We start from the raw sequence: 72,089 nt of genomic DNA on the forward strand, positions 1-72,089 counted from the left end.
AGGTGTATTATTTGAATTATATATGAATTATGTTATTTTACAATTTTTGCTTTAGGGACAACAAAAAATGCGATGGATGTCTACTTTTAGCACATGGGGAAGTCTAGAACCTTTTTCTTAGTGGGATGTATGTTGGAGAAAATAGAATAACGAGTTTAAGCGGGGTTATGGTTTTTGACCATTTTACCCCTAAGCTTAAGTTAGCTTTTGTTTAAGCTTTAAGGGTATTTCAGTCATTCTTAAGAGGGGATTAGGTGGCTTTTGTGTATGTTGACAGCTGCCCTTTTTTATGAATAATGAATACATTATGTTGGGAAATTAAGAAAAATCAAAAATCAAAGAAAAAAACAAAAATAGAGAACTCTCTCTTTCTCTCTTTCGGCTGAAGGAAAACAAAAAGGAATCATCTTCAAAACCTTGGATTTTTCTGGAATTCTGCTAAGGATTCATGTGTTCTTGAAGCTAAGGTAACCCTAGAACAATAGTTTTGTATTTTTGAAGCTTTTAAGTTTGGTTGATTATGTGATTTTGAGATATAGGGGCTATTAGGGTTTGAATTGTGTTTGGTTTCGAATTTTGAGCTTTATTGGAGTTGATTTTGAGTTCTGGATGCTAGTTTTGATGTGTTGTGATGGAATTGAACAAGTTTGAGTTTTGAAACTCAAACTTAGGTCTTCAATGACACATTTTGATTCAATGTGTTTTTTTGGTTTTTGTTGGTTGGAAAATATTGTGTAAGCTTGCTTTAGGTACTCTGGAAGGTTTGGTAGCATTTGGATGTGTTTTGAGCAAGAAGGAACTCGAGGTTTTTAGCTCGTCTACCTGACCTTGTGCAAGCCAGCTTTGACTATCTTGGATTTTGAGATCTTTAATCCATCTGCCTCCAATTCTATCTTTATGAGCGAACATTGCATTGAAATCTCCTAGAATGATCCAAGGAGCATTCAAATGCCCAAAATAGGCAAGTTTATTCCAGAGATCCCTTCTTTCAATCAAAGAATTACTTCCATAAACCGCTGTAAGATATAACTCCTCTTTGTAACCCACCATTTTGAGCTTATAATGAATTAGTTGCCTCTCTTCCAACAAAATATCCACCTTGACAAGATTATCAATCTAAACAAGCAGCATTCTGTAGGAAGTAACCTGGCTGGAGTGAAACTTCCAGTTCGGATTATTGGTAACAAGATCACTAACTCTATCGTGGTGAATCTTAGTCTCAAAAAGAGCCCTAAAACCCACTTTATTTATCTTACAAAGTTCAAACACCTCATGCTGTTTCTTTACATTATTCAGCCCCCTTACATTCCAACCAAGAATATTGAGACTATCCATTAGATTGGATTAAAAGATCAGTGACCAATCCTCCCTCAACATCCACCAAAGCATCATATCCATTGCTACATACTACTCTCGGTTTTACCATTCAATCTCATCCAAACAGGGACTGATTTTACCATACGAGCAGTGTCCATGTTTCCGACCAAGGCCTAAGAATAACTGGTTTCTTGTCAAATTGAATTACCTCAGTTTCTATCATGACATTCCTAGTGACTTCATTCTTAAAACTAATAAGGGTAAACCCAGAATGCATCCTCACAATCCTGTCTACTCCCAAGTTTCCCCAAATCCTTTTAATAAAGCCCTCAGAAACCTTGAATGGAGGGTTAGCCCCCAACACAATACACACAATCGAAGACCTCCAAAACGAAGCTTCAATTTCAGCTTCTTCGATATCGATTTTTGCCACCACCTGATCCCCAATCTTTAGTGGTTCAGTAAACAAAAGTTGAGAAGAAGGAGTTCTCGCCTGATTCACATTAAATTTGCTCCACGCAATATTGGCTGACTCCTGGAAGTCCATCACCTCCGATTCATCTGGCCAGTTCATCGATTTGGGGGTCGACGTCGAAGGACCTGCAATCAGCTCCTTTTCTTGTTCCAGTTCTTCACACGGGTCCAAGAAAATTTCAGGTTGAGCTTCATCTTCTTGGATTGATGGCAACTCTTGACTCTCTTTCAGCCCCTTCACACCAGCCGCAGCAGGCTTCGCAGCACCTTTTCTCCTCTTCGCCATGGGAGGAGGAACGGAGCTTCACACGCTTATTAATTAGAATATGAAGCAAATAGTCTCTTTTACAACTACTGATCCTAAAGGAAATATTAAAATTTTATATATATAAATATTTTGATTCATATATTATCTCAAAACAATTCCCAGCCAATAAAGAAAAAAAAAACCATTGTGAGATTGTTATTCCCAGTGTCACACGTTGTTACATTGAATAATTTCCTCTACTTTTGCCTGACTTATATTCGCCCACCTAATCCTTTTCAATTTTTTTCCTATATTCACAGTAATTTTGTAAATAATGAATTTTAAAAATAGTGTTTTTTTTGTTAATATGAAGTAGTGTAAATGTTTATTTTAAATAGTTGTAGCCTAAAATAAGAAAACATCCTAATGATAATTAAATAAATTAAAATAAAGCCTTACATTTCTACTAACCCCTATAATAAAATTAAGGCGTCATTACTTTATTGAAAATATAAAATAATCATGATGATAATGCAAGGATAATAAATATCAAATTTAATAATCAAATAATAATTATGTATTTTATTTAATACAAATGAGTATGTTAACTAAAATTTAATAATAAAATATTTAAAAATAACATCATGATATATATTAAAATATAATATTTATTGTGATGCAAATTTTACATTATGTTATATTATGATTCAATTTAGATTACTTTTTATTATGTGACAAATTTACAATACAATTTAGTACAATATTAGTTGAAGTGGATTTTTTACAAAGTGAGTTATATTTAACATTTGTATGCATTATATTTTGTTCTAAAATAGCTAATGTAACAGGTGCATATAACGTATTCATTTTGCTGATATCTAAACCTTTATAAATTTAATTTGCATATAAATATGGAACTTTTCTTTCACATTCATTTTTCTAAGGATAAATGGCAGCAAAACCCCCAAAACTTTTATTTTGGTTTAACTTTAACCCCCAAAACTCAAATTTGGCCAGTAAAACCCCCAATACTCGTATTCTGTTAGCAATTTACCCTTTCCGTCCATTTTAGGTATTAAGTGTCATGTTGTACTGGACACAGTATATACGTGGCACAATTTTATTAGTCCACGTAAAAAATTATTTAAAAAAATTAAAAAAATAAAATAAAATTAATTTAAAATTAAAAATATATATAAATAAAAAAATAATTTTTCTTTTTTTTTTCTTTCTTTTTCTTTCTTTATTTTTTCTTTTTTCTTTTCTTTCTTTTTCTGTCTAGCTCTCTGTAACTCCTTTATCTCTCTCTCTCTCTCTCTCTCTCTCTCTCTCTCTCTCTCTCTCTCTCTCTCTCTCTCTCTCTCTCTCTAAGTATCGTTCTTCATTTACAGACTTAACCACCACCATCACTCCTCTTCAAAAATATCATCACCGCCACCACCATCATCCACCACAAATACCCACCACGGCACGACCAGCATCCACCACCACCTTATCTAGTTATTTATATCCAAACAACCAAACCTACCACCAACTCCACCCCAACTCAAACACAACTCCACAACTCATATCCAAACAATCAAACAAACCTAAACCTGCCAAGATCTCTGATTCAAATCCCACCAACAAAAAACCTAAATTAGATCCACACAAAAAATTCTCAATTCAAACAATTAAATCTGTCAAAAATTAAGCGAAAGAGAGAGAGAGAAAGGTGAGACAATGAAGAAGCTCAATAATCGAAGGGGCAAGAAGCGAGATCCCAGATCTCGTTCTGGTGTGAACCAATCCGTCGCCTTTCTTCTGAAACTTATCTCGGTCGATCTCCTCTCTCTGTCTCTCTCTCGATCTCCTCTCTCTGCTCTATCTATTTGAACAAAACAAAAAGCCCTAGCCTCCTCATCTTCCAACCTTCTCTTCTATTCTCTTCTCCTTTGGACGACGCTGGTGAACGACATGCGGCTGGGCGTCAACGAATTACGGTGTTTTCTTCTTTTTTTTTTCGGGAAGACGCTGATGTCGGAGCTGGGGGTTTGGTAGGAGGCGAAGGTGGGTATTTCTCAAATTTGGGAGTTTCGCTGAGCTGGCGGAGGAGAGTTTGACCCAGAAGAGACCAAGGCCATGCATTCATTGGTTGTCAGGTTTTGAAAACGCACCCTAGATCGGGACTGAGAGAGATAGAGAGAGGGGATCGAGAGAGAGAGAGAGAGAGAGAGAGAGAGAGAGAGAGAGAGAGAGAGAGAGAGAGAGAGAGAGAGAGAGAGAGAGAGAGAGAGAGAGAAGTTTCAGAAGGAAAAGAAAAAGAAAGAAAAGAAAAAAAAGAAAGAAAAATAAAAAGAAAGAAAGGAAAAAAAGAAAGAAAAAAAAAGAATACGAGTATATATATTTTTTTAATTTTAAATTAATTTTATTTTATTTTTTTAATTTTTTTAAATAATTTTTTACGTGGACCAATAAAATTTTGCCACATGTACACTGTGTCGAGGGCAACATGACACTTAACACCTAAAATTGACGAAAAGGGTAAATTGCTAACAGAATATGAGTATTGGGGGTTTTACCGTCCAAATTTGGATTTTGGAGTTAAGTGAAACCAAAAATGAAAATTTTAAGAGTTTTGCTGCCATTTACCCTTTTTCTAAAGTATCCAAATTGAGCATTTGACATGCATGAATAAAACACACGACTACGTGACTTGTAACTACAACATTAGAATCTAAAGACAGTTTTTGATAAATAGTGACTTGCTGGAAACCATATTTAGAGACATAATCACTCACTTACCATAAATTTTTGAGTAACATGCTAATTAAGCTAAAGCCGTCGTAGGACAAATCTCCTTTGGCAAGTACAGGATAATTACAAGCTTGTACATACATGTACATGCATTGCTATTGCTAGATCAATCATATATCCTAAAATACGTACGTGCCAAAAGAGATAAGCCCTATAACTGGTTTGCTTAAAGATTACACCACCACTTGTCTTCATCTCCAACTATGATATATCTCAGTGTGTGTTTAGTGCAACACATTATGAATCCTTATATAGAATAAAATTCAAGCCTCAGTTGATAGATATATAATGGAATAAACCTTGGAAGCAATGGTATATGCTTATATTAGGAATTATATCTATGGAAAGACTTCTCTCTTTAGTGCGGGGGTTGGGTCCGAATGCTTTTGGACCTTTACTCATTTTCAAGAATATGGAGATTTTGTTCATATATTTCCAGCTGAGAAGGGGATAATAAAAGCAGTTTTACAAGAATGAGAAAGATATCCTTGTAGCTTATGTTATTGACAATAAAGGGCCTTAATTACCAGTGGCATATCCATTCATAGAGTGAAATATTCTTGTCTGTGTTTTATAAGCCTTTAAATATTTCATGTTTATTTCATTGTAACGAAACAATATTTTGGCACAAGGAGTCAAAAAAATTAACACATTTTTTGTCATATTTGTATTAAATTTTTTTTTTTTTGTCTGAGTACAATATTAAAAAATTCTCACTTACAGATATAATAACTATTCAATTATTATATTTTTTTTATGTAATAATGATAATTACAATTTTCACTTATAGCAACAAGTTTTTTTTAAGACGTGTAATAACAAGTTTTAATTCATAGGTATATCACTACAAAAAAATCTTACTTTTAGTCACAACAAAACTTGTGACTAATTATAAATTATTATTCTTATGTTGTGACTTATAAATTGTCCGTGGCAAAAACTATAGTCACAAAAATTACAATTTGTTGTGACTAAATGTACTTTTAGTCACAATACTTGTACGTTATGAGTAAAATCAAATTAGTGACAACTTGTATCTAAAGACTATGTTTTAGTCGTAAGTTATAACATTTTGTTGTGGCTAAAATTCATATTTATTCACAAAAACATTATGTTATAACTAAAAAGTTCTTACTAAAGGTAGCAGTTTTTTGTAGTAGCACACTAGTACCAAAAGGGATATTCGTGACGGTTCTAAAAATATTTTTTTTGGACAATAGTCGCAAAAAAAAAAAAATTAAACGAGTGTTTAAAACCGTCATGACAAATAAGTTATTCTCAAAAATTTTAAACTGTTGAGAACTGTCGAGAGGTATAGACAACGATTTTTAAACGTACCCTTAACCCTCCTCAAACCCACACCTGAAACCCTCAAACCCACCCTGTAAAGCCCGCTTAGTTAATTTGGAAATTAGCAGTTAATTATGTTAATTATGAAGTTATTTATAGCTATTTAAATAATTTATTATGCTGTTATTTATGGAATTCAGAAATGCATGTTTATGTTATTCAGTAGTTTTCATATTTTGCTTTTCCGGTGCCCGGTAATTTGGAACTCGGCGTTTGGCTCAGTAGAAATCACAACTTAGTATGTTAGTAGTTTGGGACGGTTTATTAGACATTGGGAATGTCGGGAATGGCCGGGAATTTAGAAATTCCCAAAATACCCCCTTTAGTGATTTTTATGTGATTTTGGTGTGGAGGGGCAAAATGGTCTTTTTGCCCCATTGACTTTTGTCTTTTAGTGACTTAATTAAATTGAAAAATAAATGTTATTATTTTATTATTTGGCTGAAATAGAATTATTTAAAGCCTTCATTTCCTTTATTTTCATTTCACTCAAAATTTCAAAGTTAGAAAATAGAAATATTGCAAAACACTCTCTCTTTCTTTCCTCTCACTTTCGGCCAAGCTTTGGAGCAGCAAGGAGCTGATTTTTCTCCATTGAAGTTGCTTGTTGATTCATCTCATTTTAAGGTTCACTTCAAGCTAGGTTAGTTCTTGTCATTTCTCTCTTTGTTTTGTTGAAAAAGATGATGAAATTGGTATGTTGCATGCATGTTTTGTGGCTGTTTCATGGCTGTGTTTAGTGGTGTTTTTCTGAGGTTCAAAGCATGATTAATTGTTGTTATTTGAGTTGTTTGAAGCATGATTAGCTAGGTTGTTCAAAGCTTTTAGTTTTTATGTGAAAAGTATGAATTTTTGAAAGAAATAGTTCATTCTGTTCTGTGATGTTGCTGTTGTTTCTAAATGTTTTCTGAGGTAATATTATGCTAGTTTAAGGTGAATTAAGCTAGTGGATTGCTTGTTTAGTTGGATTTGCTCAAGCTTGAGTTTGGAACTCAAAGCTTGAGCTCCAATGGTGATTTTTGTGTATGTGGTTTCTGGGTAGGTTTGATGCTTGGAAAATGTTTATTAGGGTCTAATTAGCAGTGTCCTGGAAAGTTTGGTTGAGTTTGGAATCGTTTTGGTTGGTGAAATGATTTTTGTAGGTTTTCTGGTAAAACCGGGTAACCGGTTTTACACTGCATGTAAAACCGGTCACCCGGATTTTGCAGTAGGGGAAGAACCCGGTTTTTCTCAACTTTCCGTTTTGTGCTAGTTTCGGGTTTTCAGACAGGTTGTTCTCTGTTAGTTTGGGGGTATTTTAGTATTAAGTTGCAGTGAGTTAGGTTTGGTTTTATAACCTTTGTCCCCGTTGTGATTTAGCGTATCACTTATCGGTGTTGTGATTTTTACGGTTTAGGAGCCTGTAATCCGCCGCTCAGCTAAGTTCCAGTCAGGTTGACCGGCACACCTGAATTCGGAATCCGTAAGATTAGTATAACAAGATGCATATGTAGAGTACATGTTTAGCGTGCATGTAGGAAGCCTGCTAGATTACATTAGATATGTATTTAGGCTTCGAACCATCCAACCCCGTCACGTCTGCAGGCCGGAGTATGACCAAGCAATGAGTATGACCGGCTCGACCGATCAGCCGACACTTGGTTGGTGGTTCGGTGCTATTGACCTATCCCGTCGCATGTACAGCCGGAGTATGACCAAGAATGAGTATGACCGGCTCGACCGATCGTGAGGATACTTGTCAATAGTACCGTCCCCCGAACGTTCAAAACCCGCACCATGTTGGACATGGCAAGAGTGCTCGGCACCATGTTGGACATGGCGATAGCGGGACTCGCATCGTGTTGGACACGGCAGCCGCCTTTATGTATGATATTATTATGCTTTTCTTACCGAGTCCGTCGACTCGCGCTTATGTTCATGTGTAGGTAAAGGCAAGGCAAACTTTGCCGATGGACCGTGAGCGAGCTTATGAGATTGTACATGTCGGGGCGGTTAGGCCTGGAGCGTACGATCCTCGGGACAAAGACGGCTGAGATTTTTGTAACTGTCGTTAGACGACTTTCATTTTGATGTAAAAGTTAAACAGTTAAAACGTTTGTAAATGATTTTATAAATCGGGATCCCGAGACTTTTATAATATGGTTTATAAGTTTATTCAAAAGCAAAATTTTAATTAATCACGTTTTTCCATAAACCTCGTTGATTAGCAACGAGCTGCACAGTACGTTTAAAAATCACGTAATACGCCTAAGATAGTTAGGGTGTTACAACTTGGTATCGTAGCCGCTGTGTTGTCTTCCGAAGATCGTCACGACATGTACAATCATCATCGCCAGCTAGCTCGGTTCACGGTTCGGCAAGCCTTTATTGCTTTAGTAGTTTATTTTATTCAGTTATGAAAAAGAAAAGCCTGTTAGGAAGCATGTTAGTAGCCTGATAGTAGAATAGGCGCATGTTTCATTTCTAATTTCCAAATTAAGCGGCATTAGTAAGCTCGCCTTGAATACGACCTGATATGCCAACTCTTGGTTTCGCAGCGGTTCTAATCGATGGACGCCGGGCGGACTACCAGAGTCGTGGCAACTCCGTAGGGTCGAACCAAGGACAGGAGCTCGGTTTCCCCACCGCTAGGGGCCGAGGTAGAGGTCCCCGAGGCAGGCTCGTGGCCGGGTGATGAGAACCCGCCACAAGCCGCCCTGTGCTCCCCCAAACTCGATCGTGGAGCCCCGACTGGGAGTTACGGTTTGCGGAGATGCAAGCCCGGATCGAAGAGCAAGACCTCGAGATTCGTAGGTTGAGACAGCAGGTGCTCCCGCAGCTCCCGTGCCCGTAGTTCCGCGGGCACCCGCCCTCGCCGCCTGTGCCGAGATAGTGGTGGCGGCCCATAGATTGGAACCATTGTATGAGCGGTTCGAAGCAAGCACCTCCGTATTCCCGGGAGGTCCGTATGTATCGAAAGCCGAGCAGCTGGCCGACGGTGATTACCCGAATCCCGAATTTCATGGGTGTCACCAGAATGACAGCAGTGGTGTGCGCCACGTTTCGGGCCTGGGAGGATGCCCCGGTATGGTGGGACATGGTGTCTCGCATTCACGATGTCACCACCATGACTCGGGAAAGGTTTCGTGAACTCTTCAACGCGAAATACTATAATGAGGCGGTCAGAAGCGCCAAGAGGAAAGAGTTCGTTCACCTGACCCAGCGGGAGAACATGAGTGTCACTGAGTATACTACTCAGTTTGACCGGTTGGCGAGGTTAGCCTCGGGAATTGTGCCGACCGACTTCAGAAGAAAGGAGAAGTATCTGGACGGGTTGAATCCCAAGATCGTGCATGACCCGATGATCACCACAGACGACGCACCACCTATGCTCGATGGTGGAGAAGGCACCGCGAGCCGAGGGCGCAAAGTGGGGTGCATGTCGGGACCGCCGCATCCGGTTAGTGGCGGAGCTCCTACCCCTCCCGCATCGGCTTTAGCAGGGGGAGTAGTGGTTCGGCAATTGATCGAGGAAGAGGGCACCCACCGGCTTCGGCGGCTCGAGTCGAACAAGAGGTTCCGGGGAACCGTAACCGAGGGAGTCGTCCTGGTGGTAATGAGACCCGATTCTCCTATCCCGAGTGCCCTATCTGCAAGAGGCACCATCGGGGCGAATGCAAAGGTCAGGGATGCTTTCATTGTGGCATGCCCGGACACTTCAAGAGGGAATGTCCCCAGCTCCGACCAGAGGCACCGCGAGCTCCAGCGATACCCACTCCAGCCAGGGTGTTCGCTATCACGCAGCCGATGCGGATGCCACCCCATCGCAGTCACAGTCGGCCTTTTCATTAACAACTCGCTTTATTCAGTCGTTTGATTCCGGGGGCTACACATTCTTATGTGGCGGCCGAGTCTTTAGTAAGTTGGGTAGACCCTTTGATAGATATGAATCGGTGGTTTGGAACCCCGTTACCCGCGGAGAATTGGTTATCTCCAATAGGTGGATTAGGTCTATGCCGATCAGGATAGATGGTAGAGAGTTAAGCGCTGATCTGATAGAGATGAGCTTAGTCGAATTCGATATTATTTTAGGAATGGATTTCCTATCTAAATATTCGGCGAGCATTGATAGTAAGAGGAAGATGGTGGTCTTCCAACCGGAAAGTGAAGAACCGTTCGTGTTTGTGGGTTCGGTTCGTGATCTCGGATCCCGTGATCTCGGCTATGTCGGCCGAGAGAATTATTGCACGGTGGGTGCTTAGTGGTTTCGGCCGTGGTGGTGGACACCACTCGGCCGTACACCATTCGGCCGCAGGACATCGAGTGGTTCGGGAATTTTTGGACGTTTTTCCCGAAGAATTTCCGTGGTTACCACCTCACGGAGATTGACTTCGTGATTGACTTGGCACTGTGGGTGGATCCGGTTTCCAAAGCCCCGTATAGGATGGCTCCAGCTGAACTTAAGGAACTGAAGATTCAGCTCCAAGGGTTGCTTGACATAGGGTTCATTCGGCCCAGTTTGTCACCTTGGGGAGCCCCGGTTTTGTTCGTGAAGAAGAAGGATGGATCTATGAGGATGTGCATCGACTACAGAGAGTTGAACAAGCTGACGGTGAAGAATAAATATCCATTACCTAGGATCGATGACTTGTTCGATCGGCTTCGGGGAAGACGGTCTTTTCTAAGATTGATCTCCGTTCGGTTATCATCGCCTGAGAATCCGAGAGGAGGACATTCCAAAGACGGCTTTCCGCACTAGGTATGGACACTACGAGTTTCGGTTATGTCATTCGGACTAACCAATGCTCCCGCAACATTCATGGACCCGATGAATAGAGTATTCAAGGATTTCCTCGATATCTGTGTGATTGTGTTTATCGACGACATCCTCGTGTACTCTCAATCAGAAGAGGAGCATGAGTTACATCTTCAGATGGTACTGCAACGACTTCGAGAACATAAGCTCTACGCCAAGTTCAAGAAATGTGAGTTCTGGTTGTCTCAGGTGTCCTTCCTAGGGCACATTGTGAGTAAAGATGGGATCAAGGTGGATCCCGGGAAGATCGAATCCGTCGTGATTGGCCGAGACCGAAGACAAGGATGACGGAGATCGAAGCTTCTTGGGATTAGCTGGGTACTACCGTAGGTTCGTGGAGGGGTTCTCCAAAATTTCAATGCCCCTAACCGAGCTTACAAAGAAGAATCAGCGATTTATCTGGTCAGATAAATGCGAAGCTAGTTTTCGTGAGCCGGCGAGATTGATTACCGCTCCGTACTAGCTTTGCCTTCGGACAAGGAGAAGTTCGTAGTTCATCGTGACGCATCCAAACAGGGTTTGGGGTGCGTATTGATGCAAGCCGACCGAGTTATCGCTTATGCCTCCCGTCAGTTAAAGGATTATGAACAGCGATACCCGACTCATGACTTAGAATTGGCCGCAGTGGTTTTTGCACTGAAGATTTGGCGGCATTACCTTTACGGGGAGAAGTGCGAGATCTATACCGACCATAAGAGTCTCAAGTATTTCTTTACTCAGAAAGATTTGAACATGAGACAAAGGCGTTGGTTAGAATTAGTGAAGGACTACGATTGCGAGATCCTCTATCATCCCGAAAAGCCAATGTAGTGGCCGATGCCCCGAGCGTAAAGGGTCCCGGCAAGTAGCTAGCATGGTTCAGATCTCACCTCGCCTAGCAGAGGATATGGTTAGATCCAAGATTGAGTTTGTGGTAGGTCGGCTTCACAACTTAACGCCGCAATCCGACCCGTTAGAAAGAATTAAGGTTGCTCGTACGACGATCCGGAGTTAGTGAAGATCCGAGATGAGGTATTGGCTGGTCAAGCCAAAGACTTTTCGGTCGTATAGTGGGATGCTTTTGTATAAAGCCAGGGTTTGTGTCCCGAGCAGTGTGGACTTGAGAAACGAGATCTTTGAGGAGGCTCATTCTACTCCGTATTCTCTGCATCCCGGCACCACTAAGATGTACCAAGATTTGAAACCATACTTCTGGTGGAGCGGTATGAAGAAGAATTTGGTAGAATTCGTATCGAGATGCCTCACTTGTCAGCAGATCAAGGCTGAACATCAGAGACCAGCAGGGTTGTTGCAGCCTCTAACCCTACCGTAATGGAAATGGGAAGATATTACGATGGATTTTGTGGTCGGGTTACCTAGGACCACGGTTTGTATGATTCCATCCGGGTAGTGGTGGACCGATTTACGAAATCTGCTCATTTTCTCACGGCCGTAACAACATTTTCAGTGGATCAGTTGGCAGAACTGTACGTCAGGGAAATAGTGAGACTTCACGGGTACCGAAGTCTATAGTTTCGGACAGGATCCGAAATTCACCTCCAAATTTTGGCAAAGTTTGCAACGGCAATGGGTACGAAGCCGAAATTCAAGAGATTCCATCCTCAGACAGATGGTCAGTCCGAAAGGACAATTCAGATATTGGAGGATATGTTGAGAGCCTGTGTTATGGACTTCGAAGGCTCATGGAGTAAATATCTACCGTTGATAGAATTTTCTTACAACAACAGTTATCAAAGTACGATAGGGATGGCTCCCTATGAACTGTTGTACGGTAGGAAATGCAGATCCCCTATCCACTGGGATGAGACAGGGGAGAGGAAATACCTAGGTCCAGAGTCAGTGCAGCGGACCAATGAGGCAATAGAAAAGATAAAAGCTAGAATGCTTGCCTCACAGAGCAGACAGAAGAGTTACGCAGATCCGAAACGTAGAGATGTTGAGTTCCGAGTAGGGGACCATGTGTTTTTGCGAGTATCTCCGATGAAGGGGATTAAACGTTTCGGGAAAAGAGGCAAGTTATGCCCTAGGTTTACAGGACCTTTCGAGATTCTCGAGAAGATAGGTCAAGTGGCATATCGGTTAGCATTGCCTCCAGCCTTATCAGCAGTGCACAACGTATTCCATGTCTCAATGTTGAGAAAATACGTTTCAGACCCCTCTCATATACTCGCCATGAGAGTCTTCACTTCGGCCGTACATGACTTATGAGGAACAGCCAGTGCAGATCGTGGATAGAAAGGATAAAGTCCTTCGGAATAAGACCATAGCTTTGGTCAAGGTTCTCTGGAGAAACAGTAAGGTGGAAGAAGCCACCTGGGAGCTAGAGTCAGATATGAGAGCTCAATATCCAGAGTTATTCAGGTTAGATTTCGGGGACGAAATCCTTTTAAGGGGGGAATAGTTGTAAAGCCCGCTTAGTTAATTTGGAAATTAGCAGTTAATTATGTTAATTATGAAGTTATTTATAGCTATTTAAATAATTTATTATGCTGTTATTTATGGAATTCAGAAATGCATGTTTATGTTATTCAGTAGTTTTCATATTTTGCTTTTCCGGTGCCCGGTAATTTGGAACTCGGCGTTTGGCTCAGTAGAAATCACAACTTAGTATGTTAGTAGTTTGGGACGGTTTATTAGACATTGGGAATGTCGGGAATGGCCGGGAATTTAGAAATTCCCAAAATACCCCCTTTAGTGATTTTTATGTGATTTTGGTGTGGAGGGGCAAAATGGTCTTTTTGCCCCATTGACTTTTGTCTTTTAGTGACTTAATTAAATTGAAAAATAAATGTTATTATTTTATTATTTGGCTGAAATAGAATTAGTTAAAGCCTTCATTTCCTTTATTTTCATTTCACTCAAAATTTCAAAGTTAGAAAATAGAAATATTGCAAAACACTCTCTCTTTCTTTCCTCTCACTTTCGGCCAAGCTTTGGAGCAGCAAGGAGCTGATTTTTCTCCATTGAAGTTGCTTGTTGATTCATCTCATTTTAAGGTTCACTTCAAGCTAGGTTAGTTCTTGTCATTTCTCTCTTTGTTTTGTTGAAAAAGATGATGAAATTGGTATGTTGCATGCATGTTTTGTGGCTGTTTCATGGCTGTGTTTAGTGGTGTTTTTCTGAGGTTCAAAGCATGATTAATTGTTGTTATTTGAGTTGTTTGAAGCATGATTAGCTAGGTTGTTCAAAGCTTTTAGTTTTTATGTGAAAAGTATGAATTTTTGAAAGAAATAGTTCATTCTGTTCTGTGATGTTGCTGTTGTTTCTAAATGTTTTCTGAGGTAATATTATGCTAGTTTAAGGTGAATTAAGCTAGTGGATTGCTTGTTTAGTTGGATTTGCTCAAGCTTGAGTTTGGAACTCAAAGCTTGAGCTCCAATGGTGATTTTTGTGTATGTGGTTTCTGGGTAGGTTTGATGCTTGGAAAATGTTTATTAGGGTCTAATTAGCAGGTCTGGAAAGTTTGGTTGAGTTTGGAATCGTTTTGGTTGGTGAAATGATTTTTGTAGGTTTTCTGGGTAAAACCGGGTAACCGGTTTTACACTGCATGTAAAACCGGTCACCCGGATTTTGCAGTAGGGGAAGAACCCGGTTTTTCTCAACTTTCCGTTTTGTGCTAGTTTCGGGTTTTCAGACAGGTTGTTCTCTGTTAGTTTGGGGGTATTTTAGTATTAAGTTGCAGTGAGTTAGGTTTGGTTTTATAACCTTTGTCCCCGTTGTGATTTAGCGTATCACTTATCGGTGTTGTGATTTTTACGGTTTAGGAGCCTGTAATCCGCCGCTCAGCTAAGTTCCAGTCAGGTTGACCGGCACACCTGAATTCGGAATCCAGGTAAGATTAGTATAACAGTATGCATATGTAGATTACATGTTTAGCGTGCATGTAGGAAGCCTGCTAGATTACATTAGATATGTATTTAGGCTTCGAACCATCCAACCCTGTCACGTCGGTACGAGCCGGAGTATGACCAAGCCGGAGTATGACCGGTTCGACCGATCAGCCGACACTTGGTTGGTGGTTCGGTGCTATTGACCTATCCCGTCTGTACAGCCGGAGTATGACCAGCAGCCGGAGTATGACCGGTTCGACCGATCAGGAGGATACTTGTCAATAGTACCGTCCCCTGAACGTTCAAAACTCAGTACCATGTTGGACATGGCAGTAGTGCTCAGTACCATGTTGGACATGGCAGTAGCGGGACTCAGTATCGTGTTGGACACGGCAGTCAGTTTTATGTATGATATTATTATGCTTTTCTTACTGAGTCTGTCGACTCACAGTTTATGTTCATGTGTAGGTAAAGGCAAGGCAGTTGCTGATGGACCGTGAGCGAGCTTATGAGATTGTACATGTCGGGGCGGTTAGGCCTGGAGCGTACGATCCTCGGGACAGCACGGCTGAGATTTTTGTAACTGTCGTTAGACGACTTTCATTTTGATGTAAAAGTTAAACAGTTAAAACGTTTGTAAATGATTTTATAAATCGGGATCCCGAGACTTTTATAATATGGTTTATAAGTTTATTCAAAAGCAAAATTTTAATTAATCACGTTTTTCCATAAACCTCGTTGATTAGCAACGAGCTGCACAGTACGTTTAAAAATCACGTAATACGCCTAAGATAGTTAGGGTGTTACACACCCAGCACTCTTCGATCGGTTACAGCTCTCGACGAGGACGACGACGACGGAGACAAGGAGGAAAGACAACGACGACAAGGACGCCTCTTCCTCCTCCTCAAATCTTTCTATTAGAGGTAAGCTTTAAGCTTTCATTGTCGATTTCTCATTTTGAAGCAACGAATTCTGACTGGTGTTAAGGTTAAGAGTAAAAAGAGAAAATAGTAGAAAGAAAAAGAGGACTGGCTGGCTGGCTCTCTCAATTCATAAATTAACAATATTTTTCATTGATGATTAGAAATAATCTTGGGTGAAGCTCCTGATTATAAATATATGTGTGTGTATGTTGTGTATGCATGATTCTACAGCATGATTCTTGCTCTGAGTACCAACGCATATTGTTTTGTTTTTCGATGGAATGTGTAATTGTGAATGTGTGTATATTGTGAATTAATAAAATTTAGAGAGACCAACGCATGTGATGAGTGGGTCTTTGGTAGAGCAAGTTCTGTGGAGTTAGTACCCACACGACAAGACTCTTAACATTGTCATATATATCTACGCTGCTTATATTAGCTAGGAAGCTATATATATATATACTACTCTTAACATTGTTATTATTGATTTAAAAAAAAAAACATTGTTATTTGTCCCAACTATTACCATACTACAATTGGCTTTAGTGAAGTGAGTAGTAATAGTGCCTATATAGATATATCCCACCTTGCCCAAATTTATTTTTGTGGATAGAGCCTAGAGTGTCCAAGGTGGATGAAAGAACAAATCTGTATACACACACACGTGTAAACAGGATAAAATAATTGGTTACAAATAATTGGCAATGGAAGCCAAAAAAAAAAAAAATGGAATGATGATCTCTGTTTTGTTCTGTTTTAGGTTTAGAAGACTCTCTCCAGAAGTTATGGCTTGTATAACTAATAACTGTATTTTTCTTATTAAAAAAAAGCTATTAGAATTGGATGAAATATAGCAGCTTTTGTCGTTATCCCCACATGGCAAGCATACACGTTTAGACACCTTAAAATAATAAAGAATAAAAAAACTAGTCTTTTTGTTGTGTTCTTTAAGTGTTGTGGTCGGCCACTTACTTGCAATATGGATATAATAATAAACTCATTGATATTCATATGTGTCCTTCAGTACTCATTGAATTATACGAACCCAATCCAATAAATATCTTATGGTCAATGGTCCCCTCTTTACCTTTATCAAATTGTTATGGTCACATGGCCAATCATCAATAGAAAGTACTATATTTCTTTAGCTATATATTGTATTTGATTCATTAATTATATATTTAATTTGTTATTGATTGAGATTATAGACAACATAATCATGACAGAGAAATAGTTATATGGTTTTTTGAGCTAGCCTTAATATATATGAGTGGTCTTATGGTGCAGACTGTTTTTCTTTCTTGTTTTCTTCATAAATTTGACCTTTAATTGATAAGAAAAGATGAGTATAGTAAAGTGAAATGACCTTAATTTTTGAGTTTATGATTAGTTGTGTATGCCAACTAAAAAGGGTAGTGACTGGAATTGGCTCTAGTTTTCATGGAAGTTAATTGCCTTGTAGTTAAAATACAATCATGTTATCTATTCATGGCCAATGTTATTATTAACATTCTTTTTAATTGTATTTATTTGTAGGTTTTGTGGTTAAGCATCAAGAATCTAAATTGGAAGGAGAACACCATTTTTTCCAAGTATTGAGCTAGAGGTATATATAATTTTTCTAACTTTTAATTAATTATTAATAAACATGTTAGATGAGTTTGGATATCTTAAATATTCATCCGTAGTGAAGTAGGTTCTGCGAATACATGTACTGCGGTTGGATGGGTGGAATTTTTTTTTTGTTGTTGTGGATTGTTATATGTTTTGATTTTGTGGTTAATTTTTTTCGGGAACGTCCGATTAATAGTTGTTATGCTGCCGAAATTTCGGTATAATTTAGTAGGTAATTATTTCTTAATATTTTATGTGATTGAAATATGTAACTACCATTGTATGTTGAATTGTTTCTTAATATTTTATGTGATTTATTTACATATGTAACTACCATTGTATGTGCAATTGTATCTTAATATTTAGTAAATATGTTTATTATGCAGATATGGCAGATGATGTGCCGACACATGATTGCTCAGGAGATGAGAACTCAGGAGATGAGAACTTAGGTTATTGTTTGCAACCTCCTAACCATCGAGGTCCTACACGGATGAAGCGGATATGCCAAAGAATGGATAAAGGTGAAAAAATAGACCTTGAAGTTAATGACAAAGGGGAATACTTTGGAGATATGTATGGAGAGATGATATCGTGGCTTGGAGTTAGATGTCGACAAACAATCGGTATCAATTATAAAGACTGGAGATATGTGGATCAATCGTTGAAGGACAAAATTTGGAAAGACGTGCAAGTAAGTTAATTATACAAAATATACTTATTATGGTCTTTTCTAAACTATTTACTAACTGTTTGCTTTCTACATATAGCGTGGTTTCAACGTTCGTGCAGATTGGAAAAAAGATTGTCTTAAAATTGCAGGACGAATTATGAAGGATTTTAAGACAAAAATGACATGCGATGTCATAATGCCTTTGGCCAAAGAGAATAAGGTGAAGGAGCTCGCAATTCCCCCAAAAAACCATCCTGAAATTGATCAAGAAGATTGGGTAAAATTTGTTGCGAGTCGTCTAACACCTGAACATATGGTACATATATGTATATTCACAACATTTATATAAGGGAAATTTGATTTTCTATACTTAGAAAATCAAAAAATTTGATTTCTAAACCAATAATTTAAACCCTAAAAAAACTATACTTTTTTTTTCAAAACCCCAAAAATACCCCCAAACTAAAACTATCTCTCTTTCTCTCTCTATCTAGCCGGTCCCAAGAATCCCACACCCCAGGTCCGATGGTCGGACCATGGGGTCCGATGGGGTCCGACCAATCGGACCCATCGGACCCCAAGGTCCGACCATCGGACCTCTCTCTTCCCCTCTCTCTCAAATCGCAGGAAAAAAAATAAAAAATTAAGCCGGTCGGACCTTCCGGTCCGATGGGTCCGACCATCCGACCCATCGGACCCGAAGGTTCGACCATCGGACCCTTTCTTCATCTCTCTCCAAAATCGCAGAAAAAAAAAAAAAAAAAAAAAAATTTCAAAGGTCCGATGGTCGGACCTTGGGGGTCCGATGGGTCCGACCATCGAACCCCCAAGGTCCGACCATCGGACCTTTGTCTTCTTCCCTCTCTCAAATCGCAGGAAAAAAAAAAGTTTCAGATAGAGGGAGAGATCGGCGTTGGGGTTGCTCTTTCGGGTTGGGGTTGGGGTCGGAGGGGTTGGGGTCGTGGTCGACGGGGGTGAGGGTGGTGATCGGCGTTGGGGTTGACGTGGGTGGGTGAGGGTGGTTCGGGTGAGGGTGGGCGGTTGGGGTGAGATAGAGGGAGAGAGAGATGATGCAGAGAGAGTGAATATTGTGAGGGGGGTATTTTTGGGGTTTTGAAAAGAAAGGAATAGTTTTTTTAGGTTTTAAATTTTTGGTTTAGGGAAAATTTTTTTTGATTTTCTAAGTATAGAAAATCAAATTTCCCTTATATAATTAGCTTTGATATATGAGCCTTACTAGTATGCAACTTACACATTTTTATTGTAGGCTTTGAGAAAGGCACAATCTGACCGAGCTTGCCAAAATACATCAAGGCACCACTCAGCTCGTAGAGGCATGGTGACTCTCCGAGAGGATGTGGTAATGAATTACATGTTTTTAGATATTCTAATACGCTTCACTATTTTGCTAACTAAACTTTACAATCAACAGGTAAAACCTGAACTTAAATGTCCATTTGTTTACATAAGCTGTAACTTGTGATTGTGGCGCCTCCAAATTTAACTTGTAATTAGTTGATAACATTTTGTTTTGTTAAATAGAGCTTTGACTTTTCCATGATAGCATGCTTAGGTTACATGAATTTATAATAATATGAATTTACTATACTATGGGAAAAGTTTGTGTCATTTTCAATCAATTTATTATTTTTTAACAATTATATTTCCTTATTAATTACATGTTTGTTGCAGAAAAAAGAAATCAAAATTCAAGATCCAGCCCGCCATCATGTTTGGTTAAAATCCCGCAAGAAAAATAATGTCCTAGTTACGGACTTGGATAGGGAGATTGCCGCAAGAATAGTAAGTGATATCTAACACAATTCAATAACATGAATATATGACTTGTTATTATAAAGTATTAACTATTATCAATCATAATGCATAGGCTGAACTCGAGGAAAAAGTAAACTCAGGTGAAGTTTTGGCCAGTGGTCGGAATGACATATTGACTCAAGCATTAGGGACACCTGAGCACCCTGGCCGTGTCAGAGCTGCTGGGTATGCCACTTTCTTGATTTAATGTTAGATTATTTTTTATTTATTTTACTTAATTTTTTATTAAATGAGTGTTCCAACTGTTATTTGTAGGTTCACTGCAAAGGCCAGTAAGATATCTGGTCGAAAGAAAAGGGCTAAATGTAGTGAATCATCCTCCCAAAAACAAGAAATTCTTCAACTCAAAAAAGAAATTGAAGAATTGAAGAAAAAATTGTATGTTGCACAAGAACAAGATGATGGTAATGACAACTCCTCAGAAGAAAATGATGATCACTTAGATGATCATCAGGAGTTTGGAGGGTACGAAGATGATAATCAGACACCTCCTGTCATGTACAACTTCTCATCCACTAATAACAACGAAGTACTTTTGTGTTCAGACAACATCCATAATATAGTGGCCAAAGGTGTGCTTCTGGAATCTGTTAGTCCAGTAACAATTCATACCGTGCAGTATAAAGAAGGGATTGCACGAGTTTTAATTACCGAACAACTTCAAGAGGAGGCTGAAATTGCTCATCCTATCGAAAATATCCGATATGTCTATGAGACAAAGGACACATTTTTTCCTTGGCCAAAACATTTAATTTTAAATTTGGATAAGGTAAAAATTATTTATTTATTGTCATATATGATAAATGCATAATTATTGTATATTGATGCTATAGTTCATATTTTACAGGTTCCCATATTCCCGGATGTCGCATCCACCCATAAATCATCGTCAAAGGGGAAGCAGATAGCAACCCCTCACAGATCACCGAATAAAGGGAAACAGATATCAACTCTTCCTGCTATGTCTTCGGCTGGATCACAATCAAATGTCAGGATAGAGCAAATGGACAAGAATGCAACATTCAAGCCGGAGGTCTGGGCTCAAATACCTGTATGTCTCCACTTTTTAGTTGAAGAATTTATAAGGAGGAAAGGGAAGTGGAGCGTTGTTGAAGTTCCAACTGATCCAGACTTCATGCCACCTCGCACACATATTATCTTGTCATCAGAGGATGTAGAGCAGGTTGGAACCTTAAATTTTATTGGATGTCAAGGCATGATCTTTGGAATTAGGTATGTTTTACGTAATTATTTTTGGAATTAAGTATGTTTTACATAATATTTTTCCCATTTATTAAAATGTAACACTTAACCATGATAAAATTATGTAGATGCATTTGGGAGGATTTAACGAATATGCGGGAGTATTTCAAGTTCTTTGACCCAGAGCTACTCAATGCCACGGACAAAGATGGAATTGTCCACCAAGAAGTTGTTATCAAATTGGCTGAATGGTTGAATACAATGAATAACAAATCTCAGATGTTCTTCATACCGTGGAACTACGAGTATGTACAAGTACTATTTAAGGACTAGTTAAGTATAATTTAATTCTTCTTTTTAAATTAACACTTAATATTTTCTTATTAATTTCTTATTAGACGTCATTGGATGCTTGAGATCGTTTGTGCTGGGAAGATCATTCACTTGGACCCTTGGCTTAGACATAAACGCCCTAAGATGACTATTGACCTCACACTCCAAAGGTACTTTTCAATTTTTATTTTAAAATTATAATTTTAATTTTCTATAACTTTATACCAACTATTGCTAATTAAATCAATATAAATCATTGAATTTAATTAGGGCATATGAACTACTCGGAGGTTCCAACGAGTTACTTGGAATATTTCCAGGAGTAACCGTTGCAGCGTGTCCAAAACAAACATTAGGAATTGAATGTGGTTTTTATGTACTTAGGTACATTAATGACATTGTGAAAGCTCTAAATTCATTCGTTATTATAAGAGAAAAGGTAATTAAGCTATAATTAGTTCATTTATGTATACCCGTAAATACGATACTATGCTTATAAATAAGTGATACATATAACTAATTTACACTTTAATTTTACAGTTTGGAAAGATGGACACATACGATGTGGAGACGATGCTGCTACCACTGCAACATCAATGGTTATCGAAATTGACACGATACTTGTACTAGTTAACTTTAGACTTTTTATTTTAGGCAATACTTAATTTGTGTATTTTTTTTATTAGTAAGGACTTAACATATTTTGTAATGTATACTTTAACTTTGTTATAATATAATTACAATGTCTTTTGTACTTAATTTTGTTATATAATTGAAATAATATTTATTTTTATAATTAATTTATAATTATTTTAAAAAAAATTAATATATAATTAATTATTTAATAAAAATTCATATATATTTAAAATATTTAAATAATAACCGAAAATATATTTACCAATAACCGAAGATATAGGTCTATTTTCTCTTCTGATATTCGAAACATATGTCTTCGATTATTATATAAAAATTGAAGAACCTATGTCTTCGGTTATTATATAAAAACCGAAGACATAGATTACCTTTCTCTTCGGTTTTTATATAATAACCGAAGACGAAGGTACTTTTATCTTCGGTTTTTATATAATAACCGAAGACGTAGCCTCACCTTCGACTTCGGTATTTTAAAACATATGTCATCGCCTCAAACGACTTCGGTTGCGATTTTTAATAAAATCCGAAGATAAACTGGCCTAAAAACCGAAGATAAAGGCCCTTTCTCTAGTAGTGCGTGCCTAAAAAATCGCATGTATTTTTTAATGAGAATCGACGATGGTAATTACATGTGTTTGTTTAACCATACTATGCATGATTTATGATTTCAATAAAAATTTAAAAAGTGAGTATTTAAAATGCTCTAATTAAATAAACATAGGTTTTGACGTATTTGTGTGGCTTGTATAGCTTTTGAATTATTGTTTAATGCTAATTATGTGTGTTATGTCTTAGAAATATAAGCTAGTACCTTATAATTTAAAATCTATATGTTCTCATTAGAGTATAGATTATTTATAATCTGCTATGATACAAAATAGAAGAAGAATATCAGTTTTCATTATTGAAATAGGAAGTCGAAATAATCGAAATTAGTTTTCCTATATTTCATTTCTTGATTTAATGTATTGTTTATTGTGTTGTTATTTAATTCTTTCTTAGATTACTTACTTTGAGAATCTAATTTTTAATTGCCAAATGGAACCAAGAGTTAAATTAATTAGTACTTAGCTACAATCCTATTGGGAACTATCTCACTTACCTCTTGTAAAAATTATATGTATACTTGTGTGTTAGATTTATGGCAACATATGACCCACTCAACAAAGAGGCCTCAAGAACCACTTTTGCCATGTCCCCAAGAGCATCTCTGCCAAGAGGCTCACACCCACGCCTCTTATGAGGTCCATCACACAATAATTAATAGGAGCATTTGAAATTACACTTATGAACTCGGGGAAAAGTGTTGATCCTCAAATTCTCTAAGTTGACTGGCACACCTGGATTTGAACCTAAAATTTGAAATTGAAGTAAGATTAGTATAATAATTGTATATATGAATACATGGTTATCTTGCATGACAGTTTCCATTAGAATAACATATCGTGGCATTTCCAGTAAGTTGTACATAGAGTTGCACCAAGTTACCAAGAATATATTTTAGGCATATTTAATTTGTAGATATATGTGTTAGGTTTTATGCCCTAAATAAAACTCCATTTCAATGTAATCTATTTTATTCAACATCAATAAAGAAACAGAAGTATTTTTCATTCATTTGTGTATGTTTTGGCTCACTTTATCAATTGCTTGTCTAATTGATTTATAAATTCATCTTAAACCCTTTTCACATACTTGATCATGTTTATATTGCTGTCATCACATTGGAAAGTAAACATGACTATGTGAATAAAGTTTTCTAGATTTATCAGACACAGGGTTTTACTGATATGATAATCTACAACAAGAGTTTACTTGTATTTGGAGAAATACTATGTTCTTTCCAGAACATTGGTTAAAGTAAAGCTCAGGTTGGATGCATGGAGTATGCATCGGAAGGGACCGATATTGAACTGTGATTTAGATTTAATTAAACTTACCGTAAAATATATTCAAGTCAATATCGCCAAGTTGATCCTAGATCAAATGATCTTAATCCTGTTATGATTAGGCTCAATCTTGAAAGGCTATTCGCGTTCTTTAATTTGTTAGTTAAGCCTACTTTTAGGTTAGGGTGATACGTACATTTTGGGAACACGGTAGTGCAATTGAGTGGGAGCGCTAGCATAAACATGGAATCTATAGCTTCTACCTGGCGAATAGTAAGCAAAGGATGATCTCCTTCGAGCTTGACCAAACGAAAATAAATGGTGGAGATCTCATTTCACATAAGCTGAAATATCATTTATACGGGGTCAAGTATTTTAAGGATAAAATACATAGTAGGGTGTTACGGTAATTTAATCCCTTTACTGTGTAGATCATTCATATAGAGGATCATTAATCACATTAGGATTATAACAATGGATAACTAATGATGTGTCTATATGGTGGAACATATAGAGCATTCTATATACTGAGAGTGCAATTCTAAGTTCTATGCGTGGATTCAACAAAGAATTAATAAGTTAGTGAATTTTAGTGCTAAATTCTTGATCTACTTATTGGAAGCTCGGTTATATAGACCCATGGTCCCCCCACTAGTTGAGATAATATTGTTTGTAAGACTCATGTAATTGGTTTTGATTAATAAATTATAATTCACGAATTAGACTATGTCTATTTGTGAAATTTTCACTAAGTAAGGGCGAAATTGTAAAGAAAGAGTTAATAGGGGCATATTTGTTAATTATGATACTTTGTATGGTTCAATTAATAAATATGATAAATGACAATATTATTTAGTAATTATTTATAGTTATTAAATAGTTAGAATTGACATTTAAATGATTGAATTAGGAAATTGGCATTTTTGAGAAAATCAGATACAAAAGGTGTTAAATTGCAAAATTGCAAAAATCAGGCTCAGTCCACCTAGCCATGGCCGGCCACCTTTATAGGTATTTTAAGTTGATTTTTTCATTATTTTAATGCCATATAATTCAAATCTAACCCTAGTGGAATGCTATAAATTGATAGTGAAGGCTTCAGGAAAATTACACTTTCTGAATCAGAAAAACCTGAGCCTCCACTTTCTCTTCTCTAGCCGCCACTCTCTCTCTTCCTTCTTCCTTTGAATTTCGAAATTACTTTAGTGATTAGAGTAGTGCCCACACACATCAAGCAATACCTCAATCATAGTGAGGAAGATTGTGAAGAAAGATCATCAGCAAAGGAGATTTAGCATCAAGGATTCAGAGAAAGAGATCCAGGTTCAGATCTTGATAATACTCTGCTACAGAAAGGTTCAAGGGTTAGAGATCTGAACGGAAGGAGTCATTTAATTCCGCTGCACCCAATGTAAGGTTTCTTAAACTTTATATATGTTTAATTTATCGTTTTAGAAAGTTCTTATTTAGGATGTTAATAAACATACTTGTGAGTAGATCTAAGATCCTGGTAAAATAATATCCAACAACTGGCCTCAGAGCCATGGTAATTGATTTACTTGCAAGAAATTTGGACTTTAAAACAATTGTTTGTATGTTCTTTGGATGGTATCATGTTGTATTGAGTGTTATTTGATGATTGATTGATGTTTGTGAAATTTTCGTGAAACATAATTGCGATTTTATCTCTGGAATTATTTTTATTGGATAGTATGGAAAAAATTAAGCAAGTTAGCCTTTTACAGAACTTAATTTGGATTTTATTTGAATTAGTTATGATTTTTTGAAGATTTGAAAAAAACGGGGCTGTGCTGATATTTTCCTACGATCGCAAATCTGTCCGTACAGTTTCGAATTTTTTTGTTTTTCTTCGATTTTTCATGCTTTTTCATGGAATTAACTTCCGATTTTTGGTATAGTTTTGTATTTATACTATCACTATTCCTAATTCAATTCTAATTATCATTTTGAATTAATTTAATATTTTTTAAATTTAATTCAAGATATTAGTGTAATTTGAATTTGAATAGAATTAGTATCTATCTTCTTGCTTAAAATGTCTATCTTATTTTAAAATTTGATTATATCTTATCTTATTTTAAATTTAAAAATAAGATATTTATAATCATGTAATTTTTAAATGATATAAGATATTTTGCTAATTTTTTAAAATTTTGTTATTTTATTTATTTAAATTACATTTAAAATTTGAAAAAGATATTTATTTATCTTTTCTAATTTTTTTATTTAATTTTTATTTATAAAATAACATTTAAAATTTAGAAGTATTAGCAAATTTTTGAAATGATATTTAGGTAGGTTGAAACCTAATTTTTCAAAAATTGTAGGTTTATTTTTTAAATTTTTTTTTATTTAAAAATTTCGAATTTTTTTTTAATTTTTTTTTTAAATTTTTCGAAATATTTTTTATTTATTTAATTAATTATTTTCGAAATTAAATAAATCCTACATCCAACTATCCAACTAACCTTGTTGCAGGAGTATGTGTTTTAACTTGTGTGTAAGTTTTCAAAACCTATTATTACTTGATTGCAAATAGCCATGGTTACCTTATGCCAGATCTAATGATCTGATGGCTCCCTTGGTCAAGATAATAATTTGTAACAGGTATAATTTACAATCTTCTTTCATCTGTGTATGACCTAGCAACATGATAGGACCCATCCAAAGTGTGCCTGTGTGAGCCTATGTGTTTAATTTTATTATAGATGCATATAGGTTGTTGTTGCTAAAATAAATTATCATAGTTCTTGATAGAATTTATTTAGGCCCATTTAGTTTTTGGGCCTATTCAATTAATAACAGTTGTTCTTATTAAGGTTAAATTCCTCTCTGCCAAGAGGCTCACACCCACGCCTCTTATGAGGTCCATCACACAATAATTAATAGGAGCATTTGAAATTACACTTATGAACTCGGGGAAAAGTGTTGATCCTCAAATTCTCTAAGTTGACTGGCACACCTGGATTTGAACCTAAAATTTGAAATTGAAGTAAGATTAGTATAATAATTGTATATATGAATACATGTTTATCTTGCGTGACAGTTGCCATTAGAATAACATATCAGGGTATCGGTAAGTTGTACATAGAGTTGCACCAAGTTACCAGCAAATATATTTTAGGCATATTTAATTTGTAGATATATGTGTTAGGTTTTATGCCCTAAATAAAACTCCATTTCAATGTAATCTATTTTATTCAACATCAATAAAGAAACAGAAGTATTTTTCATTCATTTGTGTATGTTTTGGCTCACTTTATCAATTGCTTGTCTAATTGATTTATAAATTCATCTTAAACCCTTTTCACATACTTGATCATGTTTATATTGCTGTCATCACATTGGAAAGTAAACATGACTATGTGAATAAAGTTTCCTAGATTTATCAGACACAGGGTTTTACTGATATGATAATCTACAACAAGAGTTTACTTGTATTTGGAGAAATACTATGTTCTTTCCAGAACATTGGTTAAGGTAAAGCTCAGGTTGGATGCATGGAGTATGCATCGGAAGGGACCGATATTGAACTGTGATTTAGATTTAATTAAACTTACCGTAAAATATATTCAAGTCAATATCGCCAAGTTGATCCTAGATCAAATGATCTTAATCCTGTTATGATTAGGCTCAATCTTGAAAGGCTATTCGCGTTCTTTAATTTGTTAGTTAAGCCTACTTTAGGTTAGGGTGATACGTACATTTTGGGAACACGGTAGTGCAATTGAGTGGGAGCGCTAGCATAAACATGGAATCTATAGCTTCTACCTGGCGAATAGTAAGCAAAGGATGATCTCCTTCGAGCTTGACCAAACGAAAATAAATGGTGGAGATCTCATTTCACATAAGCTGAAATATCATTTATACGGGGTCAAGTATTTTAAGGATAAAATACATAGTAGGGTGTTACGGTAATTTAATCCCTTTACTGTGTAGATCATTCATATAGAGGATCATTAATCACATTAGGATTATAACAATGGATAACTAATGATGTGTCTATATGGTGGAACATATAGAGCATTCTATATACTGAGAGTGCAATTCTAAGTTCTATGCGTGGATTCAACAAAGAATTAATAAGTTAGTGAATTTTAGTGCTAAATTCTTGATCTACTTATTGGAAGCTCGGTTATATAGACCCATGGTCCCCCCACTAGTTGAGATAATATTGTTTGTAAGACTCATGTAATTGGTTTTGATTAATAAATTATAATTCACGAATTAGACTATGTCTATTTGTGAAATTTTCACTAAGTAAGGGCGAAATTGTAAAGAAAGAGTTAATAGGGGCATATTTGTTAATTATGATACTTTGTATGGTTCAATTAATAAATATGATAAATGACAATATTATTTAGTAATTATTTATAGTTATTAAATAGTTAGAATTGGCATTTAAATGATTGAATTAGAAAATTGGCATTTTTCAGAAAATCAGATACAAAAGGTGTTAAATTGCAAAATTGCAAAAATCAGGCCCAGTCCATCTAGACATGGCCGGCCACCTTTATAGGTATTTTAAGTTGATTTTTTCATTATTTTAATGCCATATAATTCAAATCTAACCCTAGTGGAATGCTATAAATAGATAGTGAAGGCTTCAGGAAAATTACACTTTCTGAATCAGAAAAACCTGAGCCTCCACTTTCTCTTCTCTAGCCGCCACTCTCTCTCTTCCTTCTTCCTTTGAATTTCGAAATTACTTTAGTGATTAGAGTAGTGCCCACACACATCAAGCAATACCTCAATCATAGTGAGGAAGATCGTGAAGAAAGATCATCAGCAAAGGAGATTTAGCATCAAGGATTCAGAGAAAGAGATCCAGGTTCAGATCTTGATAATACTCTGCTACAGAAAGGTTCAAGGGTTAGAGATCTGAACGGAGGGAGTCATTTAATTCCGCTGCACCCAATGTAAGGTTTCTTAAACTTTATATGTGTTTAATTTATCGTTTTAGAAAGTTCTTATTTAGGATGTTAATAAACATACTTGTGAGTAGATCTAAGATCCTGGTAAAATAATATCCAACAACTGGCCTCAGAGCCATGGTAATTGATTTACTTGCAAGAAATTTGGACTTTAAAACGATTGTTTGTATGTTCTTTGGATGGTATCATGTTGTATTGAGTGTTATTTGATGATTGATTGATGTTTGTGAAATTTTCGTGAAACATAATTGCGATTTTATCTCTGGAATTATTTTTATTGGATAGTATGGAAAAAATTAAGCAAGTTAGCCTTTTACAGAACTTAATTTGGATTTTATTTGAATTAGTTATGATTTTTTGAAGATTTGAAAAAAACGGGGCTGTGCTGATATTTTCCTACGATCGCAAATCTGTCCGTACAGTTTCGAATTTTTTTGTTTTTCTTCGATTTTTCATGCTTTTTCATGGAATTAACTTCCGATTTTTGGTATAGTTTTGTATTTATACTATCACTATTCCTAATTCAATTCTAATTATCATTTTGAATTAATTTAATATTTTTTAAATTTAATTCAAGATATTAGTGTAATTTGAATTTGAATAGAATTAGTATCTATCTTCTTGCTTAAAATGTCTATCTTATTTTAAAATTTGATTATATCTTATCTTATTTTAAATTTAAAAATAAGATATTTATAATCATGTAATTTTTAAATGATATAAGATATTTTGCTAATTTTTTAAAATTTTGTTATTTTATTTATTTAAATTACATTTAAAATTTGAAAAAGATATTTATTTATCTTTTCTAATTTTTTTATTTAATTTTTATTTATAAAATAACATTTAAAATTTAAAAGTATTAGCAAATTTTTGAAATGATATTTAGGTTGGTTGAAACCTAATTTTTCAAAAATTGTAGGTTTATTTTTTAAATTTTTTTTTATTTAAAAATTTCGAATTTTTTTTTTAAATTTTTTTTTTAATTTTTCGAAATATTTTTTATTTATTTAATTAATTATTTTCGAAATTAAATAAATCCTACATCCAACTATCCAACTAACCTTGTTGCAGGAGTATGTGTTTTAACTTGTGTGTAAGTTTTCAAAACATATTATTACTTGATTGCAAATAGCCATGGTTACCTTATGCCAGATCTAATGATCTGATGGCTCCCTTGGTCAAGATAATAATTTGTAACAGGTATAATTTACAATCTTCTTTCATCTGTGTATGACCTAGCAACATGATAGGACCCATTCAAAGTGTGCCTGTGTGAGCCTATGTGTTTAATTTTATTATAGATGCATATAGGTTGTTGTTGCTAAAATAAATTATCATAGTTCTTGATAGAATTTATTTAGGCCCATTTAGTTTTTGGGCCTATTCAATTAATAACAGTTGTTCTTATTAAGGTTAAATTCCTCTCTTTTGGGCCTTGTGTGAGAGTTGGGAGCCATAGAAGTGGGTACGACATACTGAACTCCAAGACCCCCTCACACAAACCACCCCAATTGTGAAGGCCCATTTGCCTGATTTGAATGACTGTACTAGGTTAATTACACTAGTTTAACCTAATTAAAATTGATTAGCAACATAATTAATTTCATTTATTTTGAAATTAATTTAGAAAATCATAGTTTAAAGAATTTTATATTCTAAGCTAAACTATATGTATTTTCTTGTATTTAATTAAATATAGAATAATAACCATCTAGATTCTTTCTGGAACTTAATTTAAATTTTTCATTAAATATTCCTATTTAAGTTGATATTTAGTTATCCACAACTAACCAACTTAAATCTGAATATCTTTTGAATTCAAAATTTTAAAATTAAGTTGAGGAATTTTAGGCATTGGTTATTAAGATTCTTTAGATATTTTTTAAGTTAATATCTTTGCGAATATTAACTTAAAATGGAATATTTTAGATATTTTTAGGTTAATATCTTTTTGAATATTGACTTAAAATATCTTCAAAATTAAGTGGTTACAACTTTATTTTAAATTTAATTAAATCTGATTTGAAAGATATTTAAGTTGATTTTTTAGATTCTTCTAAAACAACTTAAACATGATATTTTCAAATTTGTTCCATTATTATTCAAATTTATTTTTTGAATTTAATAAATAATTGAAAATTAATTAAAGTTGATTTTTTTATTTAAATCAATTTTGATTTGTAATTTTTCATTATTATATTATGGAACTTGTTCGATATTTATTTGAATTTATTTTTCAATTTAAATAATAATTGAAAATTAATTAAAGTTGATTTTTTTTATTTAAACGAACTTTAGTTTGTAATTTTTCATTATTATAATATCGAATTTAAATGATTATACAAAATACATATATTATTTTTAAATAATGAGCTTTTAATCAAGAGACATTCGATCTCCATTGTGGGTTTTACACCGCGTTTGTTTTAGTGAGTAATCCTCCATAATGGAGGAACGTTCATTAGCAATTTCTCACCGTTTAACCTCGCATGATAAGTAATTTGTAAGTGTTTTGCATGGTATAGATCACCCTAATGGTGGCGACCATACTTGACTTGCAAGTTATGAAACAATGGTGGAAGCTCATAAGATAGAATTGCCTTGACTATCGCCTAAACGGGACAACGCTGAATTCCAATCTTGATCGAATAAAAGGTTGCTAGAATGGTTATCATTTTAGATGAGCTGACAACTCTATTCAATGGATGATGCTTTGACTCTCGCCTAAACGGGACACCGTATCAGTTTGTTGAAATACCTTGGAAAATAAACTATGTTAGATTTAGTATTTCTATAACATATGTCATTACTTGTTATTTTCTAAATTGTTTATGAATTTATGAGCCAAAACCTTACTTCTGTTTTATTGATGTGTTGTAGTGTCATTATGAATAACCCACACCCCGATCCTTTCTTAGTTACTATCTTAGCAAAAGAACTCTATAGTGTGAAAATGCATCCTGGTAGTTGCATTAACTCGCACCTGTTGATGATGAATCTGAAGTTCCAAAAGGCAAATCTACTAGGAATTGATTTATCAAGAGAACAATGGGTCCAACTTATCCTTAATAGTCTTCCTCCGGAGTATAATGAATTTGTTATCTCTTACATGATCAACAATTCTAACTCCTCCGACATGGACAAGCTCGAAACAGAATTACGAGCCCATGAACGAAACTTGATTGCAATGGGTCCCCTTGGGTTTGCAATCAATAATCGTAGGAAAAGGACTAGGTATGAAGGATCTAGCAAAACTGCTTCTTCAAGTACAATTATCAGACATAATCTTCTATGTTCGAATTGTAATGGAAAGGGTCATCATGAAGAACGATGTCCCAGGCTTCTAAACAATTCAAACGAAGGTAATGCTTTTGTCTTTGAATCATGTGTTTTAGAGAACGACAAATCCATCTGGATTGTTGATTCTGGGTCTACTAACCATGTATGTTCTTCACTGCAGTTGCTTGAAACTTGGGAAAATCTGCTTCCAGGAGAGTTACAGCTTAAAGTTGGCAATGGCGAATTAGTATCGGTCAAAGCTAGAGGAAAAGCCCGCATCAAGTTTCAACAAAGATTTTTAATTTTAGAAAATGTTTTATTTATTCCAAACTTTAGTAGAAACTTGATTAGTGTCTCATGTTTGCAAACACAATCTTATATATTGAATTTTTCGAGTACAAATTGTTCAATTTCTCGTAATGGATTTCAAATATGTGTTGCTATAATGGAACAAGGGCTTTATGTTTTAAGACCGAGTACTCAAATCTCACTAAATAGTGAACTTTTCAGTGTAGCTAGACCTAGAAACCTAAAAAGAAAAGAGATTGATAATGATGATCAAACTTATCTATGGCATTTACGTTTAGGTCATATAGGCTTTGATAGACTCAATAGGCTCACCAAAGACGGTCCATTGAAAAATGTCGTCTTAGGTGAACCGCGCATGCGAGTCCTGCCTAGAAGGAAAAATGACTAAACGTTCTTTCTCTGCAAAGGGAGAGCGTGCCAAAATCCCTCTAGGGTTAGTGCATTCCGATGACTGCGGACCTTTGAATGTCAAAGCCCGAGGTGGTTATGAGTATTTTGTCACTTTCATTGACGATTTCTCTAGATATAGTTTTCTTTACCTAATGCAAAAGAAATCTGAAACGTTTGAAAAGTTTCAGGAGTTTCATGCTTTGGCCCAAAACCAATTAGGTAAATCATTAAAGATCTTGCGAACCTGATAGGTGGAGAATATATGGATATGCAGTTCAAAGATCATTTAATTGAACTTGGAATTGAATCCCAATACACTGCCCCAGCCACTCCACAACAAAATGGAGTTGCAGAAAGAAGAAATCGCACTCTTTTGGAAATGGTTAGGTCTATGCTGAGTTATTCAACTCTGTCTACGTCCTTCTGGGGATATGCTATACAGATGGCAAATGACATTCTAAATGTTGTTCCATCTAAAGCAGTCCCTAAGACACCCGTCGAACTTTGAAATGGTCGAACACCTAGTTTACGCCATTACAGAATTTGGGGGTGCCCTGCTCATGTCTTAAGAAAGAAAGAAGGCAAACTTTAATCACGTACCGAAGTATGCATGTTAGTCGGAAATTCTAAAGAGACTAGGGGTGGACTATTTTATAGTCACAAGGATAACAAAGTGTTTGTTTCTACAAATGCTACTTTCCTTGAAGAGAACTATATTAAAGACTACAAACCGAAAAGTAAAGTTGTTCTAGAGGAATTGCTATCAGATATAAGTCCTTCCAATGTTCCGTCCTCTTCCACTCGTGAAGAAGACGATCCCACTACCTCAGTTGAACAAACTTAGAAATCTACTACTAAAGTTTCTGTTCAGAAGACAATCGTACCTCGTCGTAGTGGGAGGGTTTCAACAAAACCTGCTCGTTATGGCTTGGATGGTGAAATCAATATGGTCGTAGGTGACGGTATTGATGACGATCCATTAACCTATAAACATGCAATGGCTAGTCCGCAACGGAAACGATGGTCAGCCGGCATGGATTCAGAAATGGATTTCATGAAAAAGAACAAAGTCTGGGAATATGTAGACGCACCTGACGACTATCATTCGATAGGATGCAAGTGGGTTTTCAAGAAGAAAAGAGGAGCTGGAGGCGAAGTCGAAACTTTTAAAGCTAGACTTGTAGCCAAGGGTTATACCCAAAGAGAAGGCGTGTACTATGAGGAAACTTTTAGTCCTATTGCCATGCTCAAATCCATCCGAATTCTTCTCTCCATAGCTGCTGCTTTCGATTATGAAATCTGGCAAATGGATGTCAAGACTGCCTTCCTTAATGGGGTACTTGAAGAAACCATCTATATGGAGCAACCAGAAGGTTATGTTCTTCCTGGGCAGGAAAAGAAAGTTTGCAAGTTAAACAGGTCTATCTATGGACTTAAGCAAGCGTCTCGCTCATGGAACAAGAGGTTTGATGAAATCATCAAGACCTACGGCTTTCTTCAGAATGAAGATGAACCTTGTGTTTACCAACTCAAGGAAGACCAAATAGTAGTATTCCTGGTCCTTTATGTTGATGACATTTTGATCATTGGAAACAATGTCAAGAAAATGACTCACATTAAGGAATGGCTCAACACTCAATTCGATATGAAAGATTTGGGTGAAGCAGCCTGTGTTCTTGGTATTCAGATTATCAGAAACCGGAAGAACAGATCTCTTGCTCTCTCTCAAACAACCTACATAGACAAAGTCTTAGAGAGATTCTCCATGAGCAACACCAATGGGGCAAACATGCCTTCTAGATATGGTATTCGTCTATCTAAGGAACAGTCTCCGACTGATCCTCAAGAGATAAAGGACATGGCGAATATTCCCTATGCCTCTGCAGTTGGAAGTCTAATGTATGCAATGTTGTGCACTAGACCTGACATCTGTTATGCTGTTGGAATTGTGAGCACGTATCAGTCTAATCCAGGACAAGAACATTGGAATGCAGTTAAGTATATTCTGAAATACTTAAAGAGTACAAGGAATCTTGTGTTAGTCTACAAGGGTGGTGCTTTAAATCCCATAGGCTACACTGATTCAGATTTCCAGGCAAGTCTTGAAGACAGGAAATCTACATCTGGGATGGTGTTTACTATTGGGGGTGGAGCAGTGGTTTGGAGAAGTGCTAAACAAACCGCGATATCGGACTCAACTATGGAAGCTGATTACATAGCAGCAGCTGAAGCTCCTAAAGAACTTGTCTGGCTAAGAAAGTTCTTCACGAGCATAGGTGTTGTTCCTGGAATGGAAAAGCCTCTGGTACTACTCTCTGATAACAATGGAGCAATAGCAAACAGTAAAGAACCTCGAAGCCACAAGAGAAGCAAACACATTGAAAGGAAGTATCACAATATCAGAGAATACGTGGCAAGAGGGGATGTACTAGTTGAGAAAGTTGACACAGAGGACAACCTAGCTGATCCATTTACCAAAGTCCTGGCCGTGACAGCCTTTGAAAAGCACCGTCAGAATTTAGGATTAATTGATATGTACTAATTAGTTTTATATTAGTGCAAGTGGGAGTTTGTTAGGTTTATGCCCTAAATAAAACTCCATTTCAATGTAATCTATTTTATTCAACATCAATAAAGAAACAGAAGTATTTTTCATTCATTTGTGTATGTTTTGGCTCACTTTATCAATTGCTTGTCTAATTGATTTATAAATTCATCTTAAACCCTTTTCACATACTTGATCATGTTTATTGTGCTGTCATCACATTGGAAAGTAAACATGACTATGTGAATAAAGTTTCCTAGATTTATCAGACACAGGGTTTTACTGATATGATAATCTACAACAAGAGTTTACTTGTATTTGGAGAAATACTATGTTCTTTCAAGAACATTGGTTAAAGTAAAGCTCAGGTTGGATGCATGGAGTATGCATCGGAAGGGACCGATATTGAACTGTGATTTAGATTTAATTAAACTTACCGTAAAATCTATTCAAGTCAATATCGCCAAGTTGATCCTAGATCAAATGATCTTAATCCTGTTATGATTAGGCTCAATCTTGAAAGGCTATTTGTTTTCTTTGATTTGTTAGTTAAGCCTACTTTTAGGTCAGGGTGATACGTACATTTTGGGAACACGGTAGTGCAATTGAGTAGGAGCGCTAGCATAAACATGGAATCTATAGCTTCTACCTGGCGAATAGTAAGCAAAGGATGATCTCCTTCGAGCTTGACCAAACGAAAAATAAATGGTGGAGATCTCATTTCACATAAGCTGAAATATCATTTATACGGGGTCAAGTGTTTTAAGGATAAAATACATAGTAGGGTGTTACGGTAATTTAATCCCTTTACTGTGTAGATCATTCATATAGAGGATCATTAATCACATTAGGATTATAACAATGGATAACTAATGATGTGTCTATATGGTGGAACATATAGAGCATTCTATATACTGAGAGTGCAATTCTAAGTTCTATGCGTGGATTCAACGAAGAATTAATAAGTTAGTGAATTTTAGTGCTAAATTCTTGATCTACTTATTGGAAGCTCGGTTATATAGACCCATGGTCCCCCTACTAGTTGAGATAATATTGTTTGTAAGACTCATGTAATTGGTTTTGATTAATCAATTATAATTCACGAATTAGACTATGTCTATTTGTGAAATTTTCACTAAGTAAGGGCGAAATTGTAAAGAAAGAGTTAATAGGGGCATATTTGTTAATTATGATACTTTGTATGGTTCAATTAATAAATATGATAAATGAAAATATTATTTCGTAATTATTTATAGTTATTAAATAGTTAGAATTGGCATTTAAATGATTGAATTAGGAAATTGGCATTTTTGAGAAAATCAGATACAAAAGGTGTTAAATTGCAAAATTGCAAAAATCAAGGCCCAGTCCACCTAGCCATGGCCGGCCACCTTTATAGGTATTTTAAGTTGATTTTTTTCATTATTTTAATGCCATATAATTCAAATCTAACCCTAGTGGAATGCTATAAATAGATAGTGAAGGCTTCAGGAAAATTACACTTTCTGAATCAGAAAAACCTGAGCCTCCACTTTCTCTTCTCTAGCCGCCACTCTCTCTCTTCCTTCTTCCTTTGAATTTCGAAATTACTTTAGTGATTAGAGTAGTGCCCACACACATCAAGCAATACCTCAATCATAGTGAGGAAGATCGTGAAGAAAGATCATCAGCAAAGGAGATTTAGCATCAAGGATTCAGAGAAAGAGATCCAGGTTCAGATCTTGATAATACTCTGCTACAGAAAGGATTCAAGGGTTAGAGATCTGAACGGAAGGAGACATTTAATTCCGCTGCACCCAATGTAAGGTTTCTTAAACTTTATATGTGTTTAATTTATCGTTTTAGAAAGTTCTTATTTAGGATGTTAATAAACATACTTGTGAGTAGATCTAAGATCCTGGTAAAATAATATCCAACAATATGTCAGTTGCAATTATATAAAAAGGGGAAATTAGCGACGGTCCTCAAAATGCTTTTTTGGGCGACTGTCGTAAATAATTTAAATGAATATTTTAAGCCGTAAGGAAAAATTTGGTATTCCTCACGGTTTTAAGAGTATAATGTGAATTTTAATGGGGGTATATGTGACTGTTTCAAATCGTCGCCTGTACTATATATGAGGCACGGTTTAGTATAGGCAACAGTTATAAACCGTTGCGTATACCCTGAGCATAATCTAACCCCCAACAGCTATTCCTTCGTCATTTTACACAACAAAAACCCTAAGCCACCCTAGCTACTCTCCCTCTTTGCAGAAAAACCCAAACTCTGAACCCCAAACCCTATTTTCTCGATGAAAACCACCACGCACGAATGATGAATACCAATTTTCTCTCTCTCGGTTCTCACCGTCTCTCACTTGATCACTCGCTCTCTCCTTCTCCCATTCGACAAAAACTAGCACCCACCACCACCCGAACTTCTCTTTCTCTCTCTCATTCTTGTACTCCTCCTCCCTCTCTCTCTCTCTCGATCTCTCGCTCTCTTCTTCTCCAATTTGACCAAAACCACCACAACCCACCACCCACCATCGGCGACCCAACCACCACTGCTACCCTCAGCCTTGGTGCTCTCTCTTTCTCATAAGGTATATATACATTTATTTCACTACAAGAAATGAGACCTTTTATCCCACTTTTTATACTTAACAACACTACTACAAAAAGTACTATCCACGTCGCTCAACGTTACTGTTCACTGGGTTGACCGATGTGAATAGTATAGAAGAACATTAGGGCGTTGTTTTCAAACCGACGCAACAAATTATTAATTAGCGTCGGTTACTCATTTGTCACTAATAAAATACCCGATGCTAATAGAATTTTTTTTAAAAAAAAATAAATGTTGTTTTTGCGTCAGTTTAGAAAAGAAGCAAACCTTCCACGATAATTTTCTATAATTTATCCTAACCCCAAATCGATTCACACACTATTCACTTCATCTTCAACCTTCAAAGTCTCTCCTCCACTCTAGCGATTCTCCTCTGTCCTCTTCAATCTATCCAAATCCCTAGATCCCCAAGATATTAGCCCTCTCTCTCGCTCTCTTCAGTCTTCCGTTGCCGAACCTTTCATAAGTAACAACAATGACAGAGCGAGGCTTTGGCTTATGGTCTATCGAAAAAAGAGGCTTCAGCTATGGCAACGTGGCTTTGGCTTAAGAAACGAAGGTTGAACGGGCTCAGAGATGAGTATGAATGGAGAAGGGGAGATGAAGGTAAGTTTCATGTCCTTATGTTTCTTCTTTCTTTAGGGTTCAGATATATTTTCCTTGTGTAGCTTGAAATATAATTTTTTGGGGTTTATTATACAAATTTATATATCATGTTCTTTGGTAAACTGTATATGATATGTTGTTCAAATTCATTTTATTTTTTTAAAATTTATATTAGATTTGTTACATTTAGGTTTCTAATTTCTTCGATTTTAATAATAGTCATGATTTTTACCATTGTTGGGCTTGAAGCTATTAGTCGTGGATGTTCTGAGGTACACCTATTGAAGTTCATGAGCCAAATATTTATCATTGTTCTCTTTATGTTCTATGATTTATCTACACTGCCCTTAAAATCTTACTTCATTCTATTGCTTAACTTCCAGGTGCATTTTGTTGAGATGGACCCATGGGTTGTTATGAATGTCTTGCGTCCAAACTTGGAATGGACAGGGTTTCTGGATGCCTCAGTTATTCATACTGTTTGAGTTGAAAAGTTCTTAGAACGTACAGACAAATTTGTTGGTATGTGCTTCTTTAATATTTTAACTCTCTCATTTTAATGATTTGAACTCTTCTGCTGCCTACTTCAAGTAATGAAAAATACTTAGAACATAATTTCGAGTTGGACTGTGTTTGCTTTTTCGAAAACTCTCACTAATATGACTTCTTATTTAGGTGAAAATGCACCATTTGACTATATTAGTATTACCCCTCCTTAGACACAAGTTGACTATGGGGTACTCATGGACCAAATTTCAAATTCGGCCTTAATTGGAGAAGATACATTTGTTGTAGAGACTAGAGAGATGTACTCATGTATTTATATATTTTTAATATGTGTTCGTTTTCAAAAAGTAGTTATCTTTGTTTGGCTTAGAATTTCTTGTTTTGAACTTGAAATTAAATAGATAATCATAATTGGTTACTAATTTTTCTTTCTTTCCTTTTTTAAATGATAAAAGCTTGCTAATAGCGTGTTAGAGTTATTAGTCTTTAGTTAAATTTTGTCCCTAATTGATAAAAAGAAAAGTATATTATGGAAAAATATCATTCATTGGTCTCTAGCTATGTTTAGTTGTTTACTCTAGTTTGTTGATTGGATACAAATTTTAATTAATGAAAAAATTATGTGTACATAAGGATATATACTTGTCAAAAGCCAAAAAAAATTTACTATGTAATGTTGATGAAATGTTTGATGTATGTGTACTAGCTCATTTGGGATTGATAAATTAAAGGGAAAAAAACAGAAAAATACAAAAAAGAAAAAAAAAATTACAAAAATACTATGGGCCGGCCCATTAAACATTTATACAGTCCACATACAAATATTTACAAAAATACCACATGCACTAAGCCTTCAGCTGTACAGAGCGAACGATGAAGATGAAAGTACCTCGATCGTTTTAAAACCGCAAAACAACCAAAATGAAACCAAAATGAGGAAAATACAACCATTAATTCTGGCGAAATCAACTGGAAAAGAAGACCTGCAATGATCTAAACAGAAAAAATGACGAAAAAAAATCAGAAAAACTGTGAAGAAACTGAAATTACACTTTTGTTTTCTGTTTTATTCGATCAAAACAACTCCCCCTAATATCGAAATCCATATTCATGAAATGTAAATCTGTAACAAACAGATCTGGAGCTCCCACCAAATCCAAAACAATGTATGATGTGAAAATTTTTAAAAAATAACCTCATGAATAATACATCTACGTTATATACAGTTGCATTTTGATTGATTAGTGGTTTCCAATATAAATATATTTTTTTAGAAACACAATAAGAAGAGTAAATTTGAATTAAGGTACAACCAGTTACGTATATGTCTGTTTATTTTTTGTTTTGGTTGCCTTATAGTTGCATTATCGTTTTACGATAGTTTATATATTATGCGGGAATTTAATTTGACGGGGACTAAGAAATAGTAGTTATACATAGTAAGTTTTGTGCAAATAGTTGCATATTAGTTTTATAATGAAATAACATATGCATGTAGCAAAACTATAATAAAACTACAAAACAACTGTATACAAACTAAAATACAGGAACATCAACATCCATGATAAATCTCATTGTTACCCATTGATGATATAAAAATAGACAGCAAACAACTAGACAAAAAACATATTAAAAAAAATACATACACAAGGTGTTTACACTATTAAAAAACTATGAAAAAACTATAACAAAATGAGAACTAATCAAATGAAGAAACTGAAATGAAAAACAATAAAACATCTCGAAAAACAAAAACACAAAAAAAAAATCAACAAAATAAAACAGAAATTAAGACTAAACAAACAAAAATGAAAAACTTATAAAAAGAACAAATAAATTAAACTTAAAAAATAGAACCCCTAAAAAACCAAACAAAACTAAAAGAAATGTTAAAATGAAAAACTTAAAATAGTAAAATCGATAAACACAAAACACACTAATGTCAAATACAAAAAAAAATTCAAAAAGGGGGGAAACGAAAAAGAAACCGAAAACAAACCTGAGATCGAAGACCAGCTCCATCTTAATCATTTTTTGAGCATCATCTTGACGAATTTTTTCCTGGGCAGTAACCTTTGATTTTTTTTAGGAGGAGCTCGCTCACGTTTCGACAATTGAGGAGCAAAATCGGAGTCATCGTCTTATTCTTATTAGCTACAGATTTTAATCCCATTTTAGAACTTTTCTTTGGCAAAGTGGTAAAACTGTAATAAAATAAAGTTAATGAGTATAAATGTTGATTTAACCGTGTGAAGATATATATGTAATAAAGTGTGTATTTTGTATTTTTGGTGTAAAAATTTCTAAATTAAACATGGTATGATACCATGAGAACATATATATTTATTAATATGAGTAAAATTTTAAGATTGATAATTTAAATTCTGTCATACATATATTGAAAAATCCTAACTTATTAATTTTATAATTATTGGATTGACTTTAGCCACCACCCACTTTCAAAGCCTCATTTCAATAATATAGTTCATTTTCTTTCTTTAAGTAATACATAATTAAATTTTGCAATCATCTTGCAATATACAGATTTAACTTTGTTTATGATTTAGTGTCCAAAATTTAGATAAAAAGGTTCAGTGCTAGAGCTAGGATACTTTACAAGTAACTCAATTTGAGTTTCTTCTATCTCTATACTAAACTAGTAATTTTTTGCCGCTTAATGCATTATCATAACCTTTAGAGTTATATAAACCTTTAGTAAAGTTAGTAATGTACCTTCATGTTCAGTTCAATATTGTGTTTCGTTATATATTTGTTATTGTTAGTGCAAAATACTTTTTTTTTTCTTTGATTGTCTCATTATGTGCTTGATTCTAATATAACAACTTACTTATTTTGCTACTGATAAATAAATTTTTGTGCAATATGAAGGTATAATGAGTGTAATTTTTGAAGCAAATCGAAGAATATTTATGTTCCTTTGGACTCTTTGTACGTAATATATCTTAAATTGGCTAAATTAGCAAAACATTGTAATTTTATTAAGATAATAAAAAAGAATTTATTTTTATTATTTTGGTTGTTTTCTTATTTTATTTTTGTGTGACTACAAATAATTATATAAGGTAATATGTATTATAAATTATATTTATAACAGATGCGTAAAAGAAAAAAATATTTATAGAAAGTTACATGTCATTTAAGAACTGACGGCACAAGTTTTTTGTGTCAGTTTTGAAATGGCATAACTCTGTTTGTGTCACTTCCAAACAGGCGCAAAATGTTATAACTGACGCATATAGTTTGCTCCGTCATTTTATAACTGACACAAATAATACACTATTTGTGTCTATGGCTTATACGTCAGTTTTAGAGACATGACACAAAATATTTATGTCAATTAGTAACTGACGAAAATACCTATTTTTGTAGTATTGCAAAAATAAAAAGTGGGAAAACAGCCTCTTACCCCATTTTTAGATTTTGTACCTCATTGATATCATCTAAATGTCTTTTAGACAAGGGTCCTGTTTGGTTGAACATTTAAAAAAATTCGAAAGCAAAAAAATGAGTTCAAGATTGAATTTTTATTCGTCAGCCAAACATGCCTTAAATGACTTATGTACACAAGAGACTTGTTTGGTTGTTTAGTTAAAAACTGATTTTTTCCCTTAAAAGTGGGATAAAAATATTGCAGGAGCCAAATGGATCTTAGTTATACCCTTTTTTTCCTCATTTTTTTTGCTAAAAACCAGGATAAAAGGGTATAACTAAGACCTTTTAAGCCTTTTTATCAATATATATTTTTCTTCTGTTTCTTTTTTCAAGTGCTATTAGAATATATAAAGAAATCGTTTAGTTTTTAGGGTTATATATTTTCTCTCAAACCATCTCTCTCTTCCGCCAACATCCCTTTCTCTATCCCTTTCTCTTCCATCTTCGTGCAGCAGCCCATTCACGCTAGTGATCAACCCATTTTCGACAACGAACAATCAATGGAGTCCAGATTTAAAATGCTCATCTCTCTCTGTGGTCTCTTTTTCTTTTTCTTTTTTGAAATGCTCATCTCTCTCCTTCTCTCTTTTCTCAGGGGAACGCAGGTTCGCAATGGAAGAAACTTATAGGTTCATGGTGGACATAGCTTCACAGTTTGTCGTAGTTTGTAGTCAATGCCGTGAATGGACGAAGCTTCTGTTGGGTTCGTGGTGCATCCTGGAGTCAGTTTCGACTTGGTTCATGGAGCCTCTGCTATTTTAGGATATTTTTGAGTTGTTGTATAATATTTTTTGGTCGAACAGATCTTTTATCTAATGTTATATCTTCAATAAACCAACTGCTATTAGATGTCTAAATTCTTATAGCCTTTTGTGTAATTTAATTTCAAGAATCTGAAAAGTTTTAATTTGATAAAACAATTTATGATATAATCTTAAATATAAATTTTTTTCTTCAATATTTTTGGGTTTGATTCTGATTCTTATAATAGACTGGAGATTAAGAACACATTTTATCTCATTTTACCCCAATTTACTTTTAACAACTGAGATTAAAAAAACATTGACAATAAAAGTAAAAGATAAATGAAAAGGGACCACTTTTTTATCTCGGCTTTTATATTATAATTGGGATAATACGTACCCTTTTATTTTGGTTTTTTTTTTTTTAAAAAAAAAAGGGATAAAAGGTACCTTTTTATCCTTAATTTTTTTTTTTAAAAAAAGGAGATTAAAGGTGAATATTTTATCCCAATTTTTATATAAACTTTTTATCCCATTCGCATATATCCCAATTTTTATTTTAACGAAAATCGGGATAAAATGCCCATAACAATCAGGATTAAAGCCCTTTTTTGTAGTAGTATTTATATATTTTTAATTACATTAATTTATTATTTTAGATTATTTAATTTTTTTGAATGAATTTATTTATTTAAATATTTAGAATTTAAAGAATATGTACTGATAAATTAATATACAAATTAATTTGAAAATAAAAATTTTTTAAATTAATTTATAAATAATTTTTTTAAGTCTATTGTATATTTGTAGAAATTTAAGTATATATATATAAATATGTATATTTTATTTTTAGAATTAGGTAAAGAAATGATTTGTTTAATTTCTTTATGAAAAGAATAATTAGTTTTATAAGTGTATTTTTTTACAGTTTAGGTGAAAAATTTATATTATGTGATTTAATTTAAGTTAATGTATTAATGTTATATGTAAAGAATGTTCACTATAGTAGTGTAATCTATTTTGCATATTTTTATTTATTATATGTATGTAATATTTTTGAAAGTTCTATTATTATTATTATTATTATTATTATTATTATTATTTATTTTAATTAATTAGTAATGTTTAATTTTTAAGGAGTTAATTGATTTTCTCGATCGTCCAATAAACTCCTCCTTTTTTGTCAGTGGTTCTCCGAGTGATCTCATACTCGGTATCTTATTATTTAATTAGATTAGTTTATGTAATATGATACAAAATTTGTGTGAATTGATTAGTCTCAATTAAACATGTCGATTAACAATTGATGCATATTTTAAATTTATTTTTTAAGTATGAGTTCTTTGTGTTGATTGAAGAGGGCAATAGTAGCTAGCTTTATTAGAGAAATATATGATTACAAAAACTTTAAAATTCTTTATTTAGTGGAGTTTGAATATCTTAGATATTCATCCGTAGTGAAGTTGGTTCTGCGATTAATTATACTGTTGTCGGATGGGTGGAATATGCATGTTAGATGAGTTTGAATATCTTAAATTTTTATCTTTAGTGAAGTAGGTTCTGTGAATACACGTACTACGGCCGAATGGATGGATAATTTTTTGTATTGTTCATATTATTTTGTTTCTTAAATTTGTATTGTTTTATGTACGTTTTGTTTCTCATTTTTTGCATGTTTAAAATTTTCAAGAACGTCCTATTACAATTGCTATATTGTCAAATTAATTTTGATAGAATTATTATAAATTTCACTAAAAATGCATAAATATTAAAGGAAAAGTGAGATTGGGATAAAAATGTATACACATTTTTTTCTTTCAAATTTAAAGTTTATATATTTGTGAATATTTTTATTTCAATAGAGGTATATTTGTTAGATTAATTAAATGTGCTAAGTATTAGAATTTTAGTTTGATAAAGTTATGTATTTTTTATATTTTTGAAAATATAAGCTATGTCTATTTTGATTTTTTTTTTGTGAAATTTAATTTATTTTCACTATTACAATATGGGCCTTTAGCTTTCCTTTTTTCAACCCATTTTATAAAAAGGGAAGCTAAAGGGTGTGAAAACACCCACCTAATTCGAAATTGACATTTAGAGTTTGTTTTTGGTAAAAATTGTAGGTGTATATATTAATAAACCCTATGTCGTCAGTTGAAAATTGAGAAATTTTAAGAGTTTTTGTTAAACCCTATTCCGTCGGTTCCTAGCAAAGAACCAACGACATAGGTGCACACTTTATTGAAAATGTGCACCTATGTCGTTGGTTCTTTGCTAGGAACCGACGGCAGAGTATTTATATAAACAACACTTATATTGTCTTCATCTTCCCCACTTGATCTTCCCCACGATAACCAGCAGCCACACCAGACCCCTGAAAATCCACAAAACCCTCGCCAAACACCACGAAAATCCACCCTATCTCCCTCATTTCTTCACCATTTTATCCTATTTTTGTCTTAAAATTTTCTATTTTCAATATCTAATCCCATACACTAATAAAGTTTTATTTTTCACCCATTTACACTGTAGCCGAACCTATTTTAAAAAAAAGGTCGTGGTATAACTCCTGCCAACGATTTTAGTGGAGAAAACGTTGAATCTCAACGTCCATTAAAGGTATAAATATACTTTCTATTCATTTTATTAATGTACATTGGTACGTATATTTTGTTTTTGTAAATTTTGTTTTTTTAAAAATTTTCCATTTTATTAATATTGTATTGAGTGTGTGCTATAGGTTGCTGGATTTTTATTGCAATTTATTGCCGGATTGCGTTTATAAGGTAAATATTTATTAACTTGATATATTATATATATCTACATAGTTTGTGTTTTATTATTGAATATGTGTTTATATATATTGTGTGTATATATATTGTGTATACTATTTGTGTATTTTGTGTAATTGTATATTGTATATATATTTTTTGTGAATCAGAATGAGGTAGTAGGAATTTAATTAATTTAGAATTAAAGTTTTTAAAATTATGTTAGTGTGATATATAATTGATTATATATGTATATGTATATGTTATTTTTAAAAAAATTAACTATAGAATTTAGTAACTAGTTACTTGTTACATTTTTTATTAACTAGTAAGTAATTTAATAATTAAAACTCTAATTTAGTTGTATATTACATTATATTATAGGTTGTGAGCTAATATTTAAGGTTCGACATATCTTAGTGTTGATCAGATTTGCAATAGGTATATCCATTCGCTAACTTTTTATTATTATAATTAATTCTCAATGCATGTTTAGTAGTTGAGCTTGATTATCTTAAATATTCATCTGTAGTGAAGTAGGTTCTGCGAATACATGTACCGCGGTCGGATGGGTGGAGAAATTGTGTATTGTTTATGTTATTTTGTTTGTTCTGTATTGTTATATTTATTTTGTTTTTTAATTTAGGCACTTTTAAAATTTTTAAGAATGTCCAATTACAACCGTTATGCTGCCAAAATTTCAGAAGAATTAGTAACTTGATATATAGCTTACTTTACATTGTGTTTGTTTATGTTGAATACATAATTTTTGTTTATGCATTTAATATTTTGTATAGATTACTTGTTATATATATAAATAACTTTAAATTTTATTTGTTAATGGTGTAGATATGGTCAACTCGAGTTCAGGATTAGATTCAAACCCAGAGACAGTGTCCTAGGCCGATGCCTACACGAGGAGCTACTCAAATCAATGAAATATCCAAGCTAATGGATCAAGGGAAAACAGTGGCCCTTAAAGTGAATGACAAAGGACAATACTGTGGCAAAAGCTACTCCAAGCTAGTATCGACTTTAGGAGTTAGATGCCGTTAGACGATAGGGTTGTCCTATAAAAATTGGAAAGAAGTCAACCCTACACTAAAAAATAAAGTTGGGACAGATATACATGTAAGCAGTTATTTGTTAGAATTTTGATTTGTTTTTGATTAATTCAGATGTTAACTCTAATCGAGTTTGTTTTCCTTCAAACTAGACGGGTTTTATAAGGCTGGATTCCTTCAAATATGATTGTCTGATCCTTGCAGGGAAGCTAATGAAAGACTTCAAGAATAGGATGACAAAATACTTTATAATGCCCGCAATTGAAGAGAAGGATGTGCAACGACTGGCACATGTCCCTAAAAAGCATCCCGAAATTGATCTTACTGATTGGTTAAAATTTATTGATAGTCGACTAACTCATGAATTTCAGGTACGCTAATTATATTTGTACTAAGATAAACTCTTAAATACAACTACATGTATCTAATATATTTTTTTGGCATTATAGGAATTGAGTAAGGTGCAAAGGGAACGTTCGCCAAAAATCTAATATAGACATTGAAGTGGTCATAGTGGAATGGTGAACGTACAGGAAGATGTGGTAAGTAATGCTTAAATTCTAATAATGTTCTTTAAAATGTAATTTGTACTCATTTAATTGCTATAAAATAATGTAGAAAAAGGATCTCGACGTTTAAAATCCCCCAGGCCACCGTGTTTGGATCAAATCTTGGACCAAGAGAACAAAACTTGTCACTGATTATGACAAGGAAATTGCGGAGAAGATAGTAAGTATATATTAATCCTTAATTGAGTTCTACTAATGAGTTAGTATATACAATTCATATACTAATTGTTTGAATATATGCGTGCATTAGGCTCAATTAGAGGAGCAGCTTACTCAGGGTGAAATTCTTGTCTAGGGCCAAAACGATATACTGACGCAGGCGCTCAGGACACCAAAGCATCCTGGACATGTCAGGGTTGCTGGGTATGCTAGTACTTGAAATGTTGGTTCTTTCGTTATACGAAATAAAAATCGTAGCTAATTTGCATTTTATGATTTGCAGGTTCATGCCTCGGGCATCTAAATTGTTCGGCAGGAAGAAAAGGGAAGTGTCTGATGTTGTGGCTCGGCAACAAAAGGAGATTAAAAATTTAAAAGCCGAACTCAAATCCCTTAAATAGAAGAAAAATACTGCCGAACAAGAGGATGAAGGAGAGGTGGTTGGTGAGGCGTATGTTCCACAACAATACACTCATGAGGATGAGGGTCCACCACAAACCTATGCTGAGGAGTTTGTTTCACTCAACGAGCCAACTCTCCTGTACAATTTCAATGACCATTCGACCCTTTATCAGCAAGTATATCTCTACTCTGACAATATCGACAACATTGTTGCCCGAGCATATCTGTACGAGAATGTTGGTAAAATCATTGTTCACTACACGAACTACGATGATTCACATGCCCGGGTTCTGAATTCAGAAATGCTGCAAGAGGATGTTGAAATCCCAATATCAATTGAAGGGCGCAGATATGTTAGGGAAGTACCAAACATGTTCCTTCGTTGGCCTAAACACTTAATTGTAACACCCGATGTAACTTCTATTATAAATTAATTATTAATAATTAGTGGAGTTTGAATATCTCAATATTCAACCATAGTGAAGTAGGCTCTGCGAATATATGTGCTGCTGTGGGATGGATTAATAAACTACTGTTATTTGTCATTATACAGGCATGTTTAAAATTTTTGGGAGCATTCAATTACAGCCGTTATGCTGCCGAAATTTCGGTAGAATTTGGATCAAATTTGATATATTATGTTCTGCTTTGTTTGGGGTCCACTAGCTCAACCGCCTTCAAGCGTGATGCGTCGAAGGGGAAAGCTCCCATGCTTTCTCCACAAGGCGGTCATGAACGGCAAGATGAATTATTCTCGCAAAAGGTCACGGACAAGATTCCTAAATTGCTAAAATGGAGGGTTGTTGAATTTTCTGAACCTCAAAGATAAACGTGATATAATCACAATTCTTGTACCACGATGATTCATAACACCCCGTACCCAGATCATGTTATCTGGAGAGGATTTGCAGCAGGTTTCATTGTGTGACTTCATCGACAACCAGGGAATGCTGGTTGGAATGATGTATATGTTGGAATATGTTTTACCCAGGATCTAGATTTACTAACAAGTGTAATACCCTAATTAGCATAGGCGTGTTAACGTGATTTTAAACGTACTGTGCAGCTCGTTGCTAATCAACGAGGTTAATGAAAATCGTGATTAATTAAAATTTTGCTATTTAATTAAAACTTATAATATTACATACAAAATATTTTGGGATCCCGTTTTCAAAATACTTTACAAAAGTTTACTAGCTCCTTAAAAAATACTTGTCGCCCAGCGACTAACTACAAAAGCCCTGATGTCCCGAGGATCGTACACCCCAGGCCTACCGCCCCGACATGTACAATCTTCATTGGCTCGTCCTCACGGTTCCTCAGCTTTGGCCTTGCCCTTACCTACACATAAATCTAGCACTGTGAGTCGACAGACTCAGTAAGAAAAGCATAAATCATATAACAAACATATATCCCGGGTTATGATCAGACGCCCATACCCCTGACCACAACCCTAATCCCTGTGTCCCACACGGTACTGAGTCTCGAACGTTCGTACGACGGTACTTTTGACAGAGTAACAGCCTATACTCGGTACGCTAGTCATACTCTAGCCGTACCAATGTGTTACAGTATCAGCCTATACTCAGTATGTTAGTCATACTCTAAGCATACCGATGTGATACGGTCAAACAGCACAGTACCATCGACCATAATATCAGCCTATACTCGGTACGCTAGTCATACTCTAGCTGTACCGATGTGATACTGTCGAATGGTACGAAGCCAACATACATATCTAATGTAATCTAACAGGCTTCCTAACATGCACGCTAAACATGTAAATACATATGCATACTGTTATACTAATCTTACCTCGATTCCGAATTCAGGTGTGTCGGTCAACCTGAGTGGAAAAATCTACTGTTGGAAATTTATTTTACCAGGATCATAGATCTACTCACAAGTATGTTGTTTAAACACCCTAAATATGAACTTTCTAAAACGATAAATTAAACACATATAAAGTTAAGAAAACCTTACATTGATGCAGCGAAATTAATGTCTCCTTCCACTCAGATCTCTAACCCTTGTATCCTTTCTGTAGCAGAGTATAATCAAGATCTGAGCTCGAATGTCCTTCTTCTTCAAGTTTGATCCTTCACAGTCTTCCAATCTATGATTGAGTTACTGCTTGTTGTGTGTGGGCACTTACTCTTTCACTAGGGTTCGAAATTGAGCAAGGGAAAAGATAAGAGAGGGTTTAGGCCAGGTATAGAAAGTAGGGAAGGCTCAGTTTTTTTTTGAAGAGAGAAATTTCTGTCAGAAAAGGTTATTGAAAACTTGTGATTTGACTGAGCCATCACTTTCTATTTATAGGCGACTACTAGGTTTTTGTTAGGAATTATTTGGCATTAAAATAATGAAAATATTAATTTAAAAAACCTCAATTAGTGGCCGACCATGGTGTTATAGTGGGCCCCACTTGATTTTGCAGTTTTATCAAATTTTATTTCTATTTTCTCAAAAACGCCAATTTTCCAATTCTAACCTTTTAAATGCCAAAACTAATTATTTAATAACTAAAATAGATTATTAAATAATATTGTCATTTAATTTAATTATTAATTAGACATATAAAGTCCATTAATAAATAAATAAACCTAGAAATTCTTTTCTTTACAATTTTACCCCTACTTAGTGAAAATTCATAAAATTAGACATAGTCTAACTTTAGAATTATAATTGATCAATCACGAATCAATTAATGAATCTTACAAGCAGAATGTTCTCAACTAGAATGGGGACCATGGATCTATATGCTGATGTAAGGCCCGCTTAGTTAATTTGGAAATTAGCAGTTATTTATGTTAATCATGAAATTATTTATAGCTATTTAAATAATTTATTATTGATATTTATGGAATTCAGATATGCATGATTATGTCATCAGCAGTTTTTCTATTTCGCATTTCCGGTGTCCGGTATTTTGGAACTCGGCGTTTGGCTCAGTAGAAATCACAACTTAGTATGTTAGTATTTTGGGGACGGGTTTTAGACATTGGGAATGTCGGGAATGGCCGGGAATTTAGAATGTCCCAAAAATACCCCTTTAGTATGATTTTCATGATTTTATGGTGGAGGGGCAAAATGGTCTTTTTGCCCCATTAGTGTTTTGTCTTTTATGACTTTATGAAATGGAAAATAAATAATTACTTAAGTGTTTATTTGGCTGAATATAATGATATGTATAGCTTTTATTCATTTTTTCCAAACTTAGAAAATAAAATCATTTTTTCTCAAAAAAATCAAACACTCAAAGCTCTCTCTTTCTCCCTCTTTTCGGCTGAGACTTGGGCTGCTAGGGCTGGGAATTTTCTGCCTAAAGCTTGTGATTTTCTTCTCCTCTAAGTGTAATTCAAGTCAAGGTTTGATCCCTTATAATTTCCTTTGTGTTTTCTTGAAATTTAAGTGAAAATAGTTGAGTAAATGCATGTGATTTTGAGAGATGTTACTGCTGTGTTTTTGTTGTTGATTTATGAGGATTAAAGCATGATTATTGTTGTTGATTGAGCTGTGTTGAAAGCATGTTAGATTGATTGTTTAAAGTTTGAATTTTATATGCAAAAATGTGGTTTTTGGAGTAAAATAGTGTGATTATGTTTCTGTGAATTGCTGGGTGTTCTTGTATGTTTTCAGAGATGATTATATGCTTACTTGAGTAGAATTAAATAGGTTAGGATGCATGTTAGGTGGTTTTGCTCAAGCTTGAGTTTGGAACTCAAAGCTTGAGCTCCAATGGTGAATTTTGCATATGTGATTTCTGGGTAGGTTTGATGCCTTGGAATTGTTATTTGGGGCATATAGAACAGGTCTGGAAAGTTTGGGACCAATTGGGTTTGAATTGGTCAAGTTAGGAGATTTTTAGTTGGCTGCCTGCGAGGAACCGGAATTCCGGTTGAGCATCCGGAATTCCGGATGGGGGTTCGTATTTCCCGGAGAACCGGAATTCCGGTTGGGCAACCGGTCACGGTTGGGGGATTTTTCTAACCCTAGTTTTCCTCGTTTTTGGGTTTTTAGGGGTATTGCCATGCTTTTTATCGATAGGGAAACTTTTAGTTTCAAGTTTTAGTCCCCGGGAAGTGATTTAGCGTGTCACTTATAGCGTTGTGATTTTTATGGTTTAGGAGCCAGTAATCCGCCGTTCAGCTTCAGTTCCAGTGAGGTTGACCGGCACACCTGAAATCGGAATCCAGGTAAGATTAGTATAACAGTATGCATATGTAGATTACATGTTTAGCGTGCATGTAGGAAGCCTGTTAGATTACATTAGATATGTATTTAGGCTTCGAACCACCCAACCCTGTCACGTCGGTACAGGCTGGAGTATGACCAGCAGCCGGAGTATGACCGGTTCGACCGATCAGGCTGACACTTGGTTGGTGGTTCAGTGCTATTGACCTATCCCGTCGGTACAGGCTGGAGTATGACCAGCAGCCGGAGTATGACCGGTTCGACCGATCAGGAGGATACTTGTCAATAGTACCGTCCCCTGAACGTTCAAAACTCAGTACCATGTTGGACATGGCAGTAGTAGCTCAGTACCATGTTGGACATGGCAGTAGCGGGACTCAGTATCGTGTTGGACACGGCAGTCAGTTTTATGTATGATATTATTATGCTTTTCTTACTGAGTCTGTCGACTCACAGTTTACGTTCATGTGTAGGTAAAGGCAAGGCTGTAGCTGATGGACCGTGAGCGAGCTTATGAGATTGTACATGTCGGGGCGGTTAGGCCTGGAGCGTACGATCCTCGGGACAGCAGGGCTGAGATTTTTGTAACTGTCGTTAGACGACTTTCATTTTGGTGTAAAAGTTAAACAGTTAAAGCGTTTGTAAATATTTTTTATAAATCGGGATCCCGAGACTTTTGTAAAATGGTTTATAAGTTAATGAAAAAGCAAAATTTTAATTAATCACGTTTTTCCATAAACCTCGTTGATTAGCAACGAGCTGCACAGTACGTTTAAAAATCACGTAATACGCCTAAGATAGTTAGGGTGTTACAATTTGGTATCAGAGCCGCCAGGTTGTCTTCCGAAGATCGTCACGACATGTACAATCATCATCGGCGAGCTTAGCTCGGTTCACGGTTCAGTAAGCCTTTATTGCTTTAGTAGTTTATTTTATTCAGTTATGAAAAAGAAAAGCCTGTTAGGAAGCATGTTAGTAGCCTGATAGTAGAATAGGCGCATGTTTCATTTCTAATTTCCAAATTAAGCGGCATTAGTAAGCTCGCCTTGAATACGACCTGATATGCCAACTCTTGGTTTCGCAGGCGGTTCTAATTAGATGGACGCCAGGCGGACTACCAGGAGTCGGGGCAACTCCGTGGGGTCGAATCAGGGAGAGGGAGCTCGGTTTCCCCCACCTGCTAGGGGCCGAGGTAGAGGTCCCCGAGGCAGGGCTCGTGGTCGGGGTGTTGAGGACCCGCCACAGGCTGCCCAGGCTCCCCCAGCCGATCAGGGAGCCCCGAACTGGGAGTTGCGGTTTGCGGAGATGCAAGCCCGGATCGAAGAACAAGACCTCGAGATCCAGAGGTTGAGACAGCAGGGTGCTCCTGCAGTTCCAGTGCCCGTAGTTCCAGTGGCACCTGCCCCTGCTGCCGAGGCCGAGATAGTGGTGGCGGCCCATAGATTGGAACCGTTGTATGAGCGGTTCGAAGCAAGCACCTCCGTATTCCTGGGAGGTCCAGATGTGTCGAAAGCCGAGCAGTGGCTTACGGTGATCACCAGAATTCTGAACTTTATGGGTGTCACCGGTAACGACAGAGTGGTGTGCGCCACATTTCAGTTCCAGGAGGATGCCCTGGTATGGTGGGACATGGTGTCTCAGATTCACGATGTCACCACCATGACCTGGGAAAGGTTTCAGGAACTCTTCAACGCGAAATACTATAATGAGGCGGTCAGAAGCGCCAAGAGGAAAGAGTTCGTTCACCTGACCCAGCGGGAGAACATGAGCGTCACTGAGTATACTACTCAGTTTGATCGGTTGGCGAGGTTAGCCTCGGGAATTGTGCCGACCGACTTCAGCAGGAAGGAGAAGTATCTGGACGGGTTGAGTCCTAAGATCAGGCATGACCTGATGATTACCACGGACGACAGCACCACCTATGCTCAGATGGTGGAGAAGGCACTGCGAGCTGAGGGCGCAGTGGGGTGCATGTCAGAGTCAGCTAGTACTCCGATTAGTGGCGGAGCTCCTACCCCTCCTGCATCAGGCTTTAGCAGGGGGAGTAGTGGTTCGGCCATTGATCAGAGGAAGAGGGCACCCACTGCTTCCGGCGGCTCGAGTCAGAACAAGAGGTTCCGGGGGAACCAGAACAGAGGGAGTCGTCCTGGTGGTAATGAGACCCGATTCTCCTATCCCGAGTGCCCTAGTTGCAAGAGGCATCATCGGGGTGAGTGCAAGGGGCAGGGATGCTTTCATTGTGGCATGCCCGGACACTTCAAGAGGGAATGTCCCCAGCTCCGATCAGAGGCACCGAGAGCTCCAGCGATACCCACTCCAGCCAGGGTGTTCGCCATCACGCAGGCTGATGCAGATGCCAGCCCATCAGTTGTTACAGGTCAGCTTTTTATTAACAACTCGCTTTATTCAGTGCTGTTTGATTCTGGGGCTACACATTCTTATGTGGCGGCCAGAGTCTTTAGTAAGTTGGGTAGACCCTTTGATAGATATGAATCAGGGTTTGGAACCCTGTTACCTGGCGGAGAATTGGTTATCTCCAATAGGTGGATTAGGTCTATGCCGATCAGGATAGATGGTAGAGAGTTAAGCGCTGATCTGATAGAGATGAGCTTAGTCGAATTCGATATTATTTTAGGAATGGATTTCCTATCTAAATATTCGGCGAGCATTGACTGTAAGAGGAAGATGGTGGTCTTCCAACCGGAAAGTGAAGAACCGTTCGTATTTGTGGGTTCGGTTCAGGGATCTCGGATCCCGGTGATCTCGGCTATGTCAGCGAGAGAATTATTGCACGGTGGGTGCTTAGGGTTTCTGGCCGTGGTGGTGGACACCACTCGGCCAGACACCATTCGGCCAGAGGACATCAGAGTGGTTCGGGAATTTTTGGACGTTTTTCCCGAAGAACTTCCAGGGTTACCACCTCAGCGGGAGATTGACTTCGTGATTGACTTGGCACCAGGGGTGGATCCGGTTTCCAAAGCCCCGTATAGGATGGCTCCAGCTGAACTTAAGGAATTGAAGATTCAGCTCCAAGGGTTGCTTGACATAGGGTTCATTCGGCCCAGTGTGTCACCCTGGGGAGCCCCGGTTTTGTTCGTGAAGAAGAAGGATGGATCTATGAGGATGTGCATCGACTACAGAGAGTTGAACAAGCTGACGGTGAAGAATAAATATCCATTACCTAGGATCGATGACTTGTTCGATCAGCTTCAGGGGAAGACGGTCTTTTCTAAGATTGATCTCCGTTCGGGTTATCATCAGTTGAGGATCCGAGAGGAGGACATTCCAAAGACGGCTTTCCGCACTAGGTATGGACACTACGAGTTCCTGGTTATGTCATTCGGACTAACCAATGCTCCTGCAGCATTCATGGACCTGATGAATAGAGTATTCAAGGATTTCCTCGATATCTGTGTGATTGTGTTTATCGACGACATCCTCGTGTACTCTCAGTCAGAAGAGGAGCATGAGTTACATCTTCAGATGGTACTGCAACGACTTCGAGAACATAGACTCTACGCCAAGTTCAAGAAATGTGAGTTCTGGTTGTCTCAGGTGTCCTTTCTAGGGCACATTGTGGGCAAGGACGGGATCAAGGTGGATCCCGGGAAGATCGAATCCGTCAGGGATTGGCCGAGACCGAAGACAGTGACAGAGATCAGAAGCTTCTTGGGATTAGCTGGGTACTACCGTAGGTTCGTGGAGGGGTTCTCCAAAATTTCAATGCCCCTAACCGAGCTTACAAAGAAGAATCAGCGATTTATCTGGTCAGATAAGTGCGAAGCTAGCTTTCAGGAGCTGAAACAGAGGTTGATTACTGCTCCGGTACTAGCTTTGCCTTCGGACGAGGAGAAGTTCGTAGTCTACTGTGACGCATCCAAACAGGGTTTGGGGTGCGTATTGATGCAAGCCGATCGGGTTATCGCTTACGCCTCCCGTCAGTTAAAGGATTATGAACAGCGATACCCGACTCATGATTTAGAATTGGCCGCAGTGGTTTTTGCGCTGAAGATTTGGCGGCATTACCTTTATGGGGAGAAGTGCGAGATCTATACCGACCATAAAAGTCTCAAGTATTTCTTTACTCAGAAAGATTTGAACATGAGACAAAGGCGTTGGTTGGAATTGGTGAAGGACTATGATTGTGAGATCCTTTACCATCCGGGAAAAGCCAATGTAGTGGCCGATGCCCTGAGCAGAAAGGGTCCCGGGCAAGTAGCTAGCATGGTTCAGATCTCACCTCAGCTAGCAGAGGATATGGTTAGATCCAGCATTGAGTTTGTGGTAGGTCAGCTTCACAACTTGACGCTGCAATCTGATCTGTTAGAAAGAATAAGGGTTGCTCAGATGACAGATCCGGAGTTAGTGAAGATCCGAGATGAGGTATTGGCTGGTCAAGCCAAAGACTTTTCAATGTCAGAAAGTGGGATGCTTTTGTATAAAGCTAGGGTTTGTGTTCCGAACAGTGTGGAACTGAGAAATGAGATCTTTGAGGAGGCTCATTCTACTCCATATTCTCTGCATCTCGGCACCACCAAGATGTACCAAGATTTGAAACCGTACTTCTGGTGGAGCGGTATGAAGAAGAATTTGGTAGAATTCGTTTCGAGATGCCTCACGTGTCAGCAGATCAAGGCTGAACATCAGAGACCAGCAGGGTTGTTGCAGCCTCTAACCCTACCAGAATGGAAATGGGAGGATATTACGATGGATTTTGTGGTCGGGTTACCTAGGACCACGGGTATGTATGACTCCATCTGGGTAGTGGTGGATCGATTTACGAAATCTGCTCATTTTCTGCCGGTCAGAACAACATTTACAGTGGATCAGTTGGCAGAGTTATATGTCAGGGAGATAGTGAGACTTCACGGGGTACCGAAGTCTATAGTTTCGGACAGGGATCCGAAATTCACCTCCAAATTTTGGCAAAGTTTGCAACGGGCAATGGGTACGAAGCTAAAATTCAGTACAGCATTCCATCCTCAGACAGATGGTCAGTCCGAAAGGACAATTCAGATATTGGAGGATATGTTGAGAGCCTGTGTTATGGACTTTGAGGGTTCATGGAGTAAATACCTACCGTTAGTAGAATTCTCGTACAACAACAGTTATCAAAGTACGATAGGGATGGCACCCTACGAACTGTTGTACGGTAGAAAGTGTAGATCCCCTATCCACTGGGATGAGACAGGGGAGAGGAAATACCTAGGTCCAGAGTCAGTTCAGCGGACCAATGAGGCAATAGAAAAGATAAAAGCTAGAATGCTTGCCTCACAGAGCAGACAGAAGAGTTACGCAGATCCGAAACGTAGGGATGTTGAGTTCCGAGTAGGGGACCATGTGTTTTTGCGAGTATCTCCGATGAAGGGGATTAAACGTTTCGGGAAAAGAGGCAAGTTATGCCCTAGGTTTACAGGACCTTTCGAGATTCTCGAGAAGATAGGTCAAGTGGCATATCGGTTAGCATTGCCTCCAGCTTTATCAGCAGTGCACAACGTATTTCATGTCTCAATGTTGAGAAAATACGTTTCAGACCCCTCTCATATACTCAGTTATGAGAGTCTTCAGCTTCAGTCAGATATGTCTTATGAGGAACAGCCAGTGCAGATCCTGGATAGAAAGGATAAAGTCCTTCGGAATAAGACCATAGCGTTGGTCAAGGTTCTCTGGAGAAACAGTAAGGTGGAAGAAGCCACCTGGGAGCTAGAATCAGATATGCGAGCTCAATATCCAGAGTTATTCAGGTTAGATTTCGGGGACGAAATCCTTTTAAGGGGGGGATAGTTGTAAGGCCCGCTTAGTTAATTTGGAAATTAGCAGTTATTTATGTTAATCATGAAATTATTTATAGCTATTTAAATAATTTATTATTGATATTTATGGAATTCAGATATGCATGATTATGTCATCAGCAGTTTTTATATTTCGCATTTCCGGTGTCCGGTATTTTGGAACTCGGCGTTTGGCTCAGTAGAAATCACAACTTAGTATGTTAGTATTTTGGGGACGGGTTTTAGACATTGGGAATGTCGGGAATGGCCGGGAATTTAGAATGTCCCAAAAATACCCCTTTAGTATGATTTTCATGATTTTATGGTGGAGGGGCAAAATGGTCTTTTTGCCCCATTAGTGTTTTGTCTTTTATGACTTTATGAAATGGAAAATAAATAATTACTTAAGTGTTTATTTGGCTGAATATAATGATATGTATAGCTTTTATTCATTTTTCCAAACTTAGAAAATAAAATCATTTTTTCTCAAAAAAAAAATCAAACACTCAAAGCTCTCTCTTTCTCCCTCTTTTCGGCTGAGACTTGGGCTGCTAGGGCTGGGAATTTTCTGCCTAAAGCTTGTGATTTTCTTCTCCTCTAAGTGTAATTCAAGTCAAGGTTTGATCCCTTATAATTTCCTTTGTGTTTTCTTGAAATTTAAGTGAAAATAGTTGAGTAAATGCATGTGATTTTGAGAGATGTTACTGCTGTGTTTTTGTTGTTGATTTATGAGGATTAAAGCATGATTATTGTTGTTGATTGAGCTGTGTTGAAAGCATGTTAGATTGATTGTTTAAAGTTTGAATTTTATATGCAAAAATGTGGTTTTTGGAGTAAAATAGTGTGATTATGTTTCTGTGAATTGCTGGGTGTTCTTGTATGTTTTCAGAGATGATTATATGCTTACTTGAGTAGAATTAAATAGGTTAGGATGCATGTTAGGTGGTTTTGCTCAAGCTTGAGTTTGGAACTCAAAGCTTGAGCTCCAATGGTGAATTTTGCATATGTGATTTCTGGGTAGGTTTGATGCCTTGGAATTGTTATTTGGGGCATATAGAACAGGTCTGGAAAGTTTGGGACCAATTGGGTTTGAATTGGTCAAGTTAGGAGATTTTTAGTTGGCTGCCTGCGAGGAACCGGAATTCCGGTTGAGCATCCGGAATTCCGGATGGGGGTTCAGAATTTCCCAGAACCGGAATTCCGGTTGGGCAACCGGTCTGCCGGTTGGGGGATTTTTCAGAACCCTAGTTTTCCTCGTTTTTGGGTTTTTAGGGGTATTGCCATGCTTTTTATCGATAGGGAAACTTTTAGTTTCAAGTTTTAGTCCCCGGGAAGTGATTTAGCGTGTCACTTATAGCGTTGTGATTTTTATGGTTTAGGAGCCAGTAATCCGCCGTTCAGCTTCAGTTCCAGTCAGGTTGACCGGCACACCTGAAATCGGAATCCAGGTAAGATTAGTATAACAATATGCATATGTAGATTACATGTTTAGCGTGCATGTAGGAAGCCTGTTAGATTACATTAGATATGTATTTAGGCTTCGAACCACCCAACCCCGTCACGCTCTAAGAGACAGCCGGAGTATGACCAAGAAATGAGTATGACCGGTTCGACCGATCAGGCTGACACTTGGTTGGTGGTTCAGTGCTATTGACCTATCCCGTCGGTACAGGCTGGAGTATGACCAGCAGCCGGAGTATGACCGGTTCGACCGATCAGGAGGATACTTGTCAATAGTACCGTCCCCTGAACGTTCAAAACTCAGTACCATGTTGGACATGGCAGTAGTAGCTCAGTACCATGTTGGACATGGCAGTAGCGGGACTCAGTATCGTGTTGGACACGGCAGTCAGTTTTATGTATGATATTATTATGCTTTTCTTACTGAGTCTGTCGACTCACAGTTTACGTTCATGTGTAGGTAAAGGCAAGGCTGTAGCTGATGGACCGTGAGCGAGCTTATGAGATTGTACATGTCGGGGCGGTTAGGCCTGGAGCGTACGATCCTCGGGACAGCACGGCTGAGATTTTTGTAACTGTCGTTAGACGACTTTCATTTTGATGTAAAAGTTAAACAGTTAAAACGTTTGTAAATATTTTTATAAATCGGGATCCCGAGACTTTTGTAAAATGGTTTATAAGTTAATGAAAAAGCAAAATTTTAATTAATCACGTTTTTCCATAAACCTCGTTGATTAGCAACGAGCTGCACAGTACGTTTAAAAATCACGTAATACGCCTAAGATAGTTAGGGTGTTACAGCTGAGCTTCCAATAAGTGAACCAAATTTACCAAGTAAATTCCTACTTATTAATTCTTCGTTGAATCCACTCTTAGAACTTAGAATTGCACTCTCAGACTTATATAGAGCATATTATATGTTTCACGATATCAATATGCTATCTCATTTAACCATTGTTATAATCTTATTGTGATTTAAAGATCCTCTATATAGATGATCTACATCGAGATGGGATTTCTTTACCGTTCTCACCCCTCAATGTATTTTGCCCCTTAAAACACTTAGCTACCTATAAATGGTGTTTAGTGATCTAATAATTAGTCGGTTAAACAAGAGCTCATCCATTTACTTCTATTTGCTAAGCTCGAAGGGAATCATCACTTGACTTCTATACACCAGTAGAAGCTATAGATTCCATATTTATGTTCAGCACTCCCACTCAATCATACTATCATGTTCCCAAAATATACGTATCACCCTGACCTAAAAGTAGGCTTAACTAATAAATCAAAGAACGTGAATAGCACTCCTGAGTTGAGCCTAAGCATATCAGGATTTAGATTCTTTTTAATCTTAAGATCAACTACTGATATTGACTTGGAAAGATATATATAACGTTAAGTTTGTAATATCTTAACTTAGTTGCAATATCGGTCCAGTCCAATGTATACTCCATACATTCGAAACTAGTATAGTTTACTAATGTCCTGGAAAGAACATAACACTTACTCTAAGTGTAAGTACACATCATCGCTGATTATCACATTAGTGTAAATCCAATAACACTGATGAAACAGGGACCAAGTATTTTTATTCATATGATCTCAATCACATTCCACTATGTTGACGATACTGTAATTGTGAATAAACATATGATCTGGATTTAACTGATTCTGTGTGTAAACATAATAAACATATTAAACCATTAGCATGTAGAATTCATGCAAACATCAATCACTTCAAATTTCTTATATTGATAACTAATCAGATTGTAAAGAGTTTTATTTAGGTCATAGACCCCAACAAACTCTCACTTGCACTTACATAAAACAAACTGTGCCAATAGGTCAATATGATGTCTTGATCTTCAGATCAAGTGTAGTATATTTGAATCCACCCAAATTTCTGGAAACTAGTTCATAAATACTCTTAATAAACATCCTTTACTATATGCTTTACTTATCAAGGGATATTGAAATATTTACTGTTTCAAAAAGTACATCTGAATAAACAGAAGACATATCTCTCATATTTTAAAATATGGAATTGAGATAATACAGTGTAGACTTTTCTTCAGCAATATAGCTTTCTTGGATTTTCGAATACACAAAGTTATAGTTCTTTTCTGGTAGAGCTTGAATTATTATACAATAATTCCTCCACCCACAAAGTAAGCACCATCTTAAAGATCTCGAAGTTAGATGGTGAGATACCAGGACAACTGATACACAGTTCCTTAATATCTAACATATAGATCACTTTCATAAATCTTTCTTGAATATCTTCTAATGTTCCCTATTTGATTACATCTCAGATAGCTCCCACTCAATAGCAGATGTCTGGTTAAATAATACTTTTAACCTCTAATTGTTTGGAGTGTTACCTAGTTGTGACTTTTGTATTAGTCTGAAACTTTAAGTTAAGACTAAGTCATCAACATAGCAAACTAGTACTTGAAGTGAAAAATACATGCCAGAGATAAAGTAATCAAAATTAAGATACCATAAAATTTTATGAGGATTAAGATTTCTAGATTCAAGTCATTCGAATGGACTGAACTAGAGTTCTTTATCTTATTCTCATAATTCTGATAAGCTATTCCTATCCATGTGAATTGTTAGATTTTCTTTTCAGTAGTGTTCTTAAGTATCTATCACAAGTATCAACCTGATGAAGATGGGTATAGAACTTTAAAATTCTCCCACTCAATTAAGGTAGTGTGAAACTTTTCCAAAGAACTTTTATAGGTATCAAACTTTTACTTACAACAGTAAAAACGAAATGGAACATGCAATCAAGATCAAGCATTTATATTGACAATAGCTGATTCATTATATTACTTCCATGTTTAAATAAAATATGTGTTACATAGGGAATTGTGGAATAGACTCCACCCTTAAGAATATACATATAGGGTACTTGTCGATAACCTCCACCCCTAAGTATATCGAGATTATGATCCATCCCTAAAGGTTGTAAAGATCATTATTCTCTAAGTGTGATAGAGTTTATGTGGAGTTGAATACTATCCAGAGTTCATTAGATATAAAAGATCGTTGAACTGCATAGTTTTCTTAACTTTTCTCCACCCCTATCAGATCAAAAGATCCTTTTATTAAACAAATTCTTAATAATTGTATTAGAATGAACAATTATCAATAAACATATAAATAATTTCTAGTGTTTATTTAATATAACTCTATGAAGAGTTGTAAATATTATAGAATTTGCATCAATAATAAAAACACTTACACATACAAACATATAAATATAATGTGGGAATAGTTGATGAACATAAAATAAATGAAGCTCATTCTCATAAATTGCAATGGTTGTATTCGAAAATAAAAGAATACTTTATTAATAATAAAATAAAAAATGTATTGCAACAATATGAGAAAAACAGGGATCAATATCCCTTAACTAAAATTTGAAATCCAAATTGTCTTTAAACTAAAACAATTAATTCAAAAATAAATTGAAGAGCTTCATCTATCTGGACAATTTCACCCTTGGTCCAGCTTTCAAATCCAACTCATCTGAGTTTAAGTAGCTTGGCCTATAAGAAGAAGAAAACAAATAAACAAAGTTAGTCCAGAATCATAAATCCAATTGGATAATAATTCACTAAAACTCTTAAAGTTTATAAATAGAAATACCTTGTTTCTTTGCAAGAAGTTTAGGACATTGGGGTTTCCAATGACCTTTTTCATATATTGCAGTAGAAACACTTTCCTTTAAGTGTAGCATCACCAGAAGGAGCAACCTTTTTATTCTTCATGGCTTTCGTTCGCTTCTTGGTGTTCTTCCACTTCTTCTTCTATTTGGGCTTCGAAGCAGAGGCAACATTTGCTTCAGGTATCATCGTCCCATTACCATTTCCAGGATTATGAGATTTACTCCCTTTATTCTTGGGTCCTCCAATCAAATTTTCATAAGTTTGAAGGTCATTGACTAATTCATGAAAGTCAATTTCCTTCTTATTCATGACATAATTTGAAGTGTATGGTAGAAATGCTAGAGTTAGGCTATTCAAGATAAGACTTACTTGAGTAGCACTATCCATTTCAGCACCATGATCCTGGGCTTCTTGGAAATAACTTGACATTAGGAGAACATGGTCACGCACGTTTTGATGAGGTTCCATCTGTGCATTAATGTACTTCTTAGTCGCGTCAAAGCGTGACTGAAGTGATGCCTTACCGAATAGCTCATTTAACTTCGTCATAACTTCAGCAGCCTTTTCGGTTTTTGAAAACCGAGTTTTGAGGGTGTCAACCATGCTAGAAAGCATAAAGTATAGAGCTTTGTCATTTGCTTTCTGCCAACGCTTATACTTTTCTTTCACAGCTTTGGAAGCATTGTCCCCGGGCACTTCAGGTGACGGCTCAGTTAAAACAAACAAGGCACTTTCTCCTATGAGAGCAATATTAATGTTCTCATTCCACTTATTAAAGTTAGATCCATTCAGCTTGTTTTCAGGCAATAGTGATAACATGGGATTCATTTTGATAATACAGGATACTACAAAATAATAGAAATCAACAAATAGAAATTAATAATGGTTTTACACAAAATCAATTCAGAAATTATAAGCACATAGCAAGTAGGAATGATATGAGAAAATACTTAAAAAATTCAATCCTAAATAATTTCCAAGGTTTTTCAACAAACTGATATCAGTGTCCCGTTTAGGCGAGACTCAAAGCTACCATCCATTGAATAGAGTTGTCAGCTCATCTAAAATTTTAAACATTCTAGCAACCTTTTATTCGATCAAGATTGGAATCCAGCGTTGTCCCGTTTAGGCGAGAGTCAAGGCTATTCTATCTTATGAGACACTACCACTGTTTCGCAATTTGCAAGTCAAATAGCCACCATTAGGGTGATCCATACCATATAAAACACTTACAAACCACTTATCTTTCGAGATTAAACGGTGCGAAATTGCTAATGAACGTTCCTCCATTAGGGAGGATTACTCACTAAAAGAAACGCGATGTAAAACCCACAATGGAGATCGAATATCTTAATAATAATAAAGCTCATTCTTTAAAATGTATTTTCTTTATTATTCTAATAAATAAATTCTCATTAAATTCGAAATTTAGAATTGACATTCAAAAATAAGAATTTAATATAATATTTATAAAATTATACTTAGATGGTGATTGAAATAAAATTAATTATTTCTATCTTAGTAATAATCTTAAATATAAATATTAAGGAAATTAATTTAAGTTGAATTAAATTAGATTAATTAACAACTTAAAAATTTCCTTTGAGAACATATTTATTGTATTCCAAAAATTAAAGTATAATAAAAATATACAATTTTTGAAAAAAAAAATAAAAATTAGAAAAGAAATTCTTCAAGCAAAAATATCACCTATCTAGATTTTCTTTTGACTAGTTAATTCAATTTCTAATAATATATATATATATATTTTAAATTCATTTATTTTAAATTAATCAATAGATGAAAAAATCATTGATTTGAGTTGGTCCAAGAATTAATTAAAATAGATAATTAATTTACAACTCAATCTATTTTTCAAGATAAATTCAAAAATATTGCATAATTAAAATGCAATTAGCGAAATTGATTAAGAAAATAAAGAAAAAATATAGATTGAAAATTATTTAAATTTCAGTTGAAAAATTAAATTTCAACCTAAAAATAATTTTCTATTTAATTAAGTGTCATGAAAAATAAATATTTAAGTATCATGATGAAAATCAACTTAGATATTTAAATTTTTCAAGTTAATTAAATGTATTAAATTCAAGAAATAAATAATTAAGTGTAGAGAAGGCTTAATTATTAATTTCTAGTTTAATATAATTAGATAAAATTGTACCAAAATTAATTATTTAAATAATTAATCTCACAATTTATAATGTTTTCCTATTTAAATATTAGAAATTAGTAGTCTAGAAATTACTATCTAGAAAATATCTTATTTGACTAAGTTTCTTTCAACAAAAATTTAAAAAATATCTAATTTAAGCTATATAGAAAAAATCTAAAACTTAAATAATTTTAAATTTTGATTTAATTAAATATCAAAATTAAGTTATAACCACTTAATTTGAAGATAGCTTTTTAAGTTAATATTCGAAAAGATATTAACGTAAAAAATATCTAAAATATTCTATTTTCAGTTAATATTCGAAAAGATATTAACTTAAAAAAAATATCGTAAGAATCTTTAATAACTAATTCCTAGGATTCCTCAACTTGATTTAAAATTTAAATCAAATATTCAAATTTAAGTTAGATAAGAAAAATCAGTTGATACAACTAATTTATAACTTAAATAGGAATATTTAATTAAATAAGTTCCAGAAACAATCTAGTTAGTTCAAATTCATATTTAATTAAATACAAGAAAAATACAAATAGTTTGTCTAGAAATAATATCTAAAACTAAAAGTATTTTTCTTAAAATTAACTTTAAAATATTAAAATGAAAATAAATTTTCATATATGTAAAAGTTAATTATGTTGCTAATTCAATTTTATTAGGTCAAACTAATATAATTAACCTAGTACAGTTATTCAAATCAGGCAAATGGGCCTTCACAATTGGGGTAGTTCATGTGAGGGGGTGCTGGGTTCAGTATGTCGTACCCACTTCTATGGCTCCCAACTCTCACATAAGGCCCAAAAGAGATGAATTTAACCTTAAAATGAATAACTGTTATTAATTGAATAGGTCCAATAACTAAATGGACCTAAATAAAACCTATCATGGTGTGACATTTTCTTTAGCAACAACCTATATGCATCTACATAATAAAATAAACACATAGGCTCACACAGCTGGTACACACTTGGACGGATCCTATCATGTTGCTAGGTCATACACAGATGAAAGAAGATTGTAAAATTTACCTGTTACAAATTATTAACTTGACCAAGGGAGCCATGAGTTAAAATCAGATCATTGGATCTGTCAACAAGTTAACCATGGCTATTTGCAATCAAGTAATAATAGGTTTTGAAAAACTTACACACAAGCTAAAACCATATACTCCTGCAACAAGGTTAGCTGGATAGTTGGAAGTAGGATTTATTTAATTTTAAATAAATAAATTTCGAAAAAATAAATAATTAAATAAAAAATTAAAAAAGTTTAATTTTCGAAAAAAATTTAAAAAAAAAATATTTATTTTCGAAAATATAAAACAAAATTATTAATTTAAATTTTCGAAATTATTAAAAAAATATTTAAAATTAAACCTACAATTTCAAAAAATTAGGTTTCAATTAACCTAAATATCATTTCAAAATTTGCTAACTACTTTTAAAAATTAAATGTTATTTTATAAATAAAAATTAAATAAAAATTAGAAAAGATAAATTAAATATCTTTTTCAGATTTTAAATTTAATTTGAATAAATAAAATAACAAAATTAAAAAGTTAGCAAAATATCTTACATCTATTTAAAATTACATGATTATAGTTATCTTATTTTAAATTTAAATAAGGTCAAAATATTAAAAAAAAAATTAATTTAAAAAGGTTTAATATCTGACCTTAAATTTAAAAATAAGATAAGATATAATCAAATTTAAAAATAAGATAAATAATTAAGCAGAAAGATAGATATTTACTAATTTCAAATTCAAATTACACTAATATCATGAATTAAATTAAAAAAAATATGTTAAATTAATTCATTATGATAATTAGAGTTGAATTAGGAATAGTAAATCTATAAATACAAAACTACACAAAAAAATCGGAAGTTAATTCCATGAAAAAGCATGAAAAAACGAAGAAAAACGAAAATTTTGGGAGTTGTACAAGCATACTGTCCGCGCGCGTGCTTCCTGTTGACAGCCGAGAAACCTCGGCGGAACAGGAGAGCTTGCAGGGTATGTGCGCGCGTAGGAGGCACCAGACGAGGTCCGCGCGCGGATGAGGAGTTCAGACAAGAAATTTGTCTGAATCCGCGAGCGCGTGTGAGTGCAAAGTCCCCTTATCTTTTTTCGAATCTTCAAAAAATCATAACTAATTCAAATTAAATCGAAATTGAGTTCTGTAAAAAAGTAACTTGCTTAATTTTTTTCATACTATCTAATAAAAATAATTCCAGAAAAAAAAATTTCAATTATTTTTCACGAAAATTCACAAACATCAATCAATCATCATATAACACTCAATACAACATGAAACCATCCAAATAACAAACAATCGTTTTAAAGTCCAAATTTCATGCAGGTAAATCAATTACCATGGCTCTGAGGCCAGTTGTTAGAAATTTATTTTACCAGGATCTTAGATCTACTCACAAGTATGTTTTTTAAACACCCTAAATATGAACTTTCTAAAACGATAAATTAAACACATATAAAGTTAAGAAAACCTTACATTGATGCAGCGGAATTAATGTCTCCTTCCACTCAGATCTCTAACCCTTGTATCCTTTCTGTAGCAGAGTATAATCAAGATCTGAGCCCGAACGTCCTTCTTCTTCAAGTTTGATCCTTCACAGTCTTCCAATCTATGATTGAGTTACTGCTTGCTGTGTGTGGGCACTTACTCTTTCACTAGGGTTCGAAATTGATGAAGGGAAAAGAAGAGAGGGTTTCGGTCAGGTATAGAAAGTAGGGAAGGCTCAGTTTTTTTCTGGAGAGAGAAATTTCTGTCAGAAAAGGTTATTGAAAACTTGTGATTTGACTAAGCCATCACTTTCTATTTATAAGAAACTACTAGGTTTAGGTTTGGAATTATTTGGCATTAAAAAAATGAAAATATTAATTTGAAAAACCTCAATTAGTGGCCGGCCATGGTGTTATAGTGGGCCCCACTTGATTTTGCAGTTTTATCAAATTTTATTTCTATTTTCTCAAAAACGCCAACTTTCCAATTCTAACCTTTTAAATGCCAAAACTAATTATTTAATAACTAAAATAGATTATTAAATAATATTGTCATTTAATTTAATTATTAATTAGACATATAAAGTCTATTAATAAATAAATAAACCTAGAAACTCTTTTATTTACAATTTCACCCCTGCTTAGTGAAAATTCATAAAATTAGACATAGTCTAACTTTAGAATTATAATTGATCAATCACGAATCAATTAATGAGTCTTACAAGAAAAATGTTCTCAACTAGAATGGGGACCATGGATCTATATGCTGAGCTTCCAATAAGTGAACCAAATTTACCAAGTAAATTCCTACTTATTAATTCTTCGTTGAATCCACTCTTAGAACTTAGAATTGCACTCTCAGACTTATATAGAGCATATTATATGTTTCACGATATCAATATGCTATCTCATTTAACCATTGTTATAATCTTATTGTGATTTAAAGATCCTCTATATAGATGATCTACATCGAGATGGGATTTCTTTACCGTTCTCACCCCTCAATGTATTTTGCCCCTTAAAACACTTAGCTACCTATAAATGGTGTTTAGTGATCTAATAATTAGTCAGTTAAACAAGAGCTCATCCATTTACTTCTATTTGCTAAGCTCGAAGGGAATCATCACTTGACTTCTATACACCAGTAGAAGCTATAGATTCCATATTTATGTTCAGCACTCCCACTCAATCATACTATCATGTTCCCAAAATATACGTATCACCCTGACCTAAAAGTAGGCTTAACTAATAAATCAAAGAACGTGAATAGCACTCCTGAGTTGAGCCTAAGCATATCAGGATTTAGATTCTTTTTAATCTTAAGATCAACTACTGATATTGACTTGGAAAGATATATATAACGTTAAGTTTGTAATATCTTAACTTAGTTGCAATATCGGTCATGTCCAATGTATACTCCATACATTCGAAACTAGTATAGTTTACTAATGTCCTGGAAAGAACATAACACTTACTCCAAGTGTAAGTACACATCATCGCTGATTATCACATTAGTGTAAATCCAATAACACTGATGAAACAGGGACCAAGTCTTTTGATTCATATGATCACAATCACATTCCACTGTGTTGACGATACTGTAATTGTGAATAAACATATGATCTGGATTTAACTGATTTTGTGTGTAAACATAATAAACATATTAAACCATTAGCATGTAGAATTCATGCAAACATCAATCACTTCAAATTTCTTATATTGATAACTAATCAGATTGTAAAGAGTTTTATTTAGGGTATAAAACCCAACATCTGCTCGGCGAATTACAGGCTCCTAAATCATAATAATCAACACACTGGTAAGTGACACGCTAAATCACTTCCTTGGGACTTAAACTAAAAACTAAAAGTTTCCCTATCGATAAACAACTTGGCAATACCCTAAACAACACAAAAATGGGAAGAACTAGGGTTCCCAAATTTGCCCCAACCCGTAAACTGGTTCCTCAACCGGAATTTCGGTTTTGGGAGGAAATCCTGGAAGCCAACCGAAACTCCGGTTCCTACAGGCCTCTCTGAACAGGAATTTCGGCTCAGTGCAGGAAACACTAAAAATTCCATATCTCAATCAATTCAACCCCAATCCACTCCAAACTTTCCAGACCTGTTCTAAACATCATAGGGGTCAATTCAATAGAAAAAAAACAACCCAGCATGCACAGAATCAAAATCCACCATGTGAGCTCCAAGTTTGAGCTTCAAAGCTCAAAGCTTGGCTAACACCACAACCAGCCACTACAACTAGCTTAATTCAGTCTAAAACAGCATAAGAAACATCCAGAAACCAAACTCAAGCACACACAACCACCACAGTAGCTAAAACACCAAATTACCATAAAACCAAAGTTTTGAGTTTAAAAATTCCAAACTTGAATAAAAACAACTAACAACCACCACAACCTGTTCTAACCCATTCATCTGAACATAATCAAGCCCAAGAAAACAACAACAAACACATACAGTAGCTGCAACAAGAAAAACCCCAAAGCATGCAAAATTTCATTTCTTACAACTTAAGAAACTCAAAGAGACAAGGTTAAAGACTTAAGAGTTCAAGATCCCTGAAAATCTGTTGGAATCAACAAGAAGAGGAGAAAAACACAACAATCCCAGCTGGTATTGAGGGTTTCGAAAGAGAGAATTTGAGAGAAAATAAGATTTTTGCCTCCTTTTGATTTTTTTCAATAAAATGATCAATTACACCAACTTAATTCAGCCAATATTCTAAAAACATTCAGCTTAACATATTCCACAAAAGACAAAACACAAATGGGAAAAATGACCATTTTGCCCTCACACACTAAAATGGCATAAAAGGGGGTACAAAGGGTATTTTGGGAAATTCTAAATTCCCGACCAATTCCGACATTCCCAATGTCTAAATAAACTGCCCCGCTATACTAAAATATTAAATTGTGGTTCTACTGAGCCATACACCGCGTTCTATGTTGTTGGGCACCGAAAATACAAAATTATGAGATTTCACTATATGACATAAAAATGCATTCTGAATTCAAATAAATCAACATAAATAATTATTTAAATATCAATAAATAATTTTCATAATTAAACCCTAATTATATACTAATTTCCAAATTTAAACTAAGCGGTCTTTACAACAAGTATGTTTCATTAACATCCTAATATGAATTTCTAAAACAATGAAATTAAACACATAAAAAGTTTAGAAAACCTTACATTGGGTAAAACGGAATAATATGTCTCCTTCCACTCAGATCTCTAACACTTGTATCTTGTCTGTCGCGGAGTATAACCAAGATCTGAGCCCGAATGTCCTTCTCTTCAATCTGGATTCTTCACAATCTTCCACACTATGATTAAGATACAACTTGATGTGTGTGGGCACTCACTCTATCACTCAAGGGTTCGAAAATTTGAAGAAGAAAAGACAGGGAATGGTGGTTCGGCTATAGAAGGATAGTAGATGGCCCAATTTTTTCTGAAGGCAAAAATTTCGTCTCTTATTAAGTGTGAGCCATCACTATCTATTTATAGGTAACCACTAGGTTTAGGTTAAGAATTATTAGGCATTAAAATAATGAAAATATTAAGTGGAAAAAACCAATTAAGTGGTCGAACATAGGTTAATGGGCCCCACTTGGCAATTTTTCCATTTTGTCATTTTCCAATCTTATTTTCTCAAAAACGTCATTTTCTAATTCTAACCATTTAAATGCCAAAACTAATTATTTAATAATTAAAATTAATTATCAAATAAAATTTCCATTTAATATATTTCTTAATTAGACATAATAAAATCTTTCAATTAATAAGTAAAACCTAGAATCTCTTTTCTTCACAATTTAGCCCTTACTTAGTGAAAATTCACAAACTAGACACAGTCTAATTTTAGAATTATAATTGATTAATTAAAATATATTATCTGAGTCTTACAAGCAGTATGGTCTCAACAAGTATGGGGA

General features: G+C 35.2%; 2 protein-coding genes across 2 annotated transcripts; both read left to right on the forward strand.

Annotated features, from left to right (window-relative positions):
* Positions 1–15,614: 15,614 nt before the first annotated feature.
* LOC115710806 (uncharacterized) lies at positions 15,615–20,045 on the forward strand. The gene is made up of 7 exons (XM_061115467.1): positions 15,615–15,735; positions 17,272–17,341; positions 17,736–18,043; positions 18,120–18,338; positions 19,290–19,382; positions 19,715–19,825; positions 19,911–20,045. Exons 3-7 carry the CDS (start codon positions 17,738–17,740, stop codon positions 20,043–20,045), a joined length of 864 nt encoding a protein of 287 aa, XP_060971450.1. The 5' UTR covers positions 15,615–15,735; positions 17,272–17,341; positions 17,736–17,737.
* Positions 20,046–20,087: 42 nt separating this feature from the next.
* Positions 20,088–22,148, forward strand: LOC133037824 (uncharacterized). The gene is made up of 6 exons (XM_061115466.1): positions 20,088–20,627; positions 20,706–21,091; positions 21,190–21,366; positions 21,460–21,564; positions 21,665–21,833; positions 21,935–22,148. The coding sequence occupies exons 1-6, from the start codon at positions 20,088–20,090 to the stop codon at positions 22,022–22,024; spliced, it is 1,467 nt and encodes a 488-aa protein (XP_060971449.1). The 3' UTR covers positions 22,025–22,148.
* The last annotated feature ends 49,941 nt before the right edge of the window (positions 22,149–72,089 follow it).

This window comes from Cannabis sativa, chromosome 5 (genome assembly GCF_029168945.1).
Source record: "Cannabis sativa cultivar Pink pepper isolate KNU-18-1 chromosome 5, ASM2916894v1, whole genome shotgun sequence".
Taxonomy (NCBI): domain Eukaryota; kingdom Viridiplantae; phylum Streptophyta; class Magnoliopsida; order Rosales; family Cannabaceae; genus Cannabis; species Cannabis sativa.

Excerpts from the sequence above, each read along its gene's own strand:
- LOC115710806 (XM_061115467.1), top strand. The coding sequence starts at position 17,738 with ATGGCAGATGATGTGCCGACACATGATTGCTCAGGAGATGAGAACTCA. Across the intron at positions 18,339-19,289 it reads GTCTAACACCTGAACATATG|GCTTTGAGAAAGGCACAATC; the intron begins GTACATATATGT and ends TTTTTATTGTAG. Across the intron at positions 19,383-19,714 it reads TGACTCTCCGAGAGGATGTG|AAAAAAGAAATCAAAATTCA; the intron begins GTAATGAATTAC and ends TGTTTGTTGCAG.
- LOC133037824 (XM_061115466.1), top strand. The coding sequence starts at position 20,088 with ATGAGTGTTCCAACTGTTATTTGTAGGTTCACTGCAAAGGCCAGTAAG. Across the intron at positions 21,092-21,189 it reads GGCATGATCTTTGGAATTAG|ATGCATTTGGGAGGATTTAA; the intron begins GTATGTTTTACG and ends AAAATTATGTAG. Across the intron at positions 21,367-21,459 it reads TTCATACCGTGGAACTACGA|ACGTCATTGGATGCTTGAGA; the intron begins GTATGTACAAGT and ends ATTTCTTATTAG.